The sequence below is a fragment of the Cupressus sempervirens genome, chromosome 1, assembly GCF_028749045.1.
Source record: "Cupressus sempervirens isolate cs-2001-9-10 chromosome 1, ASM2874904v1, whole genome shotgun sequence".
Classification (NCBI taxonomy): Eukaryota; Viridiplantae; Streptophyta; class Pinopsida; order Cupressales; family Cupressaceae; genus Cupressus; species Cupressus sempervirens.
This window is the reverse complement of record NC_143118.1, coordinates 167,709,622-167,781,710: the sequence shown is the minus strand read 5'-3', so window position 1 is coordinate 167,781,710 and position 72,089 is coordinate 167,709,622. Positions and strand designations below refer to the sequence as shown.

The window sequence follows — 72,089 nt, the reverse complement described above, 5'->3', positions numbered from 1 at the left end:
ATTCACCGGCAAGGAAGCCATGAATGGTGAAGAGGTGGAGATAACCGGCAAAAATCAAGAACGAAATCAGATATCATAACTATATAATGAAAATAAGATAATAGCTCATGCATGTCCTAATAATGATATCTGTTGTCAAGTCAAGTGGTGGCGATCGAGTTTACAAACCCAAATTGAAATCCTTGGCCAAGGTAGTTTCAAGCATATGTGCCAATCATGAGATTTTTTTGTTTGTCTATAAGCTTCAGTTATTTAGGAATAATTGATGGGACACTCAAACCATCGGGTAGCTCGGATGGCTAGACTTAAGAACATCCCAAGCCCGATCCCAAAGTAGGAAGGGTCATTCTATTAAGTTAGGATGTGTGGGGATAAGTATGGTCTATGGTTGGGAGGTTAGACCTATGTCAATGCTTCTCCTCTCACCAATGCCAAGGCGTGAACAACAAATGAAGGAATTCCCCCTTATTTTCTTAGAAGAATAAAGGATAGTTGTCTCTTTATTTTCAATTGAACATATTATCAATTAGATTGAAGATATTAGTTGATAAAGAAGATAGTTGTTTCTTTACTTTCAGTTGAACATATTATCAGTTAGATTGAAGATATTAGTTGATAAAGAAGATAGTTGTTACTTTACTTCAGCTTAACATGTTATCAGTTAGAATGATTTAAATGTTGGCAACATATTCATTAATTTATTTTATATCAACAGCTGAATATAATTTGCGAATAGAAAAGGAAGCAATTACTTCTCTCTAGTTAAAATAGTTAATGGAAATCTTTTTTTCATGTGAAAGGGAATTTGTTATTAGTTAATTATGTGTTTTAAATTGGTTAGGAAAATTCGTTTGTTACATATGGTATCAGAGTGTTAGGTTCGACATTGAACCTAGGGCAACCTACCTTCTTGAAAATCTGAAAGAACTCTGGATTGACTACAGGATGCAAATACGTAAAACACCCTGCAAGAAGACTCGACACCCCATCTTTCCCTATGTCATTAAAAACATGACTAAATATGATTACACTTGTTGTTCTATACCCTGAGATAATGAAATTCTAAATCAAGCAATTCAGTGGATGAATAAAGAAAGATTCAAATGGACTCCTGCTAGCAAAACAACATATAAAAACAAGCTAATTCAAAGCTGGAACGCTCGGCAAAGCAATCCTCTTCTACAGTTTCATAGATCCTGGATGGTGCGGGATATGTACCAATTTGAACCAAAACTAAGTGTTGAAAAGCAAGATTAAATGTTATGTTGATATAAACATCCTCAATAGAGGAAATTTTGTAAATAAGGTTGCTCTAAGTGAAGCAACTAAGTAACAACTTAAATTAAGTTATTTGAGAATCATGTGTTTGCAAGACTTTTTTTAAATAACTCTTCTTTTTCCACATATTTGACACAATTGTAAATTAACAAGAGGGAACCATAAACATAAAAATGAACAGCAACGAGAACATTGTAAATCAAGATATAATACATGAGAACCCTCAATCTTCTAATGAATTGCTACTCCAGATCTTGCAAGAAACACAACTAAAGTTAGAAACCATGGAAAGAAGAATGAGTAAAATGGTAGCTTAGATAGGGCAGAATCTCAAGGAAACTCAAACCTCACCACCTCTTAGAACGGAGATAAAAGTCTCTAAGCATAACAAAACTTCCTCTCCCAAGCAATCAGGAGAAACAAAAGAAGAAAGAAATAGTGGATAACTTGTTAGCAGACATTAAGAAAATAAAACCACCTAAGTTTTCTGATTCTAATTCCGAGGAGGAAGCAGAAGCTTGGTTAACTGAGATGGAGCAGTATTTTGAGATTAGGAATTTCTCTGAGACCTCAAAGCAGTTTGGGGAATATATCATTTTACCGGAGAAGCTACAGCCTAGTGGAGAAACACCAAGGTTGAATAGAACATTAGAACCACTAAGATCACCCAGGAAAAATTTGTGAACATATTTCGAAACCGTTGGTTGCCACAAACCTTTTATGATTAGAAGCTTTTAGACTTTCAAAACTTAAAACAAGGAGACATGTCAGTACATAAGTACTAGGAGAAGTTCACTCGATTGCTAAAATACGTGCCACCATATAAGTAGGACACCAATTTGAAGGTGAGAAAATTCATCATGGGTTTGAACAATAGGATAGGAGGAGCTATTGATGTTCTTGCTTCTAAAACCATGGAAGAAGCCTTAGAGAAGGTTGTTTGGCAAGAACACAAGGTCAGAAAGGATGACTCCATCCGAGACAACATGAGGAAGACAACTTGGAATTCAAAGGGTGCTGATTTTGGGCCTCAGAAAAAGCAATTTAAGGACTACAAATACAACAAACTAGAGTTAAAGTGCAATGGAGCTAAGGATGCCAAAAGCAATTATAATACGAGTAAAAACAACAGGAATAATGAAAAGAGGGGACCGCTAGGAGGATTTTTAACTGTGGAGGGGATCACTATGCAAACTGGTGTCTCAGTAAACCCAACATCAGCCAGCCACAACAACCACCTTAATCGCAACAGCAGCAAGTCTTTCAGTAGAGGATTCACGCAACCCTGGATAAATAGACAGACAGAACAATAAATAGGCCCCATTGAAACTCCGGGTAAGATCTACGAGAACCTTGTGTCCATTTTAATTGATATTGGAGCATTTGAATGTTTTATATCACCTAGACTGTTAAGTAGGTTCCCGAAAAGATCTAGTTTTATGGCAAAACCATGGATAGTCGAATATGCGAACTAGTCAAGGGCCAAGGTAGAGCAGTGTTTGTTTGAAGCTTAGGTTGACTTTCTGAATTTCTCAACAGAATTGACCTTATATGTAGCACCCCTTGGGTTATACAATATTGTCATAGGAATCAATTGGCTCAATGAACTTAAGGCCAAAGTAGATTGTCTTGCCAAAACTATAAACTGTGTGGATGATCAAGGTAGATCAACAAACATTTCAGGGATCGAGCATGAAATTAGATCAAAATAGATTTCTGCAATGCAACTTAAAAGATATGGGAGAAAGGGCTGTGAGATTTTCGCAATTAGGATTGAGGACACAAGGGAACCAAAAACCACCACTTATGGAGATGACTACCTTTATGAAGATGGGGAAATCAAAGAAAAGTTAAAAGAATCCTTCGAGGAAAAATACCCCTATTTAAAGAATTATCAAGACGTATTTCCTGAAGAATTTCTTGGATTACCCCCTTCCCAAGGATTTGATTTCACCATAGATTTGATACCAGGAGCAGAACCCATATCTCGAGCACCATATAAGATGACAACTACAGAATTAATGGAATTACAGATCCAACTTCAGGATATGCTAGATAAGAAATTGATCCAACTTAGTGTCTCACCATGGGGAGCCCCAGTGTTGTTTGTAAGGAAGAAGAATGGAACCATGAGATTATGCATAGATTATAGAATGCTCAATAAAGTCACCATCAAAAACTAGTACCTTTTGCCGAGGATAGATGATCTTTTTGATCAAATGAAGGGTGCGACAGTGGTTTAAAAAATTGACCTGAGGTTAGGATACCATTAGCTTCGAATAGAGGATATAAACAAAACCACATTCAGAACTAGCTATGGACATTATGAGTTTATAGTGTTGCCATTCGGGTTAACCAATGGCCCAGCAGCTTTCATGAATTTAATGAACAACATATTTCAAGATTGTCTGGACAAGTTTGTATTGGTCTTTATAGATGACATCTTAATATATTTTAAGAACGAGGAAGAACATCAAAGGCACTTAGAAATAGTTCTGCAAAGACTAAGAGAACATAAACTATATGGGAAATTATCTAAGTGCACCTTCTATCAAAAGGAAATTCAATAACTAGGGCACATTATATCAGCTCAAGTTATAGCGGTAGATCCATCAAAGATAAAAGCAATTAAAGAATGGCCCATACCTAAGAATGTATCCGAAGTTAGGAGCTTTATGGAGTTAGTAGGGTTCTATAGAAAGTTTGTCAAAAATTTCTCAAGAATAGCCTATCCGATCACTTCACTTTAGAGGAAGGGAAAGAAATTTATCTGGACAGAGAAGTGTCAATTAGCCTTCAAGTTTTTGAAAGAAAAATTGACTACAACACCTATTCTAAGGGTACTTGATCCACAAAAGCAGTTCGTAGTTATAACAGATGCCTCCGAAGAAGGATTAGGGGGTGTGTTAATGCAAGATGAACAAGCTATTGCTTATGAATCTAAGAAACTGAAAAACTATTAATAGAATTACGCACCCCATGATCTTGAATTAGCAACAATTGTGCATGTTTTGCAAATGTGGAGACATTAATTAATCGAAAAACCTTTTGAGCTTAGATTTGATCATCATAGTTTGAAGTATATTTTCACCCAACCAAATCTTAATGCTAGACAAAGGAGGTGGCTGGAATTTTTAGTAGATTATGAGTTCAACATAAGTTATATTAAAGGTAAGGAAAACAAGGTGACAGATGTCCTAAGAAAAATAAGACACATATCAGTAATAACTACTTTAGACTTCAGGTCAAGAGATCAGATTTTACGACACTTAGAGCGTGATGAGTTTTATGCAAAAATCAGCCTAGCTCTTATCAAAGACCCACAAGATCCTAAATATTCAGAGTGTACTTAGAAGAGATGGATTATTAAAATATCACCACAGAATCTATGTACCCAATGATCCTGAACTCCAAAAACTAATCTTAAGTGAATTTCATTCAGCCCCATATTCAAGACATTCGAGAGTAACAAAAATATTATCTGATATAAAACCTCTATATTTTTGGAAAGGGATGAAAAGGGAGATAACCAAGTTTGTCGTAGGTTGTTTGGAATGCCAGAGAGTAAAAGCAGATGATCGGTACCCAACAGGTTTGTTACACCCGAATGAGGTACCCGAGTGGAAATGGTAGGTAATATCTATGGATTTCATATAGGAACTACCTATGACACGAAATCGACACAACACTATTTTGGTTGTGGTTGATAGATTGACAAAAGTTACTCATTTTATACCAAGGAATTTAACTGATGGAGCACCCGAGATTGCCCATAAGTTCATGAAAGAGATTTTCAGGTTGCACAGAATTCCAGAGAAAATTATTTCAGATAGAGATGCTAGGATAACTTCCAGATTCTGGCAAACATTATTTATAGCCTTGGGTACTAAATTAAACATTAGTTCAGCCTATCATCCTGAGACAGATGGTCAAACAGAACGGATAAATCAAGTATTAAAAGATCTCCTAAGAGTATACTATATGGATCAATAGTACCAATGGGAAACATACTTACCCTTGGTAGAATTTGCATATAATAACTCTTACTAGTCCACCATTAGAATGGCTCCCTTTGAGGCCTTGTATGGTCGTAAATGCAGAACCCAAGTGAGTTGGAATCGGTTGGAAGATAAAATCATTGTTGGGCCTGAAATGCTTCAAGAGATGGAGGAATAGGTAACCCAGATTCGTCAAAGGTTAAAGGAAGTGAACAACAAACAGAAGAGTTTATGCTGATGCCAAAAGAACACCTAGAGAATTCTCAGTAGGGGACAAGGTATTACTAAGGGTTAAACATCAGAAAAGTACTATCAAGTTTGGCAAAAATGCTAAACTAGCCCTAAGATATGTGGGACCCTTTGAAGTTCTGGAAGTTGTGAACCCAATAGCTTATAGGATTGCTTCCCAATAGCTTATAGGATTGCTTTACCACCAGCTCTTGCCAGGATGCATGACGTCTTCCATGTGTCATATCTTAAAAAGTATATTACCCAACATGAACATATGATTGATCGGAAACTATTGCAGGTGCGAGAACTAGGGATTATAGAGGTAAGAGCACTCAAAATACTTGAGGTACGTAAGCTATGCTTACAAAATCAGGAAGTGACGCAGTGCAAGGTCAAGTAGGACCAATATGCTGAGGATAATGCCACCTGGGAGGATTATCATGACATTTTTCAAAGATACCCCTATCTTTTCTCTGAAAATTGGAAAACTAAATATTTATTTTCTTCCTATATAAACTAAGTATTGCTTAATTTTTGTTGTTATGTTCATCGAGGACGATGAAAAATCTAAGGGGGTGGGTATGTTACATCCCAAATTTTGCCTTAATTTTTAATTTGATCATAACTGTTGGTTTAACAAATTATTTATTTTCCTGATCATGTGAAACAAGTTAATTATATATGTTGTATCAACTGCTAACAGATTATTTCTTTTTCCTGATCATGTGAAACGAGTTAGTTAATTATATACGTTGTATCAACTATTAACAGATTATTTCTTTTTCTAGATCATGTAAAACGAGTTAGTTAATTATATACGTTGTACCAACTGATAACGAATTATTTCTTTCATGATCATGTGTAATGAGTTAGTTATTATAGACGTTGAGAAAAATAATCAAGCAACCTATAATTGTCATTAGATGATTGACAATCGTTTGATTGGAATTAATGATCAATATATTTTTGAATTAATGTCTTGGTAAGAATGTTTTTCTTGGGTGATTGCAAGAAGAAGACTGAAGAGAGGGGAAGCATTGCTAAACGGGATCATCGGAAGGGGATGGTCGATTGGTCTAGTCATCAGGATCGATAGATATGACCTAAGACTACCTTGGAAAGGATATGAAGACTTGACCACAGGTTGCATTATGGGACCGCATGAGCTATTAAGAAAACAATATAATAAAAACTTAAAATAATCTAAATTAAAAATATAATTCATACCTTTGAGGATTTATTATTGAAATCTCTTATTTAATCATTATTATAAACCCTTAAAATACAAACACATATATATAAAAATGAAGTGACACCAATAAATTATAACTTTATAATCTAATGATGTCATTTCACCAATATATACACATGAACGTATATAAGAGCACATAATAATAATAAAATAAAGATTTAAAAACTCTTCAACTCCTTATTCTTTTCCCTATTTAATTCTTTCTTTTATAATTCGAAATTGTAATGCATTCGAATGGCTTTCTTGATAATCGAAGGTAGCCAAAGAGCCAAAGCCGGCCATTTAATAGTGTCATTGATCGTATTTGACACAACTCTTTTCTCACTGCAATTTCCCCTACCTCTTCATTCACTTGCTATTGCGTTTATGCAAAATCGAGTGATTCTAAGAACATTATTAGTCTCATAGCTTGCCATCCTGTTTAATTCCTCCACATCTTTAACCATCGAGTATAGAGCAAGGGAAACGTGGGAGATCATCATTTCTAGCCTTGGGAGGAACATTTTGCTACGAGTCACGTGAGTCTTGCTAAGTCCATTCCGATACGTATATGATCTGTCTTTTCCTCTTTTCTCACTGTTATACCAAGTTAGTGTTCTGTTTTGTTCATCTACCCATTATAATGTTAATACTGTTGTCAAATTTATATATAGTCTGGATGGAATATGCATATATAAACATAGCTTCCTTAGTCGGAACTTCACAAGGTTTGTTATCATGTCACCTGCTATACTAATAACCATCAGAATGTCTCAGCCATGGATATGGAAGATGGAAATTATAATGAAAACCATGAGTCAATGATCTTGTCTAAATTTATTTCTATTTCTTTTTATACATCATGCAGAGTTGTGAATAATATCATGAAGTCCAAACATCGAGGAATTCACCAGCAAGGATGTCATTAATGGTAAAGAGGTGTAAATCAAGATAGAGTGGATAAAATCTCTCAAGCACTTAGGATTCACCGGCAAGGAAGCCACGAATAGTAAAGAGGTGGAGATAACCTGCAAAAATCAAGAACAAAATCAAATATAATAATTATATAATGAAAATAAGATAATAGCTCATGCATGTCCTAATAATGATATCTGTTGTCAAGTCGAGTGGTGGAGATCGAGTTTACGAACCCAAATTGAAATCCTTGGCCAAGGTAGTTTCACGCATATGTGACGATTATGAGATCTTTTTGTTTGTCCATAAGCTTCAGTTATTTAGGAATAACTGATGGGACACTCAAACCACCGGGTAACTCAGATGGTTGGACTTAAGAACATCTCAAGCCCGATCCCGAAGTAGGGAGGGTCATTCTATTAAGTTAGAATGTGTGGGGATAAGTATGGTCAGCGGTTGGGAGGTTAAGCCTATGTCAATGCTTCTTGTCTCACCAATGCCGAGGCTTGAACAACAAATGAAGGGATTCCTCTATTTATTCCGTATGTTTTCTTTGCATTTTTACCTTTATTTTTAGAAGAATAAAAGATAGTTGTCTCTTTATTTTCAGTTGAACATATTATCAATTAGATTGAAGATATTAGTTGATAAAGAAGATAGTTGTTTCTTTACTTTCAGTTGAACATATTATCAGTTAGATTGAAGATATTAGTTGATAAAGAAGATAGTTGTTACTTTACTTCAGCTAAACATGTTATCAGTTAGAATGATTTAAATGTTAGCAACGTATTCATTAATTTATTTCATATCAACAGCTGAATATAATTTGCGAATAGAAAAGGAAGCAGCTACTTCTCTCTAGTTAAAATAGTTAATGGAAATATTTTTTTCATGTGAAAGGGAATCTGTTATTAGTTAATTATGTGTTTTAAATTGGTTAGGAAAATTCATTTGTTACAACTTGCTTCTTTGCCTTCTTCCTTTATGGGCAATCACTGACATAGTGACCATACTCGTGACATCCAAAGCACTAGAAAGGTCCTTCTTTTCACTTTGTGAATTCGATCCTTTGCTAGATCCCTTCTTTGCTTTCCCTTTCCCTACTAGGGCAACGTTTTCCTAGTCCACCTCACTTTTCTGACTCTTGTTGGCCCCATTGACAAGACTTAATCTAAACTCCTCCTGAATGAAATCAATCCATAGTCGATCCCAACTCGGTAAGGTATCTCGTCCACTGACAACTTGAACAAAGACACTCCACTGTTTAGAAAACCCATCTAGGGCTACTTTCACTAGCTCGTCATCACTGGGACTATCTCTAATAGCTGCTAACTCATCCTTGACAAGTCTAAGCTTGGTGAGGTAACTTGCAATGTCTTCCCTCTGGTTCATCCAAGTATTCTTTAGCTTCTCTCTGAGAATCATCTTCCTGTTGGTGGTAGCATTCTGGTACAAATTCAGAATGGCATCCCACATCTTATTCACCATATCTAGTTCTGAGATATGTGGAACAATATGATCCTTGACACCATCAAGGATAATCCTCCTCACCTAGGCATCTTCCTTCTTGTATGTTGCAAGCTATGTCGCATCTATAGGTATGGCTATACCATTGGTAGCATAATCTTTGATACCATTCTCTTCCAACAATAAAGAAATTTTGGCCTTTTTGAGACCAAAATTCAAGGCACCATCCAATCTGTCCTGATCTCTTAAACCAGCTGAGGCCATCTCAAGAGATTAAAGCAATAATTCTAAAGAGATCAATCTAGGTTTTATAAACCCTCAATTTCTTTCCTAGGGCAAAACTCAGTGTTCTGGGACTCTGTGAGTCTGAGACAAAGGCAGCCTTTTCAAAGCAAATGGCCTTTGGACTTTGACTCGGCTGAGTCTTGGCAGAGTCCACATGAACTCTACCAAGTCTTGAGCCCAGGATTCTCTTGAATTATTTTTTAAAAATTTTTTTAAATTTTTAAAATTTAAAAAAAAAATTAATAAGATAAAGATTTTTGGAAAGTATTTTTTTTTCAATGTATACTAAATTTGAAAATGATGCTGTGGTATGTCAGGAATTTATTAAGGATTGAATCTCAAATCTTCAACTTTATATTATGTTATTTAGTTTTTTACCTTCAGAAATTCATTGTTATACATATGTGATTTATGCAAAATTGTATATGAGTGTTAAGTAGCTTCTATTTATCTCAATTATTGTGTATTTGATGTTAATTGACTAAATGATGCATGAAAAAATCATTAAATCCTTAAAAGTCTTTGAATTGGTTTTTCGATTTTCCAAGTCCTTGCTGAGTCTAAGTTTGAGTTAGATTTTGACTTTCCGAGTTAGAGGCAAGTTTGAGTCTCGTAACTATGGCAAAACTCTTCCACCTTCAACACCGCTCTGATACCATGTGAAAATAAACACAATTGCAATCACTGATTATTAATCTTCTATCGTAAACGATTATTAAATTGTCGAAAATAAATTCCCAACTAATACCGAAAAATAACACAACTGCAACTGCACTTATAAAAATACGGAAAGAAATTCAGAACACAAAGAACACAATGTTTTCGGACAAATTGTCCCTAGAAAAACCCTTAAGGGAAAACTAGTTCTGCAGGTGGAAAATATATTAACTTCAGCAAATCAAGAGATACAAAATTCTTTGCCTCTCACTAGCAGAATTCAGACAACCTCCTAATTTCTCCTGCTAATACTCCCCACTACCATCCCCAATGCTATCATTGCACCCTTGCTAACACTACAAGACTGTTTGCTATCACTGCAAACTCATTTGCTAACACTACAAATGCTTCTACAACTCCTTGTGTTCCTCTGTTCTCCAAATGCCTCCCTTGACCCCCTTTTATACTACGTAACCAAGAGGTTTCTAGTTGTTTCTTGATCAGTACAACCTAACCAAGAAGTTTCTAGTTGCTTCTCGATTAAAACAACTTAACCAATAGGTTATTAGTGGCTTCTAGAAGGAGTCAATTAATTAACAAATATTTTTCATAACTCTAACAATTATTTGCCAATTAATCACATGAGGACGAACAGCTGTCCAAGCTACCTAAAACTAACATTTGGTCTTAGTTAGGTCATGGGATTGGGTAGGTCACTGCTCAGTTCGTTTGGGTTGGACCCACAAGGATGGGTGTGGAGCTTGCCTAAATCTAGCCTGAACCCCCACGCGTACCTGAACCTAGTAACTTGGTTAATAAATATAATATTACATAATAATATATACTACTATTATAATATATACTTTATATAATAATATATGTATAATATAATTACAATATAAATAATGTATTTGGAGATATATAAATACTTAATATAGTATAATATAAATATAAAAATTATATTAAACGTATCTATAAATATGAAATATATTATTAAATATATATACTAAATATGTTTGAACCTAAAAATAGGTATTAAAAATAAATATAAAATTAAAATATGCGAGTGAATGTATCTCTAATATAACATATATCAAACATTAGATGAAGAAACAATTTACATCAAACACAACTGAGTCACGTGTAGCGTGACTTGTCGACCTCTTTAAAGGTCGTATTGTTTACCCTGTCTTTCCACATGAGTACATGTAGGATGAAAACACCAAAGGAAGGCATTAACATATAAATTTGCATCATCAGCCCACCTCCAATCAAATACACCATCAATAGATTGAATAACCCATTTTGTTTACAATATAAATAAGAGTTAAGACCAGTCAATACCTGAAACAGCATTAACATATAAATTTGAATCATCGGCCCACCTCCAGTCAAATACAACCGTTAAACATAGTCAACATTACATTTAAATATTACAGTCAACATCACACATTAACTTTAAGAGCCAACCAGTAATAACTAATAAGAATAAAAATCAGCAGAAGATCCCATATAATGGACAAAAATTGGTCTCGAGGGGAATCACTATATGAACCATCATAATCAGAACCTTAGATAAACCAGACAGAGAAAAACAAAAGCTGCAATACAGTACATTTATGGAGATTGCTAGGATTGAGGCTGTGCTTCACCATTATTTCACTCCACTAAGTATTACAGACGTACTTATTCATTACATTGTCAGAAGATTCAAATGTCAATACCAACATATAAGAAGGCATTCACATCCATATCAAATTGTTTGGTTGCAAGATAGTATAAAAGAATTGGTAAGTGAACCATGTTTAGTTAAATTTAAAATGGGAAATTACCATAATAAAGTCATGTGTGTTGTTATGTTGATGGATGTCCGTCATATGTTATTGAGAAGACTATGGCAATTTCACAGGAAAGCAATGCCTGATGGTTATGCAAAAACATACAGATTGTTGAAGGATGGAGTCTAACACTTGTTCAAATGCTTTAATAAGAATAATGAAAAGGTATGTAAAAAATATTGGTAAATGTTTCATTGATGGAGTTAAGGAGTTGTCATAGAGGATAAAGATGAAGATTATGAATTGCTCATGCAAGCTGCAGCAGTGTTGATTGCATTCAAGGGAAGAATGGCAGTTCCAGTGAAGAAGGAAAAAGTGGTAAAATCTGATTTTTGTAAGAATGTTATTGAATTTGATTTGTTTAAGGAGGATAGCACCAGTATATGAGAGAATGTTGCAGCAAATAATCTATTGAAAGATGAAGTTATAAGTTATAAACGAATATAAAGATGTAAAGGTGAAGGGTAGATTGATGAATCACTTGCTGCATCATTTTTCCACAATGCAGAAGCTACAGTGGCACTTCTAACCTTAGGCACTATAAGCATCAAAACAATAGACAATTCTAGAAGCATTAAAAATTCCTTATTTAGATCGTGCCTTCTTTTTTAGCACAATTTGATCAAGATCACAATTTTCAGATATAGTGATTAATTTGTGACTCAACAAACCATATTTTTTTCCGATCAAATTTTGAGAATCAACCAAAAGCAATATTTGGAAGTTGCCATTCCAAGATTCTACAGTAATGAGATTTATAAAAACAATTAAATAAAGATAACTGATAGAGATAGAACAAATCACTTCCTGGGGATATTTTAAACTATTAGTCGCAATGCGGCAATTCTCAAAATAAAGCTCATCACAATTAAAAAGATACTGAATTAACATTATCCTTTCAGGCAAATTACCATTATAGTTAAAACTGGAGACTACCAAATGATGTAGCAAAAAACAAATTGACTTGGAAAATTATGGGGTTTACATCCACAATATAACCAATTTGTAAGCAAAAATGCTCTTCCAGTCCAGACTTATAGAAATAAAATCCTCCCAGACTTGATTAGGACAATTTCTTAAAAAATTGTATAAATTTTTTAAATAAACTTTATAAAATTATAAAGAAGCCATGTTGCCAAAATAATGGTTATACAAATTATTAAAAAGCTGTGTTATTGTCAAAAGTTCACTTGGCTGCTTGTGGCTTCCTATATTGTGCTCAACTTTGTTGTATCTCTAATTGATGATTACTACACTAATATGGCTCCATACCACCACTGCTCTGCATATCTGTAACAGCTCCAGCACCTCTGAAATGGTTCCAATGCTTCCAAAAAGAAAACATATCTTCTAAAATAGCTCCAACTTAATTGCTTTTCTTATATGCAATGCAATTCAATTTTTCAATCTAATGTTTCACATTATCAGTGGTGGGTGGATATTTTGCAACTCACAATTTATGCAAATTTGGTCGTAAAATAGGATCACCAACCACAATGTGAGACAAAGTCTCTCCTACCTAAAAGGGAAGGCTTCTCCTTCTCACCGTTTCTTGGATCAGCTCAAGGTAAGCGAGAAGTTAAAAAATACTTTAAAGGGAGTTACCAACATTCTTTCATCTTTTTTTAGGAACACTTAGTCGCGGAGCAAGTAATGGCCAAGATGGAACTCTTTAACTACACCTATCTGAAAGCAAGAAATAGTGATATCGATAAACTCACACCAACTCACAGGCTGATTTAAAGCGTACTGCCTTAGATCTATGCCTAGTTTTCTATACTATAAGAATAATTATGAAGCTCATAGACTCCTATCCAATTCTTTAAAGGTGAATTTCTACTATTGGGGCACATAGACTCCCAAAAATAAATGATTTCTACACTATAATCCTATAAGTTATTTCAGTTCACAAACATGAAACTAACTTAATTCTAACAAATGCATGAATATAATATTGTAATATAAACCATAGTCACAACTTCTAGTACATACCACCAATATTGTTTCCACTCACAACTTCGAATTCAATTGTTTCTCGTACTCACTTTGCTCTAATACACACACAAGAATAACATGAATTAAAGATATTAAACACAAATTGCAGTCACAGCTTCCAATTTGTTTTACCACAATTGTTTCCAGACACAGCTTTGAAACAAAATGCTTTCTTTATATTGACTTTTCTTCAAATTCATACTTCACAATCACAATTATGCTTGTACAAGTTTGGCAGAGCTCTCTTGCATATTAAAAAGATGATTTTTACAATGAGGGGCACTCCATTATATGGGAAAATGAGTGAGAGAAAAATTGAGAAAAAGGTGGGAGGAACTCAACCACCTTGACTAAGTCAAACAAAGAAAGAAGATTTATTGGATTACATGACTGAAGGTACGTGTAATCAGGTTACATGCAAATAGATTACACGCAACCTATCTTTTGAATCTACAATGCTGAAAACACTTGAAGAAATGAATCAATTATGTAGATTATTAGCAAAGGCCTTGTACTTGGTCATGCAATCGCAAATGATCACAGGATCGGGAGTTCCTGTATTTCGTGCCACTACATTCACCTTGATAATTGTGGTGTTGCATCTTTTGATAGCCTCTGATTCTCTTTGATGAATTACCAGTTGTCATTTGAAAATTTGATGTAATCAAGCTTTTCTCATTCCATAATAGTTGTGAATTCTCCTTTGTCAAATTTGCACATTTTGGAGTTTCAGGCACTTTGAGAACCTTCTCAATGATGTCCGGACATAAACTCAGAACAACTTTCCCTTTAGCATCTGTAATTGATCTTTCTTTTTTCAAAGTGATTCCCACACGAACTCAAGTTCTAGGGAAGCCATTGGGAAATTGAAGGCCAAATGAATATTGCTTCTTTTGATTTAAAGAATTTATCTTTACCTTTGGAAGGTGAAGATTCCTCTGACATATATTGACTTCAAGATTTCGATGCAATGTGAGAGTTCCAAAGAGTGAAAACATCTTTCAATGGGGTTGAATCCACGAGGGTTTCAAGATTCGGACAATGAATCCATGAGCGTAAGTGTTCAAATAATGATTTAGGTACTTTTTGAACACTTATGAAGGCTGGAAATGGTTTGAACAGCTTGTATTTTGGGCAAGAATGGTCAAAATCGGGTTTTTCAAGATGGATTGCATGTAGGAAAAATATGGCTTTGCTTTGAATGGATAACAATGCAAGTTGGGAGAATATGGATGTATGTGAATGAGAGTTTTGAGTTAAAAACATGAGCTTTTCTCCCAAAATCAGGTTTTAGAGATGCAATTACATGTAGTAAAAACTCATTATTTTTTACCTCGTGTAATATGCAATCAGGTTTTAGAAGTCGCAATACAAATTTGGGAATGTGGAGTTTGGGTGAAATTGGATGATGGATTGGATATGAATGATGGAAACGTGAAGGATACTTACATTTTTTGAAGGAAAATTCCAACTTGCCTTCTTAAAAGCAAACAACAAGAAACAAAGAAAGTATATACAAAAATGAAAAACGAAAAAGAAATACATACCTCTTGCTTTGACTCAACTTGATAAGTTCCAAAACTTCACTCTTGCATACAATTTCATTTTTGGAATGAAGAACCTTTTGCATTTGCAAAGAATGAGAGCTTTAAACTTATTTAATAACTTGGAACAAAAGAATAGGGCTGTATTGAAACAAATGGAAGAGAAAGAGCAAAAGAATGCAACAAACAAGCAAATTTGTAACATACCAATTATCCTAGTCTTAACTAACAACCGACATATTAGTTACTTTTCATATTTACATGCAAGAAAGTTAGTTATAACAAGTAATTCATATAAAAGAGAGTTAATAGTTATAATAGAGTAACTAAATTTCTATATTATATTAACAAACAATTCAAAAAGAGCATTCAATCAACAAATGCAATTTATAACTCTCATCATAACTAACCATTACCTAATGGAAGAGAGAGATCATTTTCTACTAAGTTCAACTAATCAATACTATTCAAATCTGACGAAAATATTTGTAACAGTCACATGATAATTTCATTATTAACTGAACTTGAATAACATTTAAAAAGAAAGATACCCAATAATCATGAAGGCTTAAGAATGCACATCTTAACTTTGTCTTGAGCAAGTCCTTGCATTTGGTAGAGAGAAGCATTGTCAAAGGCTTAACCTCCCAACCACGGACCACATGTATCCCCTCTCATTCTCAAGTAGAATGGCCCTACCTTACATGAGATTAGGCATGGGCCACCACTTTGTCCTGACACCTGAGCATCCTAGTGTTTGAGTGTCAACTATACAGTCAACTAGACTATGGAGTCCTTTCCATTAACCCATCTATCTGTTTGCAAGCTATCCTGACCTCTAGTGATCATAGCAGCAAGTATCGCCACTAACCTACCTTGGCCAAGGATTTGTATGGGCACTCTGTACCCGATCACCCACCACTCGACTTGACAAACAAGACCTATACCCTATTCACCACCATGAGCTGACTTGGTTTAACATGTTTGCTTATGTTCATTTATTGTTTGGTATGTACTGATTTCCACATTGTCTTGGAGGTATTTCCCAGATTCGGTTGTTATCAGCATCCACCTTTCATCTCAACCTTATTGGTCATCTTTGGTCAATCTTGGTGTGGTTGTCCATGAAGCTTAGATAACTTTGTTTATCTTAGACAAGAATTCTCTGCCCAACTTGGGCCTATAGTAGACATTAGAAAAGGCCTCATGGCAATACAAGATGATATTGTTAACTCACTGGAAAGGTGCCTCATCTTATCTCAAAGGCATGTTATTTACGCCCCTGTATAAGAGTGTGTAGTTTTGATTTATTTCTCCAATTCATTTAAATTCTAAAATGAAAACAAGATAATATACAATAGATAAATCAACTTAAAGTCAGACCAATTGCATGCACCACTTAATTTGGTCGGTATTGTTCATGAAATCAGTCATATTGATAACTCTAACACATGTAAATAATCATTTAGCCACAGACCTTAGTCCAACTAGCACAATTCATAGATTTTTTTAAAATCATTCATGCAATGAGCTCGATCTCAAAGCTTTCAATTCATAAGAAATGAGAAAGGATAAAATGTAGAAAGACGCACAACCTGGTAAGCAACAAAGATACAAAGACGCCAAGTCTTGACTGCTGAATAGTAGCTCGCAATGGCTTGGATCGGCTCCTCAAATTGTGTAAATTAAATTCTATGTTGTGGCTAGATCACCGGTATGAAGGAGGAGGTAAGATAAGATAAATTTATTAATGTCCAACAAGAGACCAACGAGGGTCTAAGGGACTGGAAATAGTACAAAGGGGCAAATGCCAGCAAAGGGAGCACCAAACGGTGTCCGCAGAAAGAACATGAAAGCAAAACAACAAAATAACCAAGAAAAGGGAATAACAACAACTAAGAACTCCTCATAGGCGAGAAGTAGTCCAGAATGGAAAGGTGTACATTAGGGAAATCAGGTACTCTGGAAGGTTGTCTCTGAGGTCTACTAGAGGGACGTTGTCGAGTGTAATCTCTGCGAGGTCTCACAAATCTGGCGTTAACCGAGATAGTGCAGAGAGGTCGCTTCGATCCTCGAACAGGAACTGTAGGACTAAAGAAAGAGGTGATAAGCTGTGTAGGGGTCGATGTCAAGCAAAGTTGGACGTGTATAGTGTGCTCACAAAGCTGCATGGTCTCCTGAAGATAGAGTGCAAGACAATGCTGGTCAATATATCTGAAGAATGACGGAAGAGACAGACACTCTCTGAACAAACAATAGAATCAACCTCGGACCTCATAGTAAATGGGACAATGAAAAATAAAGTGAGACTCGGTCTCGATCTCCCCGATCTGGCAAAGTTGACAGATCCTGTCCTCCCTACCAATATGGTGATCAATCTGAATATGTAGCCGATGAGAACCCACCCTAAAAGATCCCAAGGAGATGCGAAGAGTGTGAGTCCAACAACGGGTGAGGTACCAGGGACGTAAGATGATCCCATCTTGGATCTCAAAAAGTGCTCAGCATAGAAAGCCATGCACAGACGGAGCCCACCTAGGGGATTCCTCCAGGTCGTGATAACATATTTTTTGTAGATGTCAAGCCTAAAATGTTCATTCAACTCCTGTTAAGGTGGAAGAAGATGAGCTAGAGCGTCCAAAGAAAACTGGAAGTGGGGAAAAAGGTCCAAACTAATACCAATCGGACCTAAGAGAGTAGAGACCTAGGTGTACAAACAATGAGACCTATGACCAAAGTCTAAACTCACCACCTCCATAGAGGAACAATAAGCCAAGTAGGAATATTTGTGACGATCGTTGGAGGAATTAGCGAAGCTCCGAAGCCGGTGAAATAGCCAAATTAGATCAAAAATGGTCCCCAATTTGAAAGGGTGAGCACCAAACTCAGCCAGAACGATGCTGTGTGGTGTGAACCGATGACATCTGATAATGCGCCAAAGGAAAAGAGTTTGGACTCTTTCAACAGAGGTCCAGTCAGACTTCAAGAGAGAGGGGCCCCATACAATAGAACCATAGAGGACAGTCGGCTTGACCAAGGAGTCAAGAAGAGACATCTTAGTCGTGGTGTGCTAGAAGTGGTGTCGAAAGCACTGTCGCTCAAGAATAGCAAGAGAGCCGAGCCCCTTGTTGACTTTGGGCTACATGGCTAGTCTTAGGTAGAATCGAGGTCCAAAAAACTTAACCCCCAAGTAAGTATATGAAGATGCAATCTCAATCTCGGTACCTTGGAAGTAAAAATGGAGATGGGATGTCCTTAAACAATTGAAGACCATAACCCAAGTCTTGTCCAGATTTACAACTAGCTCATGTGATTCGCAAAAAGAGGCCAAACCATCAAGGAGCCGCTGAAGACCATCGGGAGAAAATTGTAGGAGAATCACATCATCAGCAAATAGGAGAATAGAAATCAATACCTAACGTAAATAACAACCATCGCCAGGGAGCGAAGTCTCAAGCTCATTGATGTAGATACCAAAGAGAGTGGGGGAGATAGGACAACCCTGTTTCACCCCGATAGTGCTCTAGATAAGATCAGAGAAGCCCTGTGGAGTCCTGAATCTGCCCACAATGCACTCGTATAACCTCATAATAGTTGTAAGAAGAATCTCTGAGATCCCGATGTCCCTAAGACGCTGAAAGAGAGCCGCCTGAGGAATAGAGCTGAAAGCTTTGCGGAAGTCAACAAAACAACAATAAACTCAGCTTGACCTCTAACCTGACAATGTCACTGATCAAGCTCACTAGACGATATACCGTTTAGCACAGTCGCATAGAGTTTGGCGAAGGTATGCCCAACCATGATGGTCCTGTAGTTTCCGAGGTCAGAGGCTGGCCCAAATTAGCAGAGCTTGGAATGGCTTGTTGCTAAAAGAAATAATCGCATGAATGATAGAGGATTATCACAATGCATAGAATGGTATATTGATTCGCATCCCTCAAATCACGCTTGGTTACAAAAAAAATCTTCGAGAGGAGTTATGCACAAGGTGACTTCAAACGTGGCGGCATAAGTTACATTCTTGATTTAAAATTCAAAAACCAATAGAAGACATAAAAGGTCGATGGAAATAATAATTTTCTCCTTATGTTTTATTATAATGACACCATCTCATATTTATATATAATTGTATATCTATGTACACATATACATACGTATACGTAGTATTCTAAATATGTGTTTTTGTGTATACATTGTATTTCAGTATATGCATACATACATGTACATGATATTTGAATATACACATACATACATATATATGTGTGTATATGTACAATTACATGTAAGTATCATGGTATCATTATACTAGAACATGTCTAACGTTACAAGGAAGTTTTGAGGTCAACTCAAGTCATAAAGGTAACAATTATTCTTAGCTTGATCACGCTCAAGTGAACACTTTTATTATCTTATTGAATGTGTTGACCTGGTTAGCTCATGGTGGTCACTTGGTTGGTATACCCTTACTTGCCTAGTTCATTTTCCCCTAGCCATGGTGGTTAGAACTCATACCTGTTGGCTCAATGGCAGGTTGATGCCCTAATCCCCATTCCCTCTTTGGCAATGCTTCCCCCTTTCATCATGTTTTTACAAGAAGAAATTTATCATGGCAATAACATATTTCCAAATTATTTATGAAATCAAAATTTATCATAATAATAACCATTTCTAATTCACGTATAAAGATTAACCAATATTTCTAGTTCCATGAAATTGTAACAAATAACTAACACTTGATTTGCACATGAAATCGTAATGATTAACAAATTTAACCAACCAACTCAAATTTACATGAAGCCTCAAAGACTAAATAGAATATTTAAAATAAAACAAAATAGGGTATGTAACAAAATTGATCAAAAAATGCAAACAAAACCGGAATCTTACACTTACTTGGAGAGCAATGTTAATGTTCTAGGATCAATTCTGCAAATGTAGTAACATTGCCAATGTAATTGATGATTTCCAAATACAGATTTGGATCTCATATAAATATGAGAAGAGGAAACATGTCTCTTCAAGAGACATGTCCCTATAGTTAATCATCTTTAGTTAACTATATGTATAACTCGCCTTTAAGCATATATGTAATATTAATATATTAACCATATATGTAATATATTATTATATAATAATATGTAATGTATAATATATATAATATATATTATATTACATATACAATATATATTATATATATTATTCTTATCAATAATATAAGACATAAAATAATGTTCATATAAATCATGAATACAAATACTCAATGTAATGAGTATATCACTTCAACTAATGCTATACTTCAACAAGCAATGAGTAAAAATTGGAGCAAGAAGAAGTTGGAATGTACTTGTTCTCTCCAAAATCGGATTTCACAAGTGTGTTTGCACATAAAGAACATATGCCTTTGAAAAATTTAAACTTTAGCTCTAAATCTTGGTTCTTAATGCAAATGCATGTGTTGGTGATGCAATATATTTGCATAACTGCTTTCAAATGCAGATTGCTCTTCTTAGAATGAGTTGCATGTTTAAAATGTCTCTTCAAGAGCAAATCGTGGTTATCAAATGCATTTACATGTGCATAGAATGATGCAAATGTTCACACCAAAGCCTCTTCTTTCCAATATCTTAAGCAAAATTGGGATTCATAGAGATTTTACATATTCAAAATAGAGGTCTTTTCTTTAAATCGGGTTTTTCTAGTCTTTCTAGATGTCGCGTTTTGCCTAAAAACATTTAGATCAAGTGCATATTTAAAATATGCAATGTAAGTGCATTAGAGCCAAAATCGGGTTTGAGGGAGCCCAATGCATGTCACGTTTCTTGCAAGTACCTAAATCGTGGTTTGTAGAGACCATTGTATATAATGCAAGGGCATAAATTCCAACGTCAAAAGCAAGATCGAGCTTTAGGAAGGGCATTGCATGTTTAAAAAGCCTTGCATTTGCACAAACTAAGCTCCGATAAACTTGGACGCCCAAATAGAGAGTAAGGAAACACATTTAAGGAAAACCTTTGGTGCAAATCAGGATTTACAAACTCATTTACATATTTAAAATAGCCTCATTCCATGCAAATTGGGTTTTAGAAAACTCATGGCATGTTGCATGTTTGGCTTTTAAAGCAAATCATACTTCTTGGAGGCTTTTACATGTTTTAAAAACACGTGCATTTGGCAAATCATAGTTTGCAAACCCATTTACATGTTTTATTTTGCACAAAACTTCATCTCCATGCTTATCATGGTTCTTGGGTGCATTTACATGTTACACATTTCAATGTAAAAGACCAAAAACAGGGGTTGGGAGAATGGAATGCATGTTTTAAAATGCATATGAAATCGCCCAGCTAGTTGTTTTGACATTTTGACAAGAAACAAGTGGTTTTACAAGCCAAATTGTGGTTTGGAAGAGCAAATATATGTTTTACATTAAGAAAAATATAATATGTAACATGTAATTGACTTACATCACTTAAAATTTCTATTTAGCACATGTCTATGTATTTCATTTAAGTGAATCACACTTTAGAGGGTCCATTACATATTTACACTAACATTTTCAAAATGTTATGTGGAAATAGGTTGAAAAACTGAAATCACTTAAGTGATTTAAATTAAAACATTAAAGTCCAACTCAACATCAAAATATAACATAAAGTGAACTCTAATAACTTATATCAATCAAGTTATAGATTCAAAGTTTTTGGATCAACGGTAAGGGACTGGAAGAAGACATAAGGACAGACTTTTTTTCTGTCGGTCGTGGGTTCGATTCTGTGAAGTTTCATCAGAGTATCGGAAGCATTCAACTCAATTCAGTGTAAACAGATATTTAATCCACGTCTAGTGAAATTTCTTCATCTCAGGATAACAGGTTTGTTTATTTTTGTGGGGATTGGAATTGTCACGTAACAAGGTCTACATACAAATTTGAGGGGTCCAGCATTCTGATTGAGGGGTCCACAAGACAGGGGATCAGTGCAGGGGCAGATTTAAGGGTTTGGTCGGTAGTCTTAGCAACTGGTGGGACCATCCAGTACTAAAGACTTTGATATTGGCGGGCTTCCAGATGATGATTTTGCTTGATATGGTGTCCCTCTCTTTCAGTGGGCTCCAGCTCGGTTCCATTTGAAGACAACATTATGTGCCTCCAATAGGCGGACAGGCAGATCCCAAGTACGCCTTTTCCCTTTTTCTTGCATCTAATTTTGCACCTGTTCAGGCTTCCTTTGTTTCTTCTCCTGGCATTGGTAAGTTTACAACAGTAAAACACCATTAAAAACATATAAACAAGGCACCAGTGGGAATGATATGGTCCTCATGGACGGAACAAACGGGGAAATCACAGATACATCTACAGAGAGGATACTTGTAAAAGTATCATTGATTGATCAACCTAAGATAAGAGAGGAACAGTCAGAACTTGATGGGTCCACCTTACATAACACAGGATCTGATAGTAACAGGGTGGCAGAGAATCAGATAGTTAGGGCACCCGTAATAGCAAAACAACAAACTAGTTTGGAAGAAGCTACGAAACACGACATCTCTGGCAATAGTGGCTTGGTCCTGACATACGGGGATAGTTTAATGCACAGCAGCATCATCAAGTGGAATCAAGGGAGCTTCCTCATTATTCCAGAACCCTCAACCGGACACACGAGTTCATTCAATCTTGGAGGGACAAATGGTAATTTATCCACAAACACTTTGAGCTTATCACAAGCCAGCGGACCACTCACAGGAGGCAACTACATCTATGTGAATGCCAAACAATATAAAAGAATAATTAGGCGGAGAAAGATACGAAAGTTTAAAAATGCAAAAAGAGGGAAGTTAGCAGCTTTACTTCCGAAACCGATTCCACAAACCCCAGACAGCACAAGGGAGGGAGAACAAAGTCTGAGGCCGACTAAAATCTCTAAAACAATTAAGCAGTTTGATAATATCAGAGATATTAACGGTAAAGGGAAGCCAGATAATTCTCAGGTGATAGACACAGTGGAGGATGGGCTACCGAATAATTACAGCCCCACAAGGACACCTATGACGTGGTATCCAGACATTTTTGTGAACGATTTAGTAGCTATGAAGGAAAGGGTGTGGGCACTTGAGGAGAGGAGCCAAATAGAAAGTATCACAATGAAAAGAGTTACTGAAGATAACTGGAAGCTGGCAGCGGAGGTCAAGTCACTTAGAGAACAAATTCAAAAATTGCAATTTAATATGGAAAAAGGAGAGTATGAATTAATATTGTTAAAGAAAGAAGTAGGGGAAAAGAGGACAGCAGCAAGTACTACGGGAGAAGGAGAGGCTACAGAAGCAGACAAAAACTCGCAAATGAAAAATATACAAGATGCCATGGCCAATATGGAAATAAAAGAGAATCAACTCAGAGAACAGATTGAAGAAGTTAGATCATGGGCCAACATAGTAAAGGGGCCAGCAAACACTCCTATTGACAACATAGAAAAACAAGTTCGGAGACAGATTAGAGAGGAAAAAGAAAGAAATGAGAAAGCAACAAATATCGTTGTCAAAGGGCTACGAGACTACGGAGAACAGGAGAAAACAACGGATTTAGTTAAAGACTTCTTTAAAGACCAATTAGACTGGCATGGAACAACCATACAAGCTCAAAGAATCGGAAAATGGATTAGAGGAGGCAAAGATAGACATGTTAGAGTGACAATGAAGAATATAGGAGATAAAAATAACATTTTCAGCAAGAGGAAGTTTCTTAGAGGCACACACATATATCTTGATGATGACCTCACCGTAACTCAGCAAGAAGAAAGGAGGAAGGAATGGGAAAAAGTGAAAACAGCAAGAGGAAAAGGCAAGTGGACGTGGTTACAAGATGGCAAAGCCCAAATCAGCGACAAAATCACACTCAATAAATAGGAACTCGGGCCCACCCAGGAACATTTAACTATAGTTAGCTGGAACTGTAGAGGTTATCCTTGGAGAAGAGGACCTGGGTTAGGGCCGATAGCTAAAGATAATGACATCATTATGCTTACCGAGACTCATGAATATGATGGATGTAGAGTTCCAGATTTTGAAGGGTATAAGAAGGTATCACTGTAGAATGAAAAGATAGATAATGGTAAGGGGCATGGAGGCATCACCGTTCTAATAAAAGAAACTTGGAGCAGATTTGTAAACTTAGAGAAAGAAGATGTAAACAAGCAGTATATTTGGATAAAAATAACAGAGAATCAGATTTCTACAAGGGTGGCTATATGTTACTTCGCTCCAAAAGGCTCAAAAATATATAAAAAACATAGATTGGATCGAGAAGATCCGTTCGTTGCGCTAAAAAAAGACATAACAACCTTTAGCTCTTTAGGGGAAATAATGTTAATAGGGGATTTCAATGCTAGAACAGCAAACAACCAAACTCTCAATCTTAAGGAGAGTTACAATGAAAGCAGAGATCCAGTTTGGCTCGAAGAAGAAGGGACACAAAAATGGGAAAGATCTTCACAGGATAGCATGGGAAAGATTAATCATTTTGGTGTTGAATTACTAGGCTTATGCTGCCTATACAACATGGTTATATGCAATGGTATGGAAAAGTGGCCTAAATCAAGAGGCATCACATGCAAAAGACACAATGGACAAAGTGTTGTTGATTATGTTATATGCTCGCAAGACTATGTCGCAAAGATAATTAACTTTGAGATAGAAGATTGCCCCATAGAGTTAAAATCTGATCATAACCCCATCTTGATAAGGGTGACTACTCACTTTAAAGATCAACATATTGTTCCAAAACTTTTACAGAAGAGGAAGATGATTCCGACTGGCAAAGTTTTAATGACACAAGAAAACCATGATACTTTTCAAGACTCTCTTTTGCGGCTGTCTAGGGTTCCGGGAAACCATTTAGAGTCTGAAAAACAGCATTTCATGGACAAGGATAATCTTGTTCTTACTATCATTAAAGCATTGGAGGAGTGTAAAAGATCTAGGGCCACAAAAGAAGCCAAGAACACTTTTCCGGCCAATCCTTGGTTTGATGAGGAGTGCAAAATGGCAAAAAGGAATTGGAAAAAGAACATGAACAAAGAAAGTAGAAAAGAGTATGATCAACTGATTAAAAAGAAGAAAGAAGAGTATGTGAACAAGAGAAGAATAGAGTTGATTAATCTTGGTAAAAACAACCCCAGAAAATTTTGGAAAGAGCTTCAGCAGATAAAAACTCAGATAGCGAAAAACATAACAAGAACCAAATGGCTGGAATATGCCAAGAATCTCTACGAATGTGATCTAAGAGAGCATAGTACCATGGAAATAGAGACTACAGGGGAGTTATTCAGTGAAAATGATATTATTCAAGGCATTAGGAGGTTAGCTGCTGGTAAAGCGCAAGATATAGATGGGCTACAAGCGGAATACTTAAAATGGGGTGCTGAAATCCTCACACCACACATCACTAAGATTTTCAACAGTGTCAATAGAGAAGGTTTCCCTGTAAAATGGACTACAAGTGTGGTGATCCCACTCCACAAAAGTGGAGATATAAACAATCCTTCTAATTACCAAACCATCATGATCAATCCACTATTTGGCAAGTTATTTGGTAGTTTGGTAGAACAAAAAATCAGCAACTGGGCTGAAACAGAAGGCAAACGTGCAAAAGGACAAGCAGGCTTTAGACCGAAACACTCTACTATAGATCACGACATCACTCTCAGGCATTTGATAGAGAAAGTTTGGGACACTCCGGGGAACGAGGCTTTTTGTTGTTTCGTGGACTTTAAAAAAGCTTTCGACACAGTGCCACGTAATAAACTATGGGATAGAATGGTAGAGCTGGATGTCCCTAAAGAACTTAGGTCAGCGGTTTACAAATTATATGAGCAGGTCAAAGCTAAAATCAGAACAACAGAAGGGATATCAGAAGATTTTGACAGCAACATCGGGGTTAAGCAAGGCTGTCCGCTTGCTCCAACACTATTCGGGCTCTATATTGACAAGTTAGAAGAGTGGATAAACAAGACCAATGGTGAGGGGGTGCAGCTGGCCCACTTCGTGATAAGATTGCTCTTATATGCAGATGATCTCATAATTCTTGCTAGAACAGCTAAAGGTTTGAAAGAGCACTTGAAAGCACTAGAATTTTTTTGTCATGATGTAGGAATGCAAGTTAACACTAGCAAAACCAAAATTATGATCTTCTCACTAAAGAAGAATAGGGGCATTCAAGACAAGTTTCTATTTGAAAATAGCCCCCTTGAGATTGTGGAAGAGTACAAATACTTGGGCATCGATTTTCATAACAAACTCAACTGGGATACTTGTAGATCGAAAAGGATCCAAGGGGGCTGTAAGGCGTTATACTCTTTACAAAACAAGTGCAGGAACGCAGAATTATGGGATTGGACGACCATGAAAACTCTGTTTGGTTTGCTGGTCACTCCGGTTTTTCTATACGGATGTGAAGTGTGGGGCGGTAGTATGTCCAAACAGAAATGGCGGCAAGTAGAAAGAATTCAAAAACACTTTATCACATGCAATCTTAAAGTCAAGACCACAGTTCCGTATGAAATCCTTTTGGCGGAGGTGGGTTCCTTTCCATTAGAAGCCGTCGCATTGATCTGAATGCTAAGCTATTTAAAGAAAACCCAAGGTCTAGAAACACATCGTTGGCCCAAGTTGGTAATAGAGGAAAAACTTGTGAGGCGGAAAAGCACATGGATGAAACAAAATGACAAATGGATGCAAAAATGGAATATCAACATCCAAGCTTGCCCGGATAACATTAAAGAAATAAAAAAGTTTGTCAATGAAAAATTTCGCAATATTCTATGGACAAGACACAGGGAGGAAAAAATCTTATTACAGTAAAGAATTTAATCCCACTTCTAGTCATGATGAAAAGGCCTATATAAGGGCACCTATTAACTGGAAAGCAAAAATGTTGATGGCACAAATTAGAACTAGTTCACATCAGCTGCGATGTGAAACTGGTAGATGGCAAGTTCCAAAGGAAGAGTGGGCAGACAGAACATGTTTATTCTGCAATATGGGAAGAGTGGAGACAGAGCAACACTTTGTCATGAAATGCTTGGCTTACAACGACATCAGATCTGATTATGCAAAAATTCTGCAGAACAAGGACTTCAACTATTTATTTGAGGAAGATCAAGTGAAGAGAACAGCGGATTTGATTATCAAAATTCAGAGAAGAAGAGACAAGTTAACCAAAACTTTGCAACTGACTAGTTTGGCTCCTGACTCGGGAGGGCGATTGCATGGGTCCCATAGACTACTTTAGTCTCGTGGACGTCATTAAAATCTATCATATCATATCATATCAAAGTCAAAAAGTAACTTAAAACCATAACATAAAGTGATTTTAAGTCATATATTTCAAAAAGTGCAACATAAAATTAAATTAATATTTTAAATATGCAATGGGAATTCTAAACCCCACTTACATATGCACTTAAACCTTAATAACTTTTGACTGACAACATTCGATTAAGCCCCCAAGATATCTCAAAACGAGGGCGTGATCGAAAACAAGAGATTGAAGGAAACAAAAGGACTAAAATAATCCAAACAAACACTAAAAAATGCAATAAAGGACTTTGAAGGCCTCAAAAATCAAGTATAGACTAACAAACTAAAAAAACAAAAAGGATTTGATGACAACCTTTTGTAAAAAGACTCGTTATATGGATTGGAGATAATTGTTTGATCAATTTTTGTCAATCAAATAGTGAGTTACCTTAGATAAATATGAAACTTAATTGGAAAAATTTCGTATTGTTGCCTACATTTTGTGAGGACAAAATGAAGGACAACAATCAAAGAATAAATGTAGGCAACCCAATGCCAATTTGTTGATGGCCTTAATAACATATTGTCATTATATTCTTAAGATGATGAATATTACATAGTAGAATGGCTCATGATATAAGCCAAAAAAGGAAACCACCAATCTTATTATTTAGGAAACCAAACAATGTGAAACAACTTACAACAATATGCTAATGATGGCACAAATTCATGTCAATAACAAATATAAAATAAACATATATTCTATTATGCTAACATTAATCTATCTTAATGTAAAATGCATCTAAGAATGACAATTTTTTGGCAAATGAACCATCACTAACTTGGGACCCCAACTGAATCTTCTCCATTCAGCAGCAAAACCTTAAAAGCCAATGCGGGCTTTCTGACCTCAGATGCGGAGACATGCTTGGGAGGTGCTTCCGGTGGCTTCCACAAGCATCTGGGTGCTTCCAAAACCATCCATGGGCCCAAACACTTGAAGAAGCATATTTTTTTGTTTTTGCCAGTTAAAACATTCATTTAAAACATGATTAAAGGATTTTTCAACAAATGTTTTGCTCCTAAACACTAAAACGCCCCTAAAAGAGGTTGTTCAACCACTCTTCCATCCCATTTTGTTTGCACCTAGACTATTTTCTCATTTGGTCTCCCTTTTGGCATTTTGAACACAAGGTGATTGTTTTCAAAGAGGATCATTCGTAGGGCAAGAGAGCTTCCACAAACAAGTTTTAAGCATCTAAGATGAGCATTTGATCACATTCTTGAGATATTTAACGAACTTTTTTGAGATCTGGATGAATGTTTTCAAGTTTGTGAAAAATCAAGATTGTTTTTTCTTTTAAAGAAACAAATTTAGTAATCTATTTTAGTTGTTTTATCTCATTTTTTTGCACTTGTATGCTTGATGTTGATAGTTTTTTTTGTTTTTTAATTTAAATTTATGTAATTTCTTATTATAGGCATGGCAAGAAATTAGGTTGTATTGTGCAAGAATGGCCGCCACTGATAGTCAAAGTTCAATAGGAGGGCAAGGAGGTGATGATTTTAAAATTGATGTAGGATCTTTTTAATGGAGACATACCACAAGAATCTCACAAGTTTCCAAAGGTGGCTCATTAATTGGAGTTGTAATTATTGTCAAAGTAACAAAGAAAAACCATTGAATAGCTCATATTCCCGAGTCAAACTTCATTTTGTGGGCTCTGCTACTAAAGTGTTTGCAATGTGCGAAGGCATAGATAGAAAGGGGTTGTCTAATGCACAAATAGCTTTATTTGTAAAAGAACAAGAAGCTGCTAATAAATTGATAAAAAGGTGAAAACAAAGTTTTTATCAAACTCCATCCTCAAAGATAACAATTCAATTACCCATGAAACCAGTTGTAGCCTCCAAACACCCATTCTTACAAGTACCTATACCATGAGTGGAAGAGGAAGAAGTAGAAACTATTGCCCGCAAAAGACATCCATTAGACGCCACATTTAAGATGGAGGCAAGAGAGCTTGTTGATCAAACCATTGCACATTGCCTCTATGCCAACGATCTTCCTTTCAACTTGTTCAGATCACCATATTAGAAGGAAATGGTGGCAGCCATAAATAAAGCACCGACTAATTACACAAGTCATGGGTATGAACAATGTGTGTACCACTTTCTTGCAAAACGAGACGATTTGTGTAGAGAAAACTATTCAACCAATTAGAAATTCATGGGAAACTTTGGGTGTTTCAGATGAATGGAAAGATACAAGAAACCGACCATTGATTGATGTGATTGTAGTGTCAACCAAAGAGGCAATGCTTTGAAGGCATATGATTGTGAAGGGGAAGTGAAAGATTCACAGTTCATTTCCAAAATTCTCATAGAGGCCATAAAGATGGTGAGCATCACTGAGATTCAATGATTGCTAAGTGTTCCATTTATTCTCATGAGAGATGGATTCATGCAAATCACTACTCATGAAACATGGGTCAATGAGTTCGACTTAAAAACTACATAGTTAAATCTTGATAGCAATATCACAATTTGACTTGCTATGGAAATATCTCCTACTTATCAATCGATGAGCTTAAAGGGCTTTCTAATGAATGGTTCATAAGGCACAACACTTGGTGAAGGTTTTGCAAATGGAGATGCAAGCAGAGTGGATTTAACCATGGAGGAAACTCCGTAGCCAAGTGCGCTCAAGTTGTAGTACTAGGATGGGTGACCTCCCGAGAAGTTCTGATGCTTCACCTCTATGAGCATCACCTAGATCCAATGAATGTTAATTGTTCCATTTATTCTCATGAGAGATGGATTTGTGTGAATCAATACTCATGAAACATGGGTAAATGAGTTTGACTCAAAAAATACATAGTTAAATCCTAATAGCAATATCATAGTTTGACTTGCTGTGGAAATATCGCCTACTCATCAATTGATGAGCTTAAGGGGATTTCTAATAAAGTTCATAAGGCACAACACTTGGTGAAGGTTTTTCAAATGGGGTTGCATGCAGAGTGGGGTTAACCATGGAGGAAACTCTGTACTTAAGCATGCTCAAGTTGGAGTAGTACTGGGATGGATGACCTTCCGAGAAGTCTCGGTGCTTCACCTCTGTGGGCATCACCTAGATCTAATGAGTGTTAAGTGTTCCATTTATTTTCATGAGAGATGGATTCATGTGAATCCACTACTCATGAAATATGGGTCAACGAGTTTGACTCAAAAACTATACAGTTAAATCCTAATAGCAATATCATAATTTGACTTGTTGTGGAAATATCTCCTACTTATCAATTGATGTGTTTAAGGGGCTTTCTAATGAATGGTTCATAAAGCACAACACTTGGTGAGGGTTTTACAGATGGGGTTGCAAGCAAAGTGGGTTTAACCTGTAGTTAAGTGCTCTTAAGGTGGAGTAGTATTGGGATGGGTGACCTCCTGGGATGAGAGATGGATTCATGTGAATCACTACTCATGAAACATGGGTCAATGAGTTTGACTCAAAAACTACACAGTTGAATCTTGATAGAAATATCACAATAAAAAGTCATTCTTGAGATCAACCCCCCAAGGAGATTAACCCATGTAGTAAGGATGTATTGTCTATGAATATCCATCTTGATGTGCATGTTCAACTCCTACCAAGGTGAGAAAAGATGAGTGGGGGAATCCAAAGAGTATTGGAAAGGAGGAAGGCAATCAGTATCGATCCTAACAAACCCCAAAAGAATCAAAGCCTAAGTGAACCAATGAGCTTGCCCCATGTGGTTTGAGCATGCAATAGCCTCTACGGAGCACTACACAAGGTAGGAGTATTTGTGAAACCCTCAGAGGACTCAACAAAGCATTGCAGGTGATGTAAGGACCAAACCAAGCCGAAGATGTTGTCAAGCCTAAAAGGATGGGCTCCTTACTCAACTGGGATAATACCATGCAAAGTAATTTGCCAATAATAGATAATGCGCCAAAAAAAAGGGTTTGAGACCGCTCAACAGAGGCCCAATCTGAGCCTAACAAGGAGGGTCCCCAAACTATAAAACCATAGAGCATAGTTGGTATGATCAAAGTATCCACAAGAATCAATTTGAACACTATGTCCTAAAAATGATGCTTAAAACACTACCTCTCAACAAGAGCCAAAGAACCATATCCTTGTTGATATGAGATTGAATTAGTGGTCTCATGCTGAAATGAGGGCCAAAGAACTTGATCCCCAAATATGTGTAGGAAGATGAGATCTCAACCTCCGCACCCTAAAAAAAAGTGGAGGTGTGAGATCTTGGGACAATTGAAGACCATCACCATGGTCTTACCCATATTAGCTATCAATTGTTGTGAGTCATAGAAAGAGGTGAGGCCATCAAGAAGTCTTTATAACTCATCAGGGGAAGAGGCCAAGAGGACTATATCATCTACAAAAAGAAAGGTATAGATCAAGACCTGGTGTAAGGAGAAACCATCACCCAAAAGGAAGTGCACCTGAAGATAAGCCTTTAGGTCATCAATGTACAATCCAAACAATGTACGAGATAGAGGACAACCTTGCTTCACTCCAACGGTGCTCTGAACAAAATTAGACATCCCCTGGGAGGTCCTAATGCGCCCAACCACCATCTTGTAAAGTCTCATGATGGTTGTCAAAAGAGTCTCATAAATACCCAATGAAACTCAAGGACATGCACTCAACCCAAAACCCTAGAGTCTTGGAGTACACAAGTACTCGCGTTGCCTCACCCCTTGGGTGCTTGGGAATGTTAGGGGTGCTTGGGTGCTTTATCCACTTAGTTAAGAGGAACAAACTTACCTCTAATGGGGTGTTTGGGTGCTTGTTTATTTCATCAACTCTGTTAAGAGGAAAATACTAACCTCTAAAAGAGCGGAGAAGCTAATTGTTGTACATAGTGTCTTGCATATTGTAGAACATAAGACACATGTACAAAGAAAGCCTAGCAACATGATGGGATGTAGACCTAGAGGATTCGTCTCATATTGATGAGGATGAGATTGCAGGAGAAACAAATGTAAGGTTGGTTAGTGTTCATTTTACAAAACTTGAGTGTGAGGAGTCTAGCAGTTCCAATGATGAGGACTTTGACTTGGGGGATGATTAGAGCCCTCCCATCACCACATTTTGTCATTTTGACATGTTTTTATAATCATTTTGATATTGATCATGGTTTATATCATGCATGATGTTACTCATTGTAATCATCTTTATCATTATGGTATAATTGATATTTGATAGAACTAATATAAATTCTATTTGTTGATACTTTGGATTTCTATTTGAATCTTGATTTATGAATGTTACTATTGGGTATGTACTATGTCACTATGTTGAATGTTCAATTAGACTAATCTGTGTTGCAATTTTTCTATCTGCAAGTATTTCAATTTCATATGTTATACTGAAACATCATTTTTTAACTTGTATTTCATGTTCTATATCTATAGTATGCAACACCCTTCCACCCCCCAACCCTCCACTCTCCATCGTCACCTCATCATCTCTGAATTGATGCCCTTTTTTCCCATTCCGGAAAACTCATCCTAGTGTCCCCCCATCTTAATGTCCCCTCCCGCTAGTGTTACATTGGATTTACCAATGTCTTAAAGCCTCTAAAAAAGCGTTGTTCTGGGAAATGAATCAAAGACTTTTCAAAAATCCACAAAGAAAGAATAAACCTTCTAGGAGCAATGGCACACTACCTTGAGGAGAAAAAAAGATTTGGTCATTAAATTCAGCTCTAATCACCTAGATGCAATGAGTACTAAGTGTTTCATTTATTCTCATGACAGATGGGTTCTTGTGATAAATAGGTCAATTTATCAATGAGTTGACTCAAAAAACTACACAGTTGAATCTTGATAGCAAAATCACAATTTGACTTTCTTTGGAGAATGAATTGATGAGCTTAAGGGACTTTCTAATTAATGGTTTCTAAGGCACAACACTTGTTGAAGGCTTGCAAATGGGTTGCAAGGAGAGTGGGTTTAACTATGGAGGAAACTTTGTAGTTACATGCGCTCGAGCAGCGGTAGTACTAGGATGGGTGACCTCCCTAGAAGTCCGGGTGCTTCACCTCTCTGAGAATTGCCTAGATGCAATGAGTGCTAAGTGTTTCATTCATTCTCATAAGAGGCAGGTTTGTGTGAATCACTACTCATGACAAATGGGTTAATGAGTTTGACTCAAAAAACTACACAGTTGAATCTTGATAGCAATATCACAATTTGACTTGTGGAAAATATCTCTTACTTATCAACTCATGAGCTTAAGAAACTTTCTAACGAATGCATCTTAAGGAAAAATTCTCGCTGATGGTTTTGCAAATGGGATTGTATGAAGTGTGGGCTTAATCATGGAGAAAATTGTATAGTTAATTGCACTCAAGATGGAGTAGTATTGGGATGGGTGACCTCCTAGGAAGTCTCGGTGCTTCACCTCCTTGAGCATCACCTAGATGCAATGAGTGCTAACTATTTCATTCATTCTCATTAGAGATGGGTTCTTGTAAACCACCACTCATTACAAATGGGTCAATGAATTTGACTCAAAAAATACACAACTGAATCCTGATAGCAATATCACAATTTGACCTACTATGGAAAATATCTCCTACTTATCAACTGATGAGCTTAAGGGTCTTTCTAATGAATGGTTCATAAAGCACAACATTTGTTGAAGGTTTTGCAAATGGGTTTGCAAGCAAGTGGCCTTAACCATGGAGGAACTTCCATAGTTAAGTGTGCTCGAGCTAGAGTAGTCCTAGGATGGGTGACCTCTTGGGAAGTCTCAATGCTTCACCACCATGAGCATTGCCTAGATGCAAAGAGTGCTAAGTGTTTCAATATGTGGAAAATATCTCCTACTTATCAATTGATGAACTTAAGGGGCTTTTTGATGAATGGTTCATAAAGAACAACACTTGCTGAAGGTTTTGCTAATGGGGTTGCAAGTAGAGTGGGCTTAACCATGAAGGAAACTTTGTCGTTAAGCACGCTCAAGCTGGAGTAGTATTGGAATGGGTGACCTCCTGGGAAGTCTTGATGCTTCACCTCTATGCAATGAGTGCTAATTCTTTCATTCATTCTCATGAGAGATGGGTCCTTGTGAACCACTACTCAGGACAGTATTGGAATGAGTGACCTCCAAGTCTATGCAATGAGTGCTAATTGTTTCATTCATTCTCATGAGAGATGGGTCCTTGTCAAACACTACTCAGGACAGTATTGGAATGAGTGACCTCCAAGTCTTGATACTTCACCTCCATGTAATGAGTGCTAAGTGTTTTATTCATTCTCATGAGAGATGGGTTCTTGTGAACCACTACTCAGGACAAATCAATGAGTCTGACGCAAAAAACTACACAATTGTGATAGCAATATCACAATTTGATTTGCTGTGGAAAATATCCCCTACTTTCCAATCAACCAGTCAAATAAATAATTAATAAAACAGTGTAAAATATAAAAGGTTTGATTTTTTGTTTACAGAGTAGATTTTAACATTCCATTTAAGAGTGTGTACAAATGAACTGTGATTACCAGTGGTTCAAATCTGACAGCCTGTTAATTATATTCAATGGAAGACATCTAAACATGTTGCATCCTGACCTTTGGTGGTGAGAAAATTTGAATCTGCATGTACAATGTACTAATGCTACTATTTCCAGAAGCCGGCAATAATTATCCCTTATCTCGTAGTTTGTACATAGTCATACTGTTAAGTATCCATGAACCCTTATGAAATCAATGAGATCCATTTTTATAACAGATGTACTTTGTACGTGTGGGATTTTGCAACAAAAGGATTATTAGGAGTTGTTATGATGCCTTTGATATGTAGATGATGCAAATATTGGTCATATGTGGTAGAGTTGTCTAATAAACTGAGCATGTCCCATAAATTGTTTAAGAGTAGAAGAATATAATGCCTCTGATAAACTCTGACATCATCAATATTTTAATTTAGGAATGAACAATCCAACACACCCAAGATACTATATTTTGAGAAATGCATTATACATTATGACTAATATTTTATGCCAGCCTCTTCTGCATATTTACAAATTGAGCTTTGCAATATTGTGAGAAGATACAGATATATTTGATAAAATGCTCTTATGAATTGTGGATTTCTACATCTGCATATTTACAATTGGGATTTTGCAAATTGCATGGAGAATCAGAAATAATATTATTTGAAACCCCCTCTTATACATAACTGATTTATGCATTACATGGTTCTATATGCCAAAATCACCTTTCACTGTGTTGGCTTGACCCTTCGTATTGTCTGAAATAAGAGTTGTAGATTCCATCTCCAAGGTAAAGTCGAATTATATTCTTCACTTGTACAAGCTAAACTCTAGAACTTATCTATCATAGACTCGTAAGCATGGAAAAATCTTATGCCTTGTGTTGCGCCCCAATCAGCTATAGATTATGAATTTGGTTGCTTTGGTATTTTGAAAATGCATATCCTTTTCTCAAATGTCAATGTAACTGTTCCAATGTCAAAATTGCTTTCTTGTCAAAGTATACTATAAAGTCTGCACAGAAGATCCATATGAAAGGTGAAAACCATACTTGAACATGCACAGGACTTAAAAATTAGATAAGACAATTTAATCCGGCTTCAAGTTACCCTCGTATTATATGAGCCACATGTGCTACATTTATGATACAACCAATGGAAGGGAGCCTTTTGCTTTTTTTCACAATCATTACAAAGAATGTCCTGCCATTGATGCAAGGCAATGAAATCTTGAATCAATGGAATTCCAATTAATATTTCTTAAAAGAATGATTGAAAAGCTAAAAAGATATCATCAAAACATGTATCAAAGAGTAAAAGGAAACTAAACAATAACATACTTGAATACGGCCCTGGTATTCCTCTGGGAGTGTCTCTGCTGCCAGTAAAGCATCAAGCATTCCAAAAAACACCTGTACAAACCTAAATTAGAAATATGCTAAAACTATATTTCTTGATCCCATGAGATACACTAACACACAATAAATCAGAGGTCGGATCTGCTGAATCAACCAACTAGTACCAATAAACATGAGAACTCCATGCCATGCACTTGCATTGGCATCACTTTCCTAATTTCTACTTTTATACTCGTAAATAAGCACACTTTTTTGACAGCTTAACCATTTGAATTTTCCACCAGCTTTTGAAAAGTGGCTCAATCTTGTAAACTTGCACTCAAACTAAATAGAAGGCTGAAGTGATCCAAACTTCTACCTGGCTCAAATTGTTCAGGCACATGCCAGTAGTGGCTAAGTCATTACAAAGTTCGTCACAGCAACATCTTAGATCTTAAAAAGTTTCAGTATTGGCTTAAATTAATATATAATTAATTATGTTTGAGTTTAATCTTATTTTTACAAAGTGATTTTTCATGGTGAAAAATTAAAAAGGATTTATATTTAAAACACAATTTTTTATTATATAAATTTCTGAAAGTTCTGTTGGGGTTATAGGAGGAGGCTGAGGAGAAGAAAGAAAAATTCTTTTTGAAGTTTGAATATTTCTCAATCTGAGATTTTTTTCCTGTGGCCAAATTCTTACATGAAGGACAAAAACAACAATGGTTTTCTGACAGACAAAAATTCATATGGCAATGTGGTTCAAACCAGGGATCAATTGTACGCTGAAGATTTGGAATTTGGAGACAAGGCCACTCAGATTCTACTGACGCAATTCCATGCAGAAATTGCCTTGGTGCTGAAGATTTAGTGTTTAAAATTTTAAAGTTTTTTATTTGAAATTGTAATCGAACATTTCAATTTCCCTTCTAAGTTTTAGTGGAATTTGCAATTCAGGAGGTTGAAATTTTTTTCAGGTGGATTTTCCCGGCCACTCCATTTTATCAGCCCTTTATGAAGCTGTACACTTTGAAGGAGTCGACCCAGCTATTCATGAATACAGGAAGGGCAAACAAAGGCCATAGGCTGCTATAAAACTAAGGAGAGGAGACTGTTTAATTTGAGGGAGTTAAGAAAGGATCACCCATTTCATGGGCACGAGTGTATAGGTGGAATGATGCAAATTTGAAGACCCCTTGTTCACTTATTTCTGCCACCAGTTAATGGAGTTTGTCACATAATTAACAGTCTGTTTAGAGTTTTAGTTACCAATATTGGAGCCATGGCTTTGGTATAAGGATTGTGGGTGTCATCAAGAAGAATGAAGCATTTAAAAAAACCAAAAATTGGGGCGCTTATGCTAGGCACCACCTTCGGTGTCATTGAAAGATAAGTTAAAACAAATCAAAGAGAAGGAATCGTGAGAGTATTAAAAAGGAGTCAGCCCTCATCAAAAATGTCTTTGGGGACCACATTCCTAGCTACCACCTTTGGAAGACTTTTGAGGAAGGAAAAAGAAAGGATATGGGGATTTGAGAGGAACCATGGGAACTAGTAAAGTTTCTTTGGGCCCTTTGGAGAGGCAGTCAATTTGAAGAGCAGTGAACATGTTCAGGAGCATCAAATCCTTCCAGCAATAGAGAGTGGACCCATTTCATCACCAGATCAAGGAGCATCATTTGGTTAGTTAATTACATTCCTTGGCTAACCCAAGTAAAAATTGGAAAGCTACAATTGTGCATCTCACCACGGGGATATTGAACGTTTTGCATTTGCATTGTAAATCATGCACATTCTTGCTTATTTCTCAAGTGGTTCAATTTCTTTTCAAAGAGGTGATCAAGTTACATGGATTGCATAAAAATATGAATGATCCAGATGGTCATCCCATAGTACCTTTTGTCAAGAGTTATTCGCTTGGGAGGGTCACACAAGATCACAACTCATACCACAAGATGCAGAAGAAGCTTGGTCCTAATAGTCAAAATTACATCATACTCAAAAAGACACTAAAGGCCCATAATTTATGAAATCTGACTAAGAAAGAATTAGCATTTAAAAATACATTTATTTAGGCAATCAAGTGCAAGAGTTGTAATAATTTCCCTAACACTTTGCTAATTTAAAATGCAGATAATGAGATTCCTTTGGACGATGTGGCACCTTTGACCACAATAGGTCATGGATTGGCTTCTAGTGATTAAGTGACAGGTCAAATCATTTCTGAATAGTAATATGGTCTCTTTATTCTTTTTTTTTTCTTCTTTCCCTCTTTGGCTATCAATGCTGGAATCCAAGAAAACCTTTTTTATTTCAAAGATCAACTTAGCAACAAAATCATTCCTTCAGGCACACAATGCATACAACCTTGAAGTAGTACAAAATGTATATAAATAAATATATATGTTTATATCACTGGATAAGTAAACTCACAGTCATGTCTCCTAAAGATTTGCTACATATTGGACATGTATAATGAGAGCATGTATAAGCCTGCAGAGCAACAAAGTTTTGTTTCTTGAGTAAGAGGGTAAGAACTCTACTCTAATAATGATCATCCTGAATCATTCATGTAAGCACTTTCTTCCAGAATAAAATAAGAATTACAAACCCGAAAACAAGCTGAGTGCATTAAGTGCCCACAATGAAGTGCCTTTGTCGGGTTACTAGATGTGAAGATAAAATCCTTGCAAATAGGGCAGTTTGATTCAAAACCCTTCTCCCGACATTTGTGTACTGTGACACTCTTCGACATACATCCATTACAATTCATACAATGGAAGTAATCAATACCAAGCCCCTTGCCAACCCGACATAAGTTGCAAAATGGACAGTGGTAGATGTTCCTGCCATACAATTATAAATTGGACATGTCAGAATGCAGAAATATCAGGAGATGCACACATTCCTTTCGAATAAACAAAAGGAAAATCGTGGTATCTATTAGCTGCAAAAATGCTATAAATTTTCATTTGGTTAACATGCACATCTAATTGCTTGTTGCCATTGACATGTATTTGAATGAAAATTGAAAAATTCCATTGTCATCCCTGCCCACGTTTCATATAGCCTAACAATACAATGTACTGCTGCAAAAACTCAATTGTCATTTAGAGGGGCAGAGAAATCCTCAGGGATTTTTCACAAATAAAAGAAACATTACAATCATGGCCAATTATCAGTAAAAACCTCATCAAAATTACTTCAATGTTGATTATTCTATGTACTGAACGTCTGCAGTAACACCCAATTCAAAACAAATATCAAGTGCAGATCGAAATTAAGGCAGATCAAGTCTCTCCCCAGGCAGTTTGCACCTACAGCAGCAACAAGAAATTTCAGTAGTCATTTGAATCTTGGAGACAATAGTGATATTTGGAGGCTAGTTCAAAGTACTTTTAAATCTGGGCAAATTGAAAGCATCAAGATCTGATCCAACCAAAAAATCAGGCCTATACAAATTAGAATTACTTGCATATATGAGTTTTAGACTCAGAGTTTTATCATTGACAGCAAGCTGCACTGGTTTTCTTATGGTAAATTTGAAATGGTGAAAGGATTTGTATGTATTTTCAGACTTGAGAATGAATGAAGATTGGAATCGTAATTGAATCATTTAGATTTAGAATCTTCTTTCATTTAGGTAGAATCAGATTTTGGAAATCAGACAGAAGTCTTGCTTTTTTTTATTCATTAAATATCTTTCTTGAAAGCTTTAATTCCTTAAAAAACCAATCCTTGTGGTTTAAGATAAAATGCAAGGTGCCTAACTAGTAATGTTTTATGACAAGGTATCATCAAGGGGATGTGAAGATCAATCTCAAGACTTTAAGCAAGAGGATGGGTCAAGTTTGAGGATCAAAGTGGATATGGAAATTCAAGATAGAGATCAAGTTGTGAAAGAGAAAGGGCCAAGTATATAAGCAGATAGATAAGATTACCAAACTTGAATTTCCGTCGATCTAGTTACATGAAACACTTACATCGCTTCTACAAGTGCAAGCCCAAGGTCAAGATATCAAGAGACATGATGTTTTAAATACAGGTGCGAGTTCAAAGTCGTGTTAATGAGAAGGTTCCAAGGTGAAGAGCTTTAAGGGATAGAAAGACTTTATGAAGTCAAAGCAATTTGGGAATATGAGTCATCACAATCATTTAAAAGGGGTTCATTGTCGTCGGTAAATATTGTGTAGCCGACAGAATGTATGTCGTCGGTAAATATTGTATAGCCGACAAGTTGATGCCGTCGGTAAGTGTTATGTAGCCAACAGGCCCCTTCGGGAAAGTTCTTGTTATGTAGCTGACGGACCCCTTCGGGAAGGTTCTTTGGAAAGCATATATACACCCTCCAAGATCATTGTAATCATCATCATAAGCATAATGTAATGTCTTTGGCATATGCGAATAATAAAAGGAGTATTGTTGTTCTTGTCTATTATTTGTGTGCATTAATCTATTCACCCCATATGGTAAACATTTGGTGCCATTGCCCAATGGACCTAGAATGAAGGTAGAGGAATGAAGACTAATGCCAAATCAGCTGAACAAAAATAAGAATAAACTAAAGAAAAAAGATGAAATACGCACAACACAAGGGAATTTAATTTTGGCACAACAGGGCGAACACGGATGAAGGTTTCAGCAGATTGTCGATGGACACCAAAGCACTGAGGAATTGTTGGAAGAGACTCGACAGCGGTTGGATTTGGTGGAAGAAGCAAGGGAGGAATTTCTTAACCTGCATACACTGAGGGAGGAGAATCTAGACAGAAGGGGATTAATTCGCACGGCTTGGAGTGCCGAGGTAGCACAAGCATGGAGTGAACTCTTCGTCCGAGATACACTTCCGAAACGGACAGCTTCACTCAACAAAAACCCTTCTTCACCAAATAGCACGACTATTGGAAATAAAATGGCTGTTCAGAACAGCACGGGTGTGTAGAACAGTGTTGGTGTGCAGAACAACACGGCTACACAACAAGTACCTCCAACTCGAATAGTAATGGCTGGACCAAAGGAAAAATTGCCAAAGTTTGATCGTGATAGAACGGCTAATCCAATCCGACACTGTAAGACATGCGAAACAATTTGTATGGCGAATGGCGTAACCGATACAAATGAATGGGTACAACAATTTCTAGCAACCCTGAGGGGTGTAGCAATTGATTGGTTTGCCGATTCAGATCCCCAAAAATTAACCAATTGGGCGGAAGTTAAAAAGGAATTTATTACCGAATTTCAATTGCTGTGTGATGACAATGAGATCGTAGCAAAGATATACAACATAAAGCAAGGAAAAAATGAAACAATTTGAGTATATGCCAGAAAATTAAAAAAATTAATAAACAAGATGGAAAGTAAGCCGACAAATGGGCTGCAAAAGAGATGGTTCATTGAAGGACTATGCCCAAAGTTACGGAAGAAAATGGAGATTGTGCCACCATCGTCATACACTAAAGCATACAATCAGCGATGAACTTAGAAAGTGAGCAAAAAACAAAAAAGAAGAAGAGTAGCTCATCCGATTTAGATGATGACGCGTCTTTAGAAGAAGATAGTAGCGATGATGAAAAGGGCAACAAGAGGGTCCAAGCTCTCCAGAAGGATATGATCCAAATGATGAAAGAATTTAAGAACATGCAGAAAGAGACGAAGGGAAACGAGCTATGGTGTACAGAATGTAAGACAAAAGGTCACACAAAGGGATCCTGTCCAAAGAACCAGTTTTGCGAGATTTGCCAGATCATGGGACATTCCACAAAAGAATACCCCTTCAATATGAAAACAAGAGGACCTCAACAAGTGCTCCTGACCCAGGAGGCTTCCGCGTCAGGAGGGAGCGGAAACACCAGTAATGAGGGTGCCACGTCAGGAGGGTACAAAAATAATAGGTGAGGGCAAAACAACAATGCCAACAATAATAATGGGAGCCACAGCCGAATTCAGTACGATGCAAACAAACACTCGATGGTTCAATGCCGAACATGCAATTTGTGGGGCCACTTTGCCCGAGACTGTACAATGGCAAACGCACCAAAGTTATGCAAATAGTGCGGTTCTGGAGATCATGAAGATGCCAAGTGCTCGATATCAAGAGTGAATTTGATCACTATTGAGACAGACGAAGAGGAGGTTCTAGCAATCACACGGAAGCAAGCAAAATTGTACTCTGACCAGACGGAGGAAAAGAAGAGATTAAAGGAAACACGGACGGGAATTGAGAAGGCGATGCAAGCGAAGAAAGCACACTTGAAGGATACTACTGGTACCTCAGCAAGAAATTGCGCGAAACAAAACATCGTACGACAAATACTACAAACTGAAGTACCAGTCAAAATAAATGATTTGCTACTCACAATGCCTCAACTCCGATTGACACTCACAAACATCGCTCCAGTTGCTAAATTATCAGGAGAACAAGGGAGAGGGAAAGTGGAGCACGTGTAGAGGACCTGATGCTGCTAGCCCTCACATCCGAACTACATCCGACAGTCGCCAAGATGGGAATTCTAGGAACTGTTCTGATAGACACAATTGTGGACAGAGGGTCTGACGTGAATGTGTTACCGGAGGATGCCTGGAAGAGGTTGGGACAACCGACATTGTGGCCACCTACATTCCAGTTGCTAACAGCAGACCAACACGGCATTAAACCTCTCGACGTCCTGATGGCGCAACCAGTGACGATTGGAACATAGTCGTTCCTACTCGATTTCGTCGTCATCCTGCTGAAAAGGAGAGGATATGATGTCATTTTGGGTCAGGGATGGCTTATACAAGCAAAGGTTAAGCATGACTGGAAGAAGAATACACTCTCAATGGAAAGTAGGGGACGACGATTCACTATTGATTTACACACACAAATGGTGGGCAAAGAAGCCGTATCATCTAATTCCAAAGAAGAGGATGAAGGAAAGCAGCGATTGAAACCGAATGAGGAAGAAGTCCTACGATTGGAAGGTGGATCGACGGACGGTGATTTGGATTTGGTGAACGGCCTTTTCCACTAGGAGATGGAGGATTATGAGCTCTTTCCGAGTTATAATATGTTAAAGGTCGACAAAGGTGAGAAAGAAGAGGGAAATGAATGTCTGAAGGAATACAAAGAAGCAAAAAAGGGAAAGGAGGTTACGGCTGAAGCTGAAGGGAAGAACATACAGTACGAACCCAAGAAAAGGAAAGATTCCACCATACAGAACACAATGAACAGACCGCACAGAAAGAAAATGTTACGTCGAACCACGGATATAGTAGAAAGGTGTTGACAACAAGGAAAACACATCATACGGTCTGCACAAGAAACAAAGAGTAAGGGTTTAATAAAAGCTTCAACAGTACGGAGTGAAGGCTCTAAAATCAAGAATACAGTTATTGACGGCAAGGAGTGGCAACCGATGGAATTTATGATACCGAGTTTAAGGATCGCGCTAGAGAATAAGTTGGGTGACATGGAAAGCCTGAGGGAAAAGTTGCATAATCTAAACAAGTGCGACGAGAAGCGGCTATTGGCACAATGGGCCACAAAGGTGACACAGAACAAGCACAAAGCGTGGCATGATAAACACCTGAACTGAACAAGTTCCAACTGGGACAGTTGGTATTGAAGTATGATGGACGAAACAAAATCAAACCAAGCAAGTTTAAAGTCAAATGGGTCGGACTATACTAGATCCGGAAGGTAGGTGATAATGGAGCAATAAAATTGTGGACATTAGACGAACAAGAAATACCAGAGGTAGTCAATGGTTCGAAGCTAAAGATGTACCATGCTAGAACGATCCCCTCATCATTAGAGAATGACGAAACTTAGAGGGAGAATTGATTTCTTAGATTTTCTTTTTTTTTAAAGGAAATTTTTTTTTTTTTTTAAAAGGTCATCAAAGTAATTGTACGGCCACCATACAGTGACCGTACAGCAGCTTCAGCAATCACTATACGGCCTTTGTAGGGGCCTTCATGTCCGTACAAAATATGCAGTCAAGTATTCTTGTTATTCACCGTACAACAATATCCTGGCAAGCACCGTACGGCTGGGTTCAGGAAGATTAATAAATCACCATACACTCATCTTCTATTTCACCATACGGCTTTTAAATAGAGTTTCATGTCGTACGACAAGTTATAATCTTGCATTGGCATCATACGGCAATTTAATGCAAATACCGTACGACGTTTTAACTCAACCATCGTACGATGAATTGGGATAAAGACAAGCGACAAATGAAGTAATCCGTATGGTGAATTAAAGCATAGCGTGTGTTCAGAAAACTACCGTACAACAATTTAATGATGGGCATGTGAAGCAGAGGATGGGTCATTATACGGCCAGACAGAACAAATAAAACTTGCAGCATATGATGAACAGGAGGACGGGCGAGTAAACAGTGTATCCATACGGTAAGTATATAATTTATTTTGCCAAACCACAGCTACAGTACCGCCGTACAGGCATGCACTAGCAAAGGTCAATATTGGCTGAGGGTTTTGTAGGCATCTCCTGTCCGGTCAAAGAAGAGAAGGCAGAAGGAAGCAGTCAGAAGAGGAGCAAAAAAAAAAAAAAAGACGACAAATCAAAACTATTCAGAATGATTAATGTATGATGCTGAAGGGAAGGGAAAGACATAAACAGGTAGTAAAACACAAGCAGTTGCCAGAAAAAGTGTAGGATTAGAAGAAAATCACAAACATAGTGTTCCATGCAGTTTTGTGTGGGTTTCAAGCTGTTAATTTGGTCTTGGAGGCGGAGGCGCTGCCCCTCGACCCCGCCCTGTATCGCGATAGGGACCGCGCTTGAGGCACTACCCCAAGACCCCGCGGGGCACTGCCCCTTGACCCCGTTGGGGGCAATGCCCCCTAGACCCCCAGTCGATGCAATTATCAGTCATGGGAAGTGTGACTAGTTGATGAGAGTTGGAGCCACTGTAGGGATAGAGTGTCTGTGTACCAAAGGTAGAGAAAGCACCAAAGCAAGCCTTTCGAGAGAGGTGATACGCTTTGAGGCACTTGAGGTAGGTGTTGGACGTGAAGCTGTCTTGGTGGATGCATAGAGGGCTCAGGAGGAGCCGATCATCTAGTTGAAGGCAATATAGCGACACCTGGTTCAGGGTACCTAGAAGTTGGAAGCAGAGAAAGAAACACAGGTGGCTATCAAGGTCAGCCTGATTAAGGAGACAGTATTGTGTTAGAAGAGGCTACAGATGCAACGTGGTTTGGAGACCAGTTTAGTGCAGGCACGCGATGAATGTGAAAGTGGTGTGGCAGAAACAGATCTATCTTGTTGTAGTTAGTCAGTTAATGTATTCCAGTTTGTTAGTTTGTCTCGGATATTTTGTAATTGTTGTCTGGAGACGACTTTTTCTTTTGGGAGGGATGATGTCTTTGGTAAATATTGTGTAGCCGACAGGATGTAAGTCGTCGATAAATATTATGTAGCCGACAGGTTGATGTCATCAGTAAGTGTTATGTAGCCGACGGGCCCCTTCAGTAAGGTTCTTGTTATGTAGTCGACGGACCCCTTCAGGAAGGTTCTTCGGAAAGTATATATACACCCTTCGAGATCATTGTAATCATCATCATAAGCATAATGTAATGTCTTTGGCATATGCGAATAAAATGAGTATTGTTGTTCTTGTCTATTGTTTGTGTGCATTAATCTATCTACCCCATACGGTAAACATTCATCAAGTCTATAAGATAAGCATGTTGAGGTGGCACTAGCACCCACTCATTTTCAACCAATTAGATCATGTCAAATGTTCCCATAGAAGAGGTCAACAATATTATGTCCAAACTCATGGAATTTGCTAAAACTGAAAAAGTCAAAGGAAATTATCTTCTAAAAGAAGATTTGTTGTAACCCTGTATGGCATTTTATTATTGGCTCACTTATTTGTCCCTTGTTTTGTAAGCTTCTATCTAACCTGTTTTCTCATTGATAGACAAGAGGATTGTAATTTTCTTATTGGCCCACAAGGTGGTGACCTCATGTATTGGTCAAACATGTAATGCTTGTAGCAGCTAGTTCATTAGGACTTTGATGGATAAATTCAGGTTACTGATGTTGATTTAATCTTGGCAACATTCTACCAGAGTACCCTATATAAGTCATGCTTTCCTCATTTCTAAAGGAGATTTGTTGGAAAATTGTTGCTAATATACTACTGAAATTGCTCAATATTTGTTGTGTTTGCATGGTGAATGCTTATGAACTTTTTTGGAGTAATGTATGGTTCCTTACATTCCTCAAAATAGAATTTGCTTCAAGTGCTTAGTTTTAGAATTCGTTTTAAGATGCTTAGTAGGATGAAAGTTGTGAACCAATCTTTGTTAAATTGGCTTAACCATACCACTAGCTACTTGTTGATTGTAAGCATGCCTTGCATGGTTGATTGGCATAATTATAAACTTATTTTATTTATTACTTACTCATTGATATGCATCTATGTATTGTGTTCATGTAGGGGTGACAATTTGAAAATCTTTCAGTTTACCTTGAAAGGTTGCACTAGCTTAGTGGAGTTGATGACAAGATCAAGCCTAGTCAAGCCACAAAGATATGCATAATTTCTCATGTTCTAGAATAGATGTTAGGATTAGATTAAATTTAAAAACCCATTCCCATTTGCAATTTATTTCATAGTTAGTTATAAGTAATTCATTGCACTCAATTGCCATATCATTCGTAAAGTCAAGTTGTTGTCTTAGTGAACAAGCGTAAATCCCTTTGTGATACCAACATATCACATCTGTTACATCCCAATTTTTGACCTAATTTGAAATATAGCCATTGAGGTTCACATGAAGTCAGTTGACAGTTAAATTGTTTATAAACCTATGAAATGATAAGATGGTTAGTCGTTATAATTTCATGTGAAGATAACATGCTAGTTGATTATTTATCACGAATTCATGGAATTGAAAAGGCAGCTAGCCATTATGATTATTTATAACTCGTTATGATAATATGATTTAATTGCGGAGAATTTCCTTACAGGAAACATGTTGAAGGGGTGGAAGCATTGTCAGAAAAGAATTAGGCACAGGAGCATCACCATCACTGGACAGATGGGTTGAGGACCTAGCGACTTGAAGCTGGATACATCTGTGGGACTCGCATGAGCTATTAATATAAATAATTTGAGAAACATAAATAATTGAGTTAAAATATAAAACGTACCTCAAAGGATTTAATATGATTTTTCACCTTATTATTATAATAGATATATCTATATATGTACATATAGATATAAAAATGAAATGGCACCATTATATTATAATAATTTAATAAAGTGATGTCACCCCATTAATATTTACATGTACATATATAAATATAAGATTATTATAATATTTGAATTATAATAACATTCGAATTATAATCTTCCACCTCTATTCTTTCCATTTTAATATTCTTGCTTATAACTGATTAGCACTTGGCATGTTAAATCAATTTAATACTTGATATTCGAATTGACATATGTTATATAACTAGCGGAAGCCAAGAAGGCACGACCTTCCTTTTAATTTAGCTGTGAGAGGAGTCGGACATAGGGCGTATTCCATATATTTTCCACATTTCCAAATTCCTTCTATTGTTTCCAATCTATTTAACACCTGACTTCATCTCAGGATTCAGTAATTTTGTTAAGAAGTTAGCTTGTGTGAAATTGAATCTATATTGTTTATGTCTACCCTCAAGTTAATATTACATAACTGATTCATTAATTGTATATATATATATATATATATATATATATATATATATACATATACATATACATATATACTTAAGATTATATTAAGAATCTACGTAATGTAATCAGTTTGTATGTAATCAAGTTGCCGATAGCACATTATGTTAAATTGTAGTCCAATCAGATTGATATAATCATGAGATTCATTATAAATGGTAAATCATCATTAGATAAATATTCTTTATACATACATATTATTATATATATATATATGGTTAGCTACATTAAATATACTAACAAATGATGATTAACTATAGAGACATGTCTCCTCCTCCTCATATTTATATGAGAAACAAATCTGCATTTGGAACACATCAATCAAATTGGCAATGTTACTACATTTGTAGAAACGATCACAAAATTAACTAATTTACTCCTACCAATACCCTACACTTATCGATTAATAACTTTGATCAAACAGAACGATATCTTCCCTTTGTCATGCAAGTAATCCGGCTAAGAATTAGAGACTGTATGCAATGAAGGTGACATCTCAAGCAACTAGAGGGAACAGATCATATTCCAAGATCATCAAAACATTACGAAATTCTTATCAGGTCGTGAGTTGCCATTCCAATCTGTCTAATTTCTATAGCAGTTGGCTAGGCACGAGAACCTCTTTATCTTTTGTTTATGATCACGTTTTTAAGTTACTGTATAATCAAAGCATTGCCGACTTCTTAATAAATCATGAGGTTACCATTACAACATGTCCATTTCTATAGCAGCCGACTAGGCATGGAAATCTCTTATCTTTTGCTTGTGATCATGCTATTTCCTTTACTAGCTGAGTAGTCCCTGTAAATTATGATGAACTTTTTTCTTAACTCTCATGGTTTCCAAAATCATAATAAAGAGTGTTGAATAGTATCTCTTAAAGAAGGGTTTCCTAAGTTTAATAAAACTTGAATGAAATATTCTGTTTGTAAATCAGAATTCATTAATATTTTCAACTAGTTTGAAGAACATATTTTTCTAAGTCACAATTTGTGATAATATTTACTAATCAATAAATCCTTTTAGAACTTATGCAAAGAGAAAATTGCTCAAAGTTTCCAAACACCTAGTATTCACCGGCTGTATAGTCATGGAAAGGGTGAAGAGGTGAGATGGAATTTGCAATGACTTAGAAAATAAAAGTCAGATATGATACATTAAATCTAAGATAATATCATTTAATAGCTCATGCATGATCCTGTTAATTGTATCCTCCTTTTGTCAAGTCGAATGGTGTGTTTAAATACCAGATGCTCAGTAGATGACAGATGTTCCAAGTCCAATTATGGGTAGGGAGGGTCTTTCTCGTTAGAGATTGTGTGGGGAATAAGTTAAGGTCCGAGGTTGAGTGGTTAAGCCCTTGACAATGTTTCACCTCTTCCCAAGTTGTCGAACGTACAACAGACAAAGATAAGCTATAAATTCAATTGTTTGTTGGAAATAGGTATATCACTTTTATGATGTATACGCAAGACAAAGGTAAGATTGATTGAGTTATATCATCGTTATAGTTATTTTACATTTAGTTGCGAGAGATAGATTTTATCTGATGGATTGTTATATCAATCTTTCATTTATATGAATAATAAATATGAGCATATCTTCTAATCTTGAGTTATTGCCATAGTTAAACAATCGGAAGGAAAGGAATGATACAGTCGTATCTGGACCCCTAAATAATATAGTAGTATCTAAAGCCCTAATTGATTCCATGATATCTGAAGCCCTAATTGATACAGTGGTATTTAATGCCCTAAACGATCCGATGGTAATTGAGCCCTAAGTGATACAGTGGTATCTGGTGCCCTAAATGATCCAATGGTAATCGATGCCCTAATTGATACAGTGGTATGTGATGCCCTAATTTTATATAGTGATATTTAATGGCAATCATCATTTGATTTTGATATAACGATATTGGATGGTAGTCATTATATGATATTGTTATAGTGGTATTTCTAGACTAATTTGGGTGATTGCAGAAGCACTCTTACAATGATTTATCGGTTCAAATTGCATGGTATGTGGATTTTAATAACTATAGTAAATTCATTTATGGTATTTCAGTTCTTAGTCAAGAAATTTTGTTAAACTGATTTTAAACATCAATCTCTTTCATATGAATGAAACTAATTTAACTGTCTTCTTATGAAAATGAAATAATGATTGTATTTCTTTGAGTATGTTAGTTGTTAATTTAAGACCTCGGGAAAAGTGAATGTTACAACATCATTACAATTAAGTTAAATCCATCATTAAAAGGAATCTTGGATTCGCCTCGATGATCATTCTTTGCAATCTTTAGCATACGTGGCATTTTTAGAGAGGATTCAATATTTGGTGTTTCATCCTAAAACATTGAGTATTTCATTCTACATGTCAAGGAATGTACCAGATCATGGCATTAATAAAAGCATGATCACGACGTTACTGATTAAATCAAATTGCAATCTTTAAACTATATTCTAGGCAGATGGCTAAAAGATGGCAATAGTTTAATTAGGAATCACTAATATTAATTTATGAAAATTCATTATTAAAAATAAATAAAGAAAATACTTTAAGATAACAATCTCCCAGAATAAAAGATAATTAAATTGTAATTCAAGGTCAACGTTGGAAATAGCAACAAGCAACAAAGACATCGGGTGGGGGGGGAGGGGGGAGGGGGTGATAAATCAGTTGCTTCCAAAACACAAAGACTTAAAACTCCTTAAAACCCTTATTCACTTATGCTTTTTTACTAATACACAAAGTAAAATGTGTAAACAGATCAGTAAGCAACAAACAATAGATAACACAGATAAAATTCATGGAAACCCAAATAGGGTGAAAACCATGATGGCATTTATACCCACAATGAGTCCACTACCTTGTTAGAAGTAAAGCTTATTACAATTGTTGAATATCCAGGATCGCTGCAAATGTACTAAGCACTACCAAAAATATGGTATGTGTGTTCCAAATGCAACATTCTCTTAGATTTATATATAGAGAATAGGCCATGAGTAGACATGTCCCTTAATAAGTCATGTTTATTAATTAATCAGATAATTAATTTAATAACTACTTTATATATATATATATATATATATATATATATATAAAACAATAGCCTTATATCTCAAATATAAAGAACACACACACACACACACACACGTATATATATGAATCGTATCTCATATATAATAGGTTTATCCGACTCAAGCTATCAAACATCAACACTCCCTCTTAGCTTAGAAAGATAACCACATAAAAATAAATATTACTTCAACGTAATATTACAAATAACAATTTTAAGGATATCTCAGAAGATTTCCACCATTTGATATCGCATTCGATATCATTAGTATTAGTTTTGCAGAATATCAACATATGATATTCACCAAGTACCCAAATAAGGTTTGATATCACATCTAATATCAAGAGTATTGGTCTCTCGGAATAGCAATGATATTCACCAAGTACTCAAAATAAGGTTTAATATCACAACTAATAGCAAGAGTATTGGCCTCCCAAAATATCAATGATATTCACCAAGTACTCGAAATAATGTTTGATATCACATTTGATATCAAGAGTATTGGTCTTCCAGAATATCAATCATATTCACCAAATACTCTAAGTAATGGCCTTCCAAAATGTTGAGATGCGAGACATTCATCATATACTCAATTTGTTTGATCTCATAATACAAGTTATTGTAAGACTGTCTCTGCAAATACAAATGACATCATTTGGAAGTCATCACTTCCTCGTGATGTACACATGGGGTAGGCCCATTAAAATTACATGGTCACGAGATATATTCATGAATCATAATCCTCTTGACTGCTACAATTTATTAATCACTGGAGAGTCCATCTCAACATGGTTTAATCCCTCTAAATCAATAAGACCATGATCACCGAAGGTTGATTGAATCATATTCTCTATATGCTCTCTCTTTGAAGGTTGTCTCTAATGAAGTGTTAGGCTCACTCTTAATCTAATATCAATCATCATTTTCCTTCAATAACATTCTTGGAAAAGATCAAGGCAAATAGCTCATATGTATCGAAATACAATAAATACAAGAGAGGTTTATTACATTAAAAATACAATATTTAGAATTTAATGTTATTAATTTAATAACAAATATATATATTTTTTCTTTATATATATAACATCATGAAAGAACTCTTCATTTTATATGTATTCAATAATTCTCCACCTTATGTATATAAATGTAATAAATCAAAACAATTGTTATGAACTAACCTCATTCCATCTTACTTTGAGTATGTTCCCCAATCTTAATAAGTTATTCATAAATAACCGTTCATACCTTCCTTAGCAATTGATAAACATATGTACCTCAACTTGCTCACACTACTTTGACTGGTGGGACACGACCTATATGACTTGGATACACCAATGGTTTAAATCAATGTATGACTCCTCAAATATATTCCATGTCATAGGGTGACCATGCCAATGACTGCCTTTTCTGTTTCATTTACATTTACAATGGGTCCCATCGTTTCCACGTGGTACAAATGACTGGAAAATTATTTGTTTCGTGCTTCCACTTATAATTCATTTCATTGCAGTATTAGGTACGACCCTGGTCTTCTTTTCCTTCTATCATTTATTCCCCTCTAATTAGAGGTGGGTCCCTCCATGCCCGTGTGGAACATGAAAAGGTGTGCTTGTTTTGTTAAAATTTCCCAAATATAACTCGCTCTCTTCCTGACTTCTCCCTTTTTGTCCAATCAAGTGGCAGAGTATTTTCTGTGTACTAATAGATTTCTGTGTTTCTTTTCTACATTGTTGCTCACTGCCGCTATCAAGTTACAGCAAATCAAGACAATGTAATTCATCCAAACTTTTCTGCTAGCTGTCGCTACCAAGTTACAGCAGATAACGCCAATGTAGTTCATCCAAACTCCAAATCGTTTGGTATTCCAACACTATACTCGATACTAGTCACTGGAAACTTTATAATAACAAGCTGACATACCCAATCGATAACACATTAAACCATTGTCTTGTTCTTCCACTGAACTCGATGGTTGATTTATGTTCTGGTTTACAATATTATAAATCACAAACTAATACCATCATCAAACACGAATTTCATATGATCAGAATTGATTCCATAGATTCTAACATGTGCAGGCTCGGTACTTTGGAGCCTATTCTTATTTCAAATCCGCACTCGGTTTACATCTGCAACTAGGCTCTAATACCATGTTGAATTTCTGAGATCACTACAAATATTATAGCACTACCATGAGTTTGGTATGTGTGTTCCAAATGCAACATCCTCTTAGATTTATATATAGAGATAGGCCATGAATAGACATGTCCCTTAATAGGACATGTCTATTCATTAATTAGATAATTAGTATAATAACTACTTTAATCATATATATAAACTCTTCTCATATAACAATAGTCTTATATCTCAAACATAAAGAACACACACACACACGCATATAATTTGTATCTTATATATAATAGGTTTATCCAACTGAAGCTATCAAACATCAATGACAATAAGGGGAATGCATAAGCATTCAGGCACACTACCTAGAGCACACTGCTCAACCACCTTAGGCACCCACCAAGGAAGTCTCACTGACTTACAAACATCATATAGACTACAATCTGTTATATGAAATCAACTATAATTAGCATCTCATCATGCCTCGTTCAGTGCCCTTGAAGTGCAGTCATATCTCTTGCTGTAATTCTTTCTGCCACATGCAGACAAGCAATTCAACCTTCAGAGTCCTCAAAACCTAATCTCAAAACACCCTTCTCTTAATGACAAAATCGAACATCAGGATCACTGCCCTTTCCAAACATACGTCTGATCCATCTCAAACACCTTGAGATTGTAACCTTCACCTTAAAACGTTTTACTGATCTCTCATAAGCCATTTTATAATCTTCTCTTAGCAGGTTGGCTTAGAACAAAAACTTTTCTTCAACTTCACTAAACTTGGTCATGTTTATCAATGTAAACAATGTAGATTGTCAGCACATCAGGCACATACTCCCATATTATCCTGAGGCATCATTAAAGCTCAAACAAAGAAACAAATCCCTCATCCTTTACAAATTTTCTAGTAATTCTTGCCCTCTCGAGAACAATGCTAACCCCTTTTACCAAAATATTTGTAACTGCCTTGCGGATTACCAGAATCACAAACTCTTTGAATGGTAGACACATTGTTATGTCATTTCAACGTTCCAATCTGGGCGACCAAAGATCTTCTCATGTGTATTTACGCAAACTCAAACTCTGCAACTTTGTAACTCAATTATGTTGTCAAATAGTGAAATAACTAGTCTTCCTTTGAGGCACCATAAATCACTCAAATCATCATGTCAACATCTGAAACTTTGCATACATCATGTAGACAACCACTGTAACATCCCATGAGGTGCACAACTCATCTTTAGTAACATTTACATGCAACTCGTCTAAGTCAACCCATGTTACTAGTAAAACAACATAACAAAAATTCACACGTATAAATGAACATTCAAACTTGATGATTAACATATTTTCATCAATGATAGACATGTTGACATCACTAACAATAGATCCAGCTTACTAGCAATCTCCCCCTTGGCATTGATGACAACATCTGATGGGAAAAACAAGTAATGCAATTAGAAATCAAGAGTTCTAACAATCAGTATCTAAGATACATCACTATCTTTCAGGGTCTCGTTGACTCAATTCCAATACTGCTCTCCCTTGGATAACTCCCCTTGGGATCATGCTCTGATTGCATACTCTTCTCTCTATCAGTTTCTCCTCCTTGGAGGTATGTTCTTCTTTGCAAGTGAAAACAGTTTCTTATGTGGAAGTATGTGATTTTTATCTTCCTTCTCTTCAGCAACCCTTTAAATGCCTCCATCTGCTTCTTTCACCCACCTCTTTTCCTCTTTCTTGCTGACTTGTTTTTCACATGTGTTTCTCTCTCCCTTTGACATCAATGACAAAGGGTGTGGCATCAGCAGTTGCGCTTAACATGACCTATCTCATCAATGTTTGCTTCCTTTTCCTTCTTTGCTTCTGTTGTGTCAAACTCTACTATTTCACCTACCTCTTTTCCTCTTTCTTGATGACTTTTTTTTCACATATGTTTCTCTCCCCCTTTGACATCAATGACATGTATCATCATTACTTGCGCTCAGCTTGACCTATCTCCTCAATATCTGCTTCCTTTTCCTTCTCTACTTTTGTTGCTGTGTCAAGCTCTACATGTCTTCTTGAAATCTTCAAGCACATCCAACAACTGCTAAATCATATCTTCTCATGTTTTCTTCTCCAGTAGTTGTTGTCCAAACATTCATGCATAGCGTAGATGTCATGCACACTGCTTCTTGACCCATCATGCTGTTTACTCCCCTTGAGTAGCAATCCTCATATATCAATCTAGTCTGTAAGATATTTCTTTTAAGCTCACTGGATTAATGCAGACTCTTGCATCTTAGTTTAAATCGGAAGGGATGGTTACCTCTAACTTGCCTATGAGATACACAAAAGTATCCTGGGCAGTGGCTTTATAAAATTATCTGCAATTTGTTCCTTAGTGGGCACCTAAACTGGTCTTACTTCTGTCTTATTCACCTTGTCTTTTCTATACTTAGTTGATATGTGCTTTGTTTTAGCATCTTGAACTGGATTCTTGGTACTATGTATTGCACTAGAGTTGTCACAATAGATCACAATAGGTTCATCAAAGACAATTCCAATATCAAGTATCACTTCTCTCACCCACATGATTTGAGTAGAGTTACCTGCAGCAGCAATGTATTTTGCTTCTGCAGTAGACAAGGAGATTGAGTTTTGCTTCTTGCTCATCCGTGATACCAACCTGCTTCCCAAAAAGAATGTGCCACAACTTGTGCTTTTTTTGCCATCAACATCTCCTGCCTAATCAGTATCAGTATACTTTGCATTACTTTCAGAGTTTATTCCTAATATTCTATATTTTTTTTCCAGCTGATGTATATATATATATATATATATATATATATATATATAGTGACCTGAATTATCATCGCTGTTCAAGGGTATTTGAAATATCATTTATGCAGTTTGCTGCTACATGTGTGATAAAGTATAAGTTGTTTAATATATGTGAGCTTATTCATAAATTTTGAAAACTAAATACTGCTGTTTTCAGTAAATGTCTGCTGTATTTTGCCCTATGATATCTATGATTTGGTTCAATAACTTTGCATTACTTTCAGAGTTTATTCTTAATAAATATATTTTTTCCAGTTGATAATAACTCTAAAAATCATATATTGCTGCTCCATGTTAGAGTGGGATTTTCAATTTCATAGCTTAATTTTCATATTTAAAATCCTATAAATCAGAAAATAAAATAATTTACACACTTCCTAAAAATTCTGAACAGGGCAATCAAGTTAGGAAACAGACAAGTGGTAGGAAAATTAAGTTAGACAGGAACGATATGGATACCTAGTGTGCATGTACAGGGATATACTTCAAGGGGCAGGAAAACTACTCAATCACCAGCCAGCATTTGAAAAATAGCATAGGAAATAGCCATCAATCAATCTTCTTTAGCTTTGTAAGGGAAAATATTTTCTCAAAATATGAAGAATATGAAAAGAAAATTTTGGAAATCTTCATAACCTTTCATCGTCGAAGAATTTGCATATGTTGCAGAAATAGCGTGCCATGGAAAACCCTTCACAAGATGGAGTAGCACAGGTTGGTGCAACAGCCTGAATACGCAAACACCTCATGCACATCATATTCGTTGTTGCTTTCCTGCAATAATAGCTTATAAGATGAGTGACAATATTTTGATTATTGTTTTATAATAGAAACAAATCATAAGAAATTTAGTCCATGGAAGTCTAACCTGTCCATCAAGTGGTTGATGTTGCTGTCTTCATCATGACAGAGCCTACAAGTGAATAGCTGGCCACAACAAGCGGCGAGCAGTTTACAATTCCTCTTATAATGCTTGCAGCCAAAACAATTTTTCTCCTCATCTCTATATGATGGACATTGTCCGCATATGTCTTCTCCATTGCCCCGAGAAGATTCTTCTGTCTGAGGCAATTGCTGTTGTGCAGCTATCCAGCGACTAAAGGCATTAAATCATCCAGTTAGATTAATATTATTTTGATATTAATATCTGTGAAGTATATAAGATATCAACACGTTAAAGAATTAACCTGGTCATAAGGTTTTGCATAAGATATGCTTTTTTACGTGGATCCAATGAAGTATCTCTTGACACCTTTCTAATGGCTGACTCAAGTTCTTCCTGATTCATTCTGAAAATGTCCTTCCACCCAGGCTTGAATTTCTGGCTGCCTTGGTTGACCTGCTTTTGAACATCTTGCACCACAACTGTCCTCAAAATGTCTTGCCTATCTTCCTTTGAAAGAGCAACAGTATATGCAGAAGCTTTAATCTCCTCAATTGGCATAACATTAGAACTCTTCAATTCATCATCTTTAGAAGCATTTTCAAAAGAGAATTCATAATTTTCAGAGCTATCTGTTTCAGTCAAGCAATTCAACCTTCCTGAAATCTCCTCATTCGGATTAGAACCATCACAAACAATCTCAGATAGGTAATCTGCCACCATCTGCAATGATTCTGCAGTACCTGCAGGAGGTATAGTCTGCTCCCCTAATGCAGATTGAGTCTGGTTAGAAGACATTGGAGATCCTTTCCACCATTCATTCAGCCATTCATCAAACATTGTATTGCGTGTAGCATTTCTCAAAATATCCAACATCAAATTCTGTTCCTCTTGTGTAAGTGCTTCTGTCACCCATGGTAGCATTGTCTGGAGTAATTCAGCACCTGTAGTTCCAACTATTCGACCCACTATCTTATCTTGTTCAGCTACAGAAAAATGAGTGTCAAATAGTGGCCACAACTCAAGTTCTTCTCGGGATACATGAAGATCTAATGCTATTCGTAATGACTTGCACATGCCCCGCAACTTTGCAGAAAGAATTCCATATTTTGGTATCTGATCTCCAAAAGGGGAATTGCTGGCATCTGATTCCCTAGACAGGTTAGTCCAAGTCCTATCCTCATGCAACTCTGAAAGCTCAAGAAGAACAATAGAAATATCTTCAAAAAGCTTTTCCTCCTGCTTGTGGTCAATGGTGTAAGAATGACTGACATTATGAAGAGCCTCTTTTGCCTCTAAGGCTGGAAAAACGATTTCATCTTCGGCATTGCTGTGAGCTCGATACAAGCCCCACAGAAGATGAAAACGTCGATAAAAATTCTGAAGGAATGTTTCATCACAATTTGATATCCTAGCTGATTCAATATCCAGGTACTTGAGGTCCTTGCGGAGAGCCTTGTGAAACTGAAAAATATGAGCAATAGGTTTGGGTTCTTCACTAACATCTGAGGAACCAATATTAGCCGCCAAGTCAAATATACTAGAACTAAAAGATGTACTTGCTTCTGAATTGAAAGGAAAGTAATTCAAATTCCTTCCTGTTGATTGTGCAACTGTATGCAAATTCTTACTACTTTCACCCAATTCAGGAGGGCCATAAAGTTGCCTCAGAGAAGGGTTTTTGGGATGTGTAACCGAAGTTATTGAAGTATGTTGATCAGAAATGCAACATAGATGCTCTATTTTACAAGAGTGAGGTCGTTTTAAAGGCCTTTCAAGTGTTTCTCTTGAAATGTGTCCACAATTATCATGGCTTTGTGATTTTCTATTACAAACATTATAGTTATTGTTCATATCTAATACATTTTCATTTTTCTTCTCTGTGCAGCAACTCTTTGCACAATTTGGAGAAATACAAATAAATCTGAAGCCAGTATTTATCTTTCCTTTGCAAGCCCATTCAGAGAAAAGTGTAACTAAAGCCATATCAGCATCAGGAGCTGCATCACAAGTAACTAACAAGAATTATTTCCACTCTCTCATTAAAAATTAAAAAATATAAATGCAGTAGTTCTTTTACCCATTTAGTATTTTTCCTCATAAACTACATAACTTGTTGAGTTCCATGTATGCACGTACACTCAGGATAACATTCATTAAACATTTGAAAAGTTAACCTGCTTGGTGCATGTTCTGAAGAACTTCCTTCACCTCCTGTTCACTTAGAGTTGCAACAAGCCAAGGAAGGACACGCTTCAATAATTTTAATGGCATTATACGTAGGCTTTCATACAAAAGAATACGTTGCTCTTGAATACTACAATGCTCACGTGCAAGAGGAAGCACCTAAAAAAATAACCCATGCACATATTCCCACTAATGAACAATCATTCCATGTTTATTGTTGAGATATACGTATTTATTGCCCAGCAATCAACAAAAGTACTATGAAAAGCCAAGGAGCCTACCTCAAACTCCTCATCCAGAAAATGTTGTTGAATTGTCTCCATTATCAGGTCAACCTGTCCACAAAACTTACTGGAACTTTCACATGTATTCAAATCTTCTCCCACAATATTCATGCTTTCCACAAGCCTTCGAAATTCATTTATCTGTTTTTTTTCTCGTGTGTGGTCATCAATAAAAGACAAGCATCTTCTAACCTTCTGACCAATAGCTGGAAACAAAATTGTGTCTTCTGCAGCACTGGTCATAAGGTGTCAGTTTATTAAAATGTAACATATAAGAGGTCAACCTCAAATGGAAGAGTAAACAGAATACCTGTGACAGATGCAAACATCTGCAAAAAATTGCAGCCTGTCAATGAATGCAGGTAAATTTGAAATCTCCCCAGAATGATGCATCCTACGTGCCTCTTCAGTAATTTCTGTAAGCTCCATTTTAATGGCTTTATGCCAATGTATAATTTCATCGATTGGAGAAGTCAACAAATTGCTGGAAGCATTTATCGCAAGGTTGTGCTTGATAATTGAGGGCCTTGTGTCAATTTCTTCACTGTGTTTAACTACATCTGAACCATGTATAATTGGATTTTTTTGTGCTACCACTTGAATACACTCTGATTCCTCTAACCAGTATAATGTTTGTTTAGCTTTGAGTAAGATACTATCTTTGATGTCCACTCGTAGCGTCTTCTCTTGCATCCAGGTATACACAACCTTCATTGTCCATGAAATTGAAAACAGATGTCAAAGAAATAACTTGAAAGGGTGAATTCATTTTGTGCCTCTAAAGTAACTTGCAACAAAAAACAATACCTCTTGGAGCAGTTTGTCTTCAGGGACTATCCCATGCATATATTCTATCATGTACTTCTTTTCATCAATTGAAATTGAGGATAGAAGCCATGGAAGGAATTCTTCCATCAAATTCACTGGAATGTTGCACATGAATTGCCACACCAGTGAAGCCTGCTCTCTGAAGGAGAAGTGCTGTTTAAGTAATGGGAATATCTGCAACCAATCAAGTGATTTGCTAAGTGTAGGTGAGGCTTCAATGCTATACTATAAGCAATATTTTCAAAAGTATAAATTCCATGAACATCTACCCACGTTATTGATCATGGGAAAAGCATTCCAAATCAGAGGATCTATAGATGAGGATGGAGCCATCTATCTATCTATGGGCAGAAAAGGTTTTGGTGATCATCCATCATCCATCTATTCTCTAGAGTCTACATGATATGAAATCAGAGCTGAGAGAGTCCCTCTCTCTCTATATATATGGTGCATAATATTTGATAGACTAAGATTTTCTATTTCAGGGCCTCGCAAGGCCAAATGATGCAACTAAATGCAAAAGCAAAAGTCTACAATATCAGTCACTATCTTACCATTTTACATTTATTAAATTGTGTGCTGTAATGATTTTACAAAAACTTATCATAAAATTGAAAGAGATGAATATGGTAAAGGTTCTGAAGTGGCAAACCAATTTGAAGGGAAAACCAGTTTTTCAGGCTGAGATAAATGGATTAGTAAAAACAATTCAATGAGTAAAGTAGATTTTGCATAAATCATAGATTATCTGGATCAAGACTAAGTACAGCCATGTTTTGTTCAGTGAGATGTTACAAAATGTTAGGTTGACTTGTCACCGACTAGTAACAGATTTGAAATCCAGGTTACCATTACCTGCCCTATTCAAGGGGCTTCATTGATTGAAGTTCGGTCAAGGAACATGCAAGAGCCAATGTGCATTAAATAAGTGCATACCTGCTCCTCTTCTTTTGACATATGTTGACATAGAGAGGTCTGAATAGCCTCTGTACAACTCACAAGCTCTCGACATAACTCCAGTAACCCATTATCTTCATGTTCCAAAGCTGAATTTAGCAAACCAAACACATGGTCAAAAAGGTCGTGTTCCCCTATATGCTCAAGTGAGTAAGTTAGAGCAACATTCTTTACCCTCGTGTCAAGAGCAGGAAAGATGACCTGCTCACAATAAAAACCATCTGTTAGAAATTCAATCACATAACTGTACTAAGAGACTTTCAACTCAATCATATGCTTATGCTCTCAGAGTGATCAGAGTAGACATGCCTTTTCAAAACAAAGAACAAAATGGCCATATTAGAATGTCCATTGATATAGAAAAGTCAATTGTACTAGAGTAAATCACGCTAATTAAATTAGCCTAATTAAACTCCATTGAACACTAATATTTGGCATTTTTCATTTGCAATGTTTCTTTTGGATCCTAGTTTATCTGGCAATAATAAAATATACAAGTCTACAAAACTTAAATTTTCCAATTCTTATCAGCAAAATTACTGGGATAAGAAACCTTGATAGCAACCAAGAAGACTACCATGGATGATTTCAACATATCTATCATCATAGCTTTCTCACCAATGCTATCAAATTGTTTTCTAATCTTGATGACCATATTTATCTTGATTTACTTCCATTCTTGAACTTTGTAATTATGCCTTAGTTATTAGATCCTAGTCTTGCCACATTTATTGTGTCCCCTTCTTGAAGTAGGATTAAATAATAAACAATAATAATTAAATTTAAAATATGAAAAATAATATTGAAAATAATTAATAATAGTTAAGTTAAACAAAAGGTCAAAAGGCATGGATGGAAATTGTTTGTCTCACTCAAATGAGAGGTATAAAAGGGAGAGATGAGAACTTCATTTGACAAAAAAGGGAAGGAGGAAGTAAGAGTGGAGCATAAGAATTGAGGAGGTGTTAAGGGAAAGGAAAGAGAAGAAATTTATGTAAGTGATTTCTAAAAGGTGAAGGGTTGTGACTATTCGTAAGGGATGTGACTCTTTGATAGGGTTATGACTCTTTAAAGGGATTGTAATTATAAGGTTGTGACTCTTCGAAAGAGGGTCAACTATGACTGGTCATGACTCTTGCTACATCATACAAAGGCAAGAGTCCTGCAGTGGAATGGGCATGAGCTACATCATAAAAAGGCAAGGGCATAAGACATGTGGTGGAATGGACTATGCTACATCATACAAGGGCACTGTTTGTAAAGGATAGTCCATATGGAAGAGTTAATGTGAATCCATAATCATATAGGAAGATTATATTACACTAACAATATAGTCAATTTGCATACTTGTTCATTATTTGGTAATTGCAAGACCTAAATCAGGGTTTACCTTGTTAAAAGGAATTTTAATTGGTGAAGTTATATCTCTAACCATTTTACAATTCTCATTTTAATGGAATTTGTGATTCTAGGGGAACAAATAGTGCAATTCCAAAAAGGGAACATTACGAAAATGCTCATTATTTTGCACAAAGTACCCTTTTGTCAAACTTGGGCGTTGAGAAAATATGAAAAGGTGATAGCTAACAATACCTCCAAAATCCTAGAAACAATATTTGGTTAGGGAACTAGCATGGGTACATAAACAAATACCAAGGGATGGGGGTGAATCCTTGTGGAATATGGATTCTTATACAATATGTACAAGTTAACCCTTATTTGAATTATTTAAACACTAAAATTGAGGCAAAATGTGTTTAGTAGTAAACAAATGAAAGCGATTACAATGCGACTTCTCATTCCAAAGATAGACTTTCCTACTTCTAATATTTAAGTTGGTAATAGTCACATGTAATAAATAATTAGGAGTATACTAAGAATCCAAATATTCCTGGAAATGGGTTCATAAAGAGGTCAGAAAAAGGAGATATGTTTCCTGTAATATGGGTCACTGTTTTCTGCAAAATAATGATATTTTGGAAGGTGAATTTTAATAGGTTATTTTTCCTCAATACAGATGATACTTTTGATGAAAGCTCTTTATATTTCTTTCAAAAAGAATTAGACAGACATCAATCAGATGTTTCAGCTAAGAGATGCTCATAATGCAAGATGAATCACTACAAATGATATAGGTCGTCTCTTCTCAATGCATACTCAAAATGTTTATCATGGCAAACTCTCAATTTCTTCTTTCAAATGGCATTGATGCAACTTAAATTGGATTGTCATGCCTCACCATAGAGATGATATCAAGGATCAAGAAAACTGTCATATTTAAAGACTTCACAAATTCTTAAGTAACATGCTAGGCCAAAGATTATAAGACCAGACAGCAATCATGCATCAACTAATTAAGGATGATAATTACCTCCTAAGGGGAAGCAATTAAAATGTAGATATATATTACAAGCTGTGATTCTAATTGAAGGAGCAATGATTAGTATAAGGCAAGGAAACAACAATTAAATTATGCTAAACAGTGATTAGAGCACCAAAGTAGCAATCCTATTATCTTAGAAGGCAAACAACACAACAGAGCGGCAATTGAAATATAAATTGAAGGTGCAATTAAGTTAACAAACAAATGGCAACAATTTCATAAAGAGCAGCAACTCCCAAGGGTCATTTCTCTCCATAAGACATTAAGATATAGAATGGAAGATTACAATTGGAGAGAAGGCGTCAAGCAATCATTTCAAAAGAACATCAATCCTCACAACAGAGCAATCAATATCCAGCGATCCAAAAGATAGATCAAACCATTGAGCAATAGCTCCCATCCAAAAAAGCAGCAATCAGCATCAAAGAATGAAACAGCATCCAGTCAGATCAGTCTAAATTGCGGCAGCAGTCTGAAAGCATATTGCCTGAAATAATCTTATATTCTACATTTATAATAGTATGTAATAGTGGAATCAATAACTGTTGTGTCATAATGTTGAATGCATATTATAATTCATAAAATGCCCCTAGCAAGGGAAGAGGACAACCCAACAAAGATACAAGACAAAGGGTAAGAAAAATGACCCTTCCCAATTTTGATGGATCTGGAAACATCACGGCATGTTCATGGGTCCAAACGAGGGACACCTATCTTTCACATAGTCCCGTGATGGAGGACACCTATCTTTCACATAGTCCCGTGATGGAGGACACCATAAAATTTGCCATACTCCACTTAGAAGTTAGAAGGAACAGCCCACAATTGGTGGCATCGCGGTCTTATTACACAAGGCCACCAACACATAATCACATACAATGAATTCACTCAAAGGCTTTTCACAATATTTGATCAACGACACCCCAAATGGTACTTTAAAGAACTAACACAACTAAAACGTGGGACCTTAGAAAACCATGCCAAGCTATCGATCATACTACCAAAGGTTTCTCAAAGTAAACTCAATAGCCATTTGTAGAAGGGTTAGAAAAAAACAATTATAGGATTGGCAAGTTCCCTCGATCCTACAACACTTGAAGATGCCATCCAAAAAGCAACAAAGTTGGAAATCACATCATCAAAAGACAAACCCCACACTAAGAATTTTACATCAAACACACATACCAAATACCCCTATAAAGAAAACTGGCATAAACAAGAATTTCCTTCTAGGAATAGCCTAAAAGAGCTTTCAAAAGGAAAACCATGTTTCCATTGTAAAGAACTAGAGGAGCGTGGCATGTTTGTAATCAAGAAGACCTTAAAAGGCAACAAGAATACTAAGAAAGAAAGATGTGTGCTTCAAGTGTAAGGAAGAATGGAGGCCATGGCACATATGTCGAAAAGAAAGCCAAGGATGTAATATAGAGGCAATGTCTGATGAAGAAGCAAAAGGAATTCCAAGCAAGAAAGCAAGCCATGATGAAGAAGATCTCAAAAGCATACAATCAAAAGAAGCAAGGACGATAAAAAATGGAGCTTTGATGTGAAGGAGCAAAGCTTGTAGTTACTACACTCTAATATCCTCAGGACCTCAAGGCATAGAAACAATTTATCCAACCAATAAGAATTGATCTCATAGTGATATGTCAACTTGAAATCTCTTCATCGGACCCCTAAGGTTTCCCTAACAATTGAAGAGGAAACCTCGTCATCACATATATTTGTGTCATACTTCCAATCCTCATCTTAATATGTGGAAAAACTCATCTTAATTCACAAACATTGAGAAAGTGAGTATAACTCGCACTCAAATTAAACTAAAAAACATGTCTTAGATCAAATTTGCAATTTGTGATAATATCAGAGAAGCGCAGTAGAAGATTGATTATGAATTAGGGTCCCAAAAAGGTTAGAGGTCACATACATCAAACCTTTTCTATTGAAGTCAGTTGAACAACTCTTGCTATGATCAAACCATCATTGCTTGAGGACAAGCAATCTCGGGAAAGGCAGACTGCCATGCCCTGCCATAGAGATGATATCAAGGACCAATAATATTTTCTTACTTATAAGACTTTGCAATTTTTTGAAGTAACATGCTAGACCAAAGACTATAAGACCAGACAGAGATCATGCATCAATTAAGGACAATAATTACCAACACAGCAATTAAAATGCAGCAGTAAATTATAAGCTGTGATTCTAATTGAAGGAGCAATGATTGGTATAAGGTAAAGAAACAAAATTTTAAATTTTTCTAACCGGCGATCAAAGCACCAAAATGGCAATCTTATTATCTTAAAAGGCAAGAAATACTACAGCAGCAGCAATTGCAGTACCAATTAAAGGTATGATTGGTTGACAAACAAATGGCAGTGAGTATTTCTAAAGAGGCGCATCTATTTCCTAAAGAGCACCATCTCCCAAGGGCCATTTCTCTCCATAAGACATTAAGATATAAAACAGAAGATCATGATGGGAAAGAAGCCTTCAAGTAATCATTTTGAAGGAACATTGATCCTCATAAAAAAGCCAACAATATCCAGTGATCTAATAGATAGAGCGAACCATTGAGCAATACCTATCATTCAAGAGCGCAGCAACCAGCATCCAATGAGGGAAATGGCATCCAGTTAGATCAGTCTAAATTGCAACAGCAGACTGAAGTACATAACCTGCAATAATCTTATCGAAGAGCAGCTCACAATCTAATGTTGTCCTTGATCTAAGCTCTCAATCTACCACATTATTATAATCCACACTGAAAACTTGTTGATAAAGATGTGCCAAAGAAAGAACTCAAGGCATTCTTTCTGAGTGTCTGCATGACACACACACATTATGTATGAAACTTTAAAAAGTAGGCAATCTCTGAAGGCAGGAATCCATTGTTTTGTTGAATACACTTCTTGTGCTATATCCTTTTGACATTAATGAGGAAACAATTGTTTCAATACTTGCAAACAAGGTTGATACCAACATTGGTCAGTGTCATTACTTACTAACCTCGTTACTTATAGGACACACAAAACAAGCTCTTTGCACTTTGTCAATTTCATCTGTGAGGCAGTAGGGGTGATTGACTCCAGAGGAAATTGTACTAGTCAATATTGAGCAATCCCAAACACTACTATTAAGATCAGAACTTTTAAACACTGAAAGCCACCACATTAGCATTGTAAGATCTTGTACATTTTTCCAGAGTCCAGAGTTCTTAAAGAGTAAGTTGCCAAAACACACTATTAGGCTACCTAGTTATTGATTTGACTTCCATTAAATTTGACCTTGGTTTTTAAAAGTTCATTTTATGCTTTTTAAAATCCATTAGAGAATTTTCACGAGAGACTTTAAAAATATTCTTACAATCAAGACTGCCACAGTCTTTTGCCAAACACCCACATCGTTCAGCGTGATTTTCGTTGCAAGCAAAAACAGAAGAACCTGCTTGGACGTTGTCAATTTCATTCACAACTCACAGGCAGTAATTAAGTTTTTGCATACCGTAGTTTCAAAAACCGAATTTATCAAGGGAACACATTAATACCAATTTTAAATAAGAGAACTTCTAAGCCCTGGCATCCACCATGGTAGCACTGCCAATGAAAACATGCAAGATTTTACGGCTACTTCTCTATTAGCTTCCCCTCCATACATTCTTCAGATCAAAACGCTAGACAAACAGTGTTGGCCTGACACACGAATCATTCTAATGAACTTTGCCTTAAACCCAAATCAGTCTAATAAACTTCCACCTCGTACCAGATCACTCTTAAAGAACATTATTCTCACACCAAATCAGTCTCATGAGCATTGTCTCCACACTCAAATCATTCCTATGAACTTTGAGCTCGCACCCAAATTACTACTATGAACTTTGGCTTTGTAGGCAAATTGTTTATGAAATTCAATTGCAGATGCAGGATAGTAATGCAGAAACATATGGCATCATAAAGCTTAAACTAATATAGTAGTAATAAATTGAAGATTGCAGAGCACCCACCTCGTCCTCGGCGTTGCTGTGATGTTTGCAAATAAATCTGAGAAACTGATAATCTTTACGAAGTTTTTGAATTTGCTCATTCCCCAAGCTGCCATTCTGGAGTGCCAAGGCATCTTTAAGAAGCCCATTCAACTCATTACATATAGCCCTGTGAAAATACACAAACACCATAATTGGGCTGTTTTCATCCGTCGCATTACACACATTGCTTACAGCTGCCATATTGCCCAATTCTCTGCAGTCTTCCTACTCTCTGCGGAGCTTAAATTTTGCAGAGGCTACCCACATTTTCGAAACAGTAAGGTCGTCGCTTAAAAAACAACGAGCTCTCAAATTCGCCGCTGAAAACTAATATTAAAATAATAAAATCTGCTTACGTGGACCAAGCTATTGACATGGACTCACGCCGTTCGTATAAAGAATTAAATTTATGTCGCTTTCTCTCCATTAGAGACTTATCCAATTTTAGGCCGTATCCGCTAATCTTCTGTTTTAATTTTTTTTAAATACATTTCCCCTCCAATTTTATTCTATTTGTTTGAACTGACTTGAGTTACCCATGCCAACCGCTGCACAGCAGGGGGATTACACGCTCTCCCGGCATTTCAACACGAGCCAAGCACTCGACAATTATAATATAAAGTTGAAATTAAATATAATTATTAATTGTGCCCTCTAATTTGATTGTTTCCTACAATCTGAAATTAAATAACATCTTATATGCTTCTAGATTTTAGGTCTTTATAATTTAATTTTAAAATTGATCATTTTAACTATTAAATAATATTTTTTATATGATTATTTTGTGCCTAGTAAATTGAAGAGTAGCAATTTTTTTTTTAGCAAGTTAGATATATAAGCTTATGTATACTTAATCATAGTAAATGAGGAAGGGGTGCTAATATGTGTGGGGCCTAGTACATGAAGGATTTGATCAATACAAATCTACAAAGTCTTCAAATACTTGCATGTAAAAAACCTCTCACTGAAGAAAAAGACGAGAGAAGGCAAGGGTTTTGCTCTGAAAATTATGCAAATGTATTCTCGGAAATGAAAGAGATAATAAAAATTGCAAAAGATCAATCCTTATAGAAGGAGATCGAAACCCAAAAAGGGTAACCTAAAAAGTTACAAAGGGAACCTAAAAGGGAAAAGCTATTTAGTAATTACTAATTAATTATTAAATAGAGATGCAAAAGGTGCATAAAGTAAAATCTTAAAAAGGGAATAAAGCTAATTTAATAAATTAAATTAAATTAATGCTTTACTCTAACACCCCCCCTTAAGAGGAGCAACAATGCAGAAAGAGCAAGGAAACTACAATGCAAAGCTAAAAGTAAACTTGGGTCCCGGCAGCAAGGCCTGATGAGGTACCCAATCGCAACTAAATCTATATGAAACGGAGAAATAGAAAAAACCCAGTGGGAAAAACTCTACTCCAAAAAGAGATAGCAGTAAAAGAAGGAAGGACTCATCACTGAGACCCCCCAAGGACAACTCTCTTCACCCCAAGCATAGAACACAATTGAAAATACCGCATGGATGCAAAAGGTTTAGTGAAGATGTCCGCAACTTGCTCAGCAGTAGGAATGCACTCCAAGCTCAAGGTGTCATCTTGAATGAGATGCCTAATGAAGTGCATGTGAAGCTCAATGTGCTTGGTCCGCTGATGCTCAACAAGGTTGTGTGAAATGTATATAGCACTCTGACTGTCACACCATAGAAAGGTGGGACTATGAGGAGGAAATCCAAACTTTATCATCAACTGTCGAAGCCACAAAACCTCTTGACTAGCTAATATAGCTCCCCTCTATTCTGCCTCTATAGATGATAATGTGTGAGCATGTTGCTTCTTGCAAGACCATGTGATAGGACCAAAACCAAGACAAAATACAAAACCAGAAGTAGACTTGTGATCATCAATGTCACTAGCCCAATCTGAATCTATGAAACCAACAATGTGAGGATCCCCTGATGTGTAGTGAATGCCATAACATGTTGTACCTCTAGTATACCTTAAGATACATTTGGATGCTTACTAGTGACTCTCATGAGGATTATGGGAGAATCGAGAGACAAGTCCAACTGCAAAGGAAATATTTGGATGTGTGTGTGTCAAGTACAACAAACTACCCATAAGTTGGTTGTATAGAGTGGAATCCATTGTAGGAGTAGAGCAAGTGGTAGATAAAACAACACCTAACTGAAAAGGTGTGGGGGTAGGCTTGCAATCAAGCATGTCGAATCTCTGAAGCATATCAAGAGCATACTTCTGTTGGAGTATGGCTATCCCATCTGAAGACTGAACAACCTGTAGGCCCAAAAAATAGTGTAGAAGTCCAAGATCTATCATCTCAAACTGCTCTCTCAATGCTTGTTGAACACTCTGTATCATGGAGACTAAGCTCCATGTAATGATGAGGTCATCAACATAAAGCACAAGTATCAATAAGTCAGCCCCATGACACTGAATGTAAACTATAGGGTCGAAATGACACTGAGTAAATTGTGAAGCAAGCAAGAAGGAATCCATCTTCTCATACGAAGCCCTAGGAGCCTATTTCAAACCATATAAAGACCTCCAAAGCTGGCATGCCAATGAAGAGTCCTGCACAAAACCATGAGGCTACTCCATGTAGATCTCCTCATGAAGGTCTCCATGTAGATCTCCTCATGAAGGTCTCCATGCAGAAAAGCACTCTTCATGTCCATCTAAAAAATTGTCAATCCCTGTGAAGCTGTTAGAGAGAGTACAAGGCGAACAAAATTCATCTTGGCAACATGGGCAAAGGTCTCAAAGTAATCAATACCCTCAACCTATGAAAAACCCTTTATAACAAGACGTGTCTTGTACTTGTCAATAGAACCATCTGCAGCATACTTGGTACGGTACACCCAACGGCACCAAACCAACTTTCTTCCTTTCAAAAGAGGACAAAGATCCCATGTGTGGTTCTTCATCAAAGAAGAGTACTCCTCATCCATAGCCCTATCCCACTTTGAGTGTCCTATCGCTTGTGAAAAACTATGAGGATCATCTAAAATGGCATGACTGAAAAGACCACCACCTGCAGTCTGAGAATGAGTGTGATGAGCATCTATAAGATTGCCTGCCAAAGGTCCAATTGCATCAATAGTATCACAAGGCCACTTGGACACTCACAAAACATCTGATGGAGGTGGTGAAGGTAGATCAATAGCAAGATCTTCCTCAGAGGATGCATAATCCTGTAGAGGAGTAGAGGAAGTATTAGGTAGTGAAGAAGAAGGTGAAGATGGAGGATCCATTGGAGGATTATGCTCATCAAATTGAACATCTCGCTAAAACAAGACATCTTTGGAATCAGGATCAAACAACCTGTACGCTTTCACATCCTCACAGTAGCCAACAAAAATGAGTGGTTGGCTCTTCTTCTCCATGGCTTTCCACTGAGCATCTAGAATAAATGCCCAACCCTCACTACCAAAAATGCAGAAAGTAGAAACATCGGGCTTGACATGAGTCCAGGCCTCCTCAAGAGTCAAGTGTCGCAATGCCTTGTGAGGCACCCAATTATTAATATAGTTGGCACAATTGATAGCCTCATCCTAAAATGAAGAACTCATAGCATGAGACTGTATCAAACAATTGGCCATCTCCCGTAATGTCCTATTCTTTCTCTCTGCCACCCCATTCTGCTGAGGTTTATGGGGAATAGAGAACTGATGTTGTAGACCATGCTCAGTGCAAAAATCTTTGAAAGATTGATTCACATATTCCCCCCATTGTCAATGTGTATACACCTGACTAAAAGACCAGACTACTTCTCCATAAAAGTCTTAAAGATTCAAAATGAATCAAAGACATCATACTTGTACTTCAAAAAGAACACCCATGTGCGTCTGGAGAAGTCATCAATGAAAGTGAGCACATATCGAGCACCTAAAAAAGATGGAGTAGGAAATGACATAAGATCACTGTGTATCAACTCCAATGGTGCCTTAGCACGTGTGGATCTACCTGTCGGAAAAGGTTCTCTGTGATGTTTGTCAAGTGCATAACCTTGACACACACCATCAATACAAGAGATTTGAGGTAACCCAATCACTAGCTCCTATGTACTCATCTACTATAGATATTTGTAGTTGACATGGCCAAAACATTCATGCCAAAGCTTGCTCAC

At 36.4% G+C, this 72,089-nt stretch overlaps 1 protein-coding gene across 1 annotated transcript; it reads right to left on the bottom strand.

Moving 5' to 3' along the window:
* Positions 1–35,717: 35,717 nt before the first annotated feature.
* Positions 35,718–68,277, bottom strand: LOC149576674 (zinc finger protein BRUTUS-like). The gene is made up of 14 exons (XM_089818984.1): positions 67,927–68,277; positions 61,520–61,741; positions 60,563–60,757; positions 60,066–60,463; positions 59,753–59,990; positions 59,462–59,630; positions 57,589–59,284; positions 57,270–57,497; positions 57,038–57,175; positions 39,231–39,465; positions 39,053–39,112; positions 36,620–36,691; positions 36,390–36,482; positions 35,718–36,294 (listed from the first exon to the last, which is right to left on the bottom strand). The coding sequence occupies exons 1-14, from the start codon at positions 68,146–68,148 to the stop codon at positions 36,286–36,288; spliced, it is 3,975 nt and encodes a 1,324-aa protein (XP_089675110.1). The 5' UTR covers positions 68,149–68,277; the 3' UTR covers positions 35,718–36,285.
* Positions 68,278–72,089: the final 3,812 nt, after the last annotated feature.

Bases quoted from the DNA above. Each gene is read 5' to 3' on its own strand.
- LOC149576674 (XM_089818984.1), bottom strand. From the start codon at position 68,148: ATGGCAGCTGTAAGCAATGTGTGTAATGCGACGGATGAAAACAGCCCA. The intron at 60,758-61,519 runs GTATGCACTTAT...GATTGGTTGCAG, and splicing joins TGTCAAAAGAAGAGGAGCAG to ATATTCCCATTACTTAAACA. The intron at 59,991-60,065 runs GTATTCTGTTTA...CCTTATGACCAG, and splicing joins GATGTTTGCATCTGTCACAG to TGCTGCAGAAGACACAATTT.